Source organism: Thermobia domestica, unplaced genomic scaffold (genome assembly GCF_964235325.1).
Source record: "Thermobia domestica unplaced genomic scaffold, izTheDome1.hap1.1 HAP1_SCAFFOLD_898, whole genome shotgun sequence".
In the NCBI taxonomy this organism is placed as follows: Eukaryota; Metazoa; Arthropoda; class Insecta; order Zygentoma; family Lepismatidae; genus Thermobia; species Thermobia domestica.
In genome coordinates this window covers 739-72,827 of record NW_027656608.1, presented here as the reverse complement: position 1 = coordinate 72,827, position 72,089 = coordinate 739, and the positions used below count along the sequence as shown (strand labels likewise).

The 72,089-nt window shown below is 34.8% G+C and overlaps 7 protein-coding genes across 7 annotated transcripts in view; all 7 read right to left on the bottom strand.

Annotated features, from left to right (window-relative positions):
- Positions 1-3,033, bottom strand: part of LOC145677468 (uncharacterized) — a 3,793-nt gene extending 760 nt beyond the window's left edge. Inside the window, exon 1 of the mRNA XM_081747944.1 lies at positions 1,943-3,033. Coding sequence (XP_081604070.1) covers positions 1,952-2,737 — 786 coding nt within the window. The 5' untranslated portion in view covers positions 2,738-3,033 and the 3' untranslated portion in view covers positions 1,943-1,951. The remainder of the gene's footprint in view (positions 1-1,942) is intronic.
- Positions 3,034-12,553: 9,520 nt separating this feature from the next.
- On the bottom strand, positions 12,554-17,507 carry LOC145677467 (uncharacterized). The gene is made up of 2 exons (XM_081747943.1): positions 15,275-17,507; positions 12,554-12,747 (listed from the first exon to the last, which is right to left on the bottom strand). Exon 1 carries the CDS (start codon positions 16,067-16,069, stop codon positions 15,284-15,286), a length of 786 nt encoding a protein of 261 aa, XP_081604069.1. The 5' UTR covers positions 16,070-17,507; the 3' UTR covers positions 12,554-12,747; positions 15,275-15,283.
- A 20,844-nt stretch (positions 17,508-38,351) lies between these two features.
- Positions 38,352-42,818, bottom strand: LOC145677469 (uncharacterized). The gene is made up of 2 exons (XM_081747945.1): positions 41,116-42,818; positions 38,352-38,588 (listed from the first exon to the last, which is right to left on the bottom strand). Exon 1 carries the CDS (start codon positions 41,908-41,910, stop codon positions 41,125-41,127), a length of 786 nt encoding a protein of 261 aa, XP_081604071.1. The 5' UTR covers positions 41,911-42,818; the 3' UTR covers positions 38,352-38,588; positions 41,116-41,124.
- Positions 42,819-45,058: 2,240 nt separating this feature from the next.
- On the bottom strand, positions 45,059-50,063 carry LOC145677466 (uncharacterized). The gene is made up of 2 exons (XM_081747942.1): positions 47,782-50,063; positions 45,059-45,253 (listed from the first exon to the last, which is right to left on the bottom strand). The coding sequence occupies exon 1, from the start codon at positions 48,574-48,576 to the stop codon at positions 47,791-47,793; it is 786 nt and encodes a 261-aa protein (XP_081604068.1). The 5' UTR covers positions 48,577-50,063; the 3' UTR covers positions 45,059-45,253; positions 47,782-47,790.
- A 2,287-nt stretch (positions 50,064-52,350) lies between these two features.
- LOC145677464 (uncharacterized) lies at positions 52,351-56,143 on the bottom strand. Its single transcript, XM_081747939.1, has 2 exons — positions 55,053-56,143; positions 52,351-52,523 (listed from the first exon to the last, which is right to left on the bottom strand). The coding sequence occupies exon 1, from the start codon at positions 55,845-55,847 to the stop codon at positions 55,062-55,064; it is 786 nt and encodes a 261-aa protein (XP_081604065.1). The 5' UTR covers positions 55,848-56,143; the 3' UTR covers positions 52,351-52,523; positions 55,053-55,061.
- Positions 56,144-59,012: 2,869 nt separating this feature from the next.
- On the bottom strand, positions 59,013-62,808 carry LOC145677463 (uncharacterized). Its single transcript, XM_081747938.1, has 2 exons — positions 61,718-62,808; positions 59,013-59,188 (listed from the first exon to the last, which is right to left on the bottom strand). The coding sequence occupies exon 1, from the start codon at positions 62,510-62,512 to the stop codon at positions 61,727-61,729; it is 786 nt and encodes a 261-aa protein (XP_081604064.1). The 5' UTR covers positions 62,513-62,808; the 3' UTR covers positions 59,013-59,188; positions 61,718-61,726.
- Positions 62,809-65,658: 2,850 nt separating this feature from the next.
- LOC145677465 (uncharacterized) lies at positions 65,659-70,663 on the bottom strand. Its single transcript, XM_081747940.1, has 2 exons — positions 68,382-70,663; positions 65,659-65,853 (listed from the first exon to the last, which is right to left on the bottom strand). Exon 1 carries the CDS (start codon positions 69,174-69,176, stop codon positions 68,391-68,393), a length of 786 nt encoding a protein of 261 aa, XP_081604066.1. The 5' UTR covers positions 69,177-70,663; the 3' UTR covers positions 65,659-65,853; positions 68,382-68,390.
- Positions 70,664-72,089: the final 1,426 nt, after the last annotated feature.

Sequence of the window (72,089 nt, the reverse complement as noted above, 5' to 3'; positions counted from 1 at the left end):
TAAAAAAAAAACACTCTTCAGATCCAAATAAAAGTTTACGATTACAGCAATTAAAAAAATACCTTTTAGAGTCAATTAAAAGTTTACTATTTGTAAAGAGAAAGTGGGCGTGTCTTGCATTCACATTGCATATAAGCTGTGAAAATTGCAAAAATTGGACATGTCCCTCATAATGTGTCTGATGATCGTTATGTTACATAGCCGAAACTGTAACATAAATATATAATCTTAAGATATATATACTGGTTTGGTCAGTTAGAGTTTTATTATCAATCAAAAATTCCTTGGTTGCCTAAACGATGAAAATATTTCTACTTGAACAAATGAGACAGTCAGAGTAATGTAATTGGTCCCCATCTCTCAGGAGTAGGGATCTATGAAATCTAATATTAGCAGGTTTGAATTTGTTTCCGAAACATGCTATCACAAAGAGGAGAAGAAATATTCCAAAGGTGGATTAAGTAACCAGGAAAATACGGATCGATCTCAAAAATAATAAAATAATAGTACCCTTTAAACTAAAAGCCAAAGTAAAACGTACAGACCAATAATAATAGAAATATACTTCATCTTAACGTTGTCACTTTTATTCACAGAACGATGTATGAACAAAGTAATTAAAGTGTCCCAACTTTAAGTCCCAGGACCATGCACCTTGGCTGAGAAAGATGGTGATAAAGATGCACAAATCGGTGAAATGAATAACGCGGGAGAGCCACGAGAAAACCCACGAGGCTTAAATCGACAACATTAAGAGAGAGATAATGTATGTGGGAGCCGACTCAGTTTGCCTTCATGCAAACATACTAACAAACAACTGAAGCCTTCAAGTGAGCATTACTGTCTTCTTGTAAGAATATAATTTGATAACGAGTTTGCATTGAACTTTCAATACTGATACTATGTGTATAATCGAGAAATATATATTTGTGGTAAATTTCATAGAAAAAGAATTATTAATACGAAAATTAGAATGAGTAAAACAAAATGTTGTTAAATGGACAAGAAATGTCCTTTTCATTTCATTGTTCTTATTTACTGCTCTTTTGACATGAAATGTAGCAGATACACGTCTTTGCTGATTGTACACATACGAACATTATAAGAAATACCGGGCGAATTCGTTATCAAATTATATTCCTTCACAGTGGCGTATGTAGGGGGGCTTCAGGCTTAACCTCCAAAAATCATACTCACTATAGTAAAGTATATTAAATATCTTGCAGAATTTTCACATTTTCAGTCAAAGCCCCCCCTCCCGAAACAAAATCGCAAATACGCCACTGTTCCTACAGCATACCTATAGACATGCGACAACAATTTTGGACATGAGTGTACATGCCCAGTGCTGTACGCAGAACGAATAACGGGGTCAACCACTTGACTCTAATATATTCAAGAACAAAAACGATTTACTATTTACTGTAATACAGTAAATATTCATTTTCCCATATGCTGCTCAAAGGGACTCTAAACCCCAACCCCTTCACGCATACTCCACTGTACACGGCACTAGATTAAATAACAAATATTTAAATCAGAATGATATAAAACAACTAATGCTAAGAGAAAACTGTTTAGAAAGGAATATTTTAATAATCACGACAATGTAGGTTAATTGTTTTAGAGACGGGTGCAAAGGGAGGATTTCGAGGTCTTAATCCACACACTTCACTAAAACAAGATATTATGAGAAAACAATTATTTTCCATATTAACATATGTATACTACGATCATGAAACCATATGAATACACCCCATCTCATGATAAAATTCACCATGCGACACTGTCTCGCACTACATGAAACGAACAGTGCAGAAACAATTTATGTTATACATCCCTTGTTGGAGACAGTGTCGCTTGTTGTATGTCAATCACATTGCATTATATCATCTAACAGTGAACTTTAATTAGTTTAAAATAAACCTTCAATAAAACTTACCATCAAATTTCACTTCAAGCAGGAACATGGCTGATGAAGAGCACGTCCAAGGTAGAAGACATTCTCTCCACATAAATCACATGGTGAAGACCTGTAGCAGTTGGATTCTTCATGTCCACGGGTGAAACAGTAGCTGCACCATTCATCTTCAAGAACTGAACCTTCCTCACTACTAAACGAAGATGGACACACCAGCGAAACATGTCCAGGAAGACCACATGAAAAGCATGAAATAGGCCGCCATGCACCACTAGTAAACCTAAATCTTCTAGAGAAAGCACGACGTGCCCTGAAGTATCTGCTTTCAAACCTCCTGGAAACACCATGAGGCCGTTCTTCAAGTCCAGACCGCAAATCACTCTCAGCAATATTATCACTTGACAACTGATTCCTGGCACCTTTCACAGAAACCTTAACCTCCACCAATCTCAGATTCTCAGGAATATTTTCCACAATTATAGTACAGTCATTACGCACTAAATTCTGATCACTAATCGAAACACTGTCTAACAAAGAAGTGACAGAATCAATGTTGTTGTCTAACTCTCTAAGTAACTCGTCACATAACTTAGGACCTGGTAGAAATGTAGAACCAAAACGATTAGCAATAAGAGAGAAATGTTTATGTTCTAAACTTGTCTTGTAATATGGAGACGGTATTATCCCTGCTGACACTTTAGATACCAGTATCCCATACAACTTTTCATGATTTTCACTCCATCCGAAGTTATTATTGTGAGGATAATGCTGCCAGTCGGGATGTAATAATTCAAACACTTGCTTCTTGTTCTCCATTGCAACTCACACACCAATAACTTTCTGGACACGACACAACACCACAATTATTCAACACAAAGTGTGACATATCAAATTGTCACACCTTTTATAAAGTTAGAGATTGCAGAGGGGGAAGCAGCTTTAGCAAAAGTTGCACTTTCGGGAAAGGAAAACAAAATTCGACCAATAGGATCGCTTCTTCTGGATTATATGCCGTTCTATTGGTTGGAGTAGTTATAGTCTATGATGCTTATATGAGTAAGTGGAATATGGGTCTGGAATAAGATTGATTAACATTTTTCTAATAATGTAATTAAAAGCAATCAATATTAAAAGTAAAGAAACTGTAAATTGATGACAGAGAAATAAATGAACATTCAGTATATAAAAAAATGCCAGAACTTATTTTCTTATTTTCAATAAAGTACTTCATGTTAATTGGGTTATAGATAATTTAAAGGAGTTTCTTAATATTTTACTAAATCGGTTAGATATGTTCTTGGGAATTTAATGCTGTTAATGTACTGTATTTTGGTAGAATTGTGAGTTGATTAAAGCATCAAACGTATAAATTGCCGAGGAGTACTGGGACGTGATATACAGAAATAAGGATGGAATGTTCCCTCATTTCTTTTTGAAGAAGTGAGTTCTACTTTTGCATTTTATACACATTAATATGATTTAATTAATTTGTAGAGACTTCCAAAAGAACACAAGTAAGGAGAAGTAAGCAGAGGCTTGTCTTAATTTTAACTGGTGTGCACAATAGCTAGTATTTTCAGGATTCAGAATGTAAACAATATTCCGTCAATGTTTTTATTATTATTATATTATTTGCAGAAGTCATGGTATAGTATTCGTTGAGAACTTGTAGGTTATTTACAGAATTAGAGCACACACAGAATAGCTACAATTGAATCTAATAACTAATTCCATGTGATGTTTCCCATCAAACAGTTTTATGTGGAGAGTTATCAAGAGTATAAAATACACTTATTTTATAAAAGTAATAAGTATATACTAAAATACTATCCACAAAGAGGGGATTCTATATATTGACTTATTAATATTTGATCCACAAATTACTGTACAAGAAGCCTTCCTTATCTATATAAGCTAAAAATTAACTTGTAAATGCCTGTTTACTTAGTTTTCTCCTCTAGTACATATTTTTATTCTTATTTTGTAATTCCAAAATCACTTTTTCTTTCTTCTTTTTTAGTATTAATTATATTTGTTTCCTTCAGTGTAGTACCGTAATTTAAAAATATGAATACATAAAATCAAATTCCATTTGTTAATTGGTAGTGAAATAAAATCTAGAAATCTTATTTAGCGCAAGAAGCCTTCTCGTTCACTAGAAACCGTGCTGTGTTGCAGAAGCACAGCAGGGAAAAGGAGATTCCCGCTCCAATCCCCGCGCCGAATGAACCTGATCGTTGTATGCTTGCTGCAACACAATATAAATTAGAGACTTTGTGACGGATTGTTTCTCGCTTTTTAAAATAGATTAACGGATAGACAGTTAAAGAAGAAAAAAAAATGTTATTTAAAGTATACATGGGAGTATTAGAAAGTATGTTTTTCCTGTTCTTTTCTAATACTGCTTATTTTCTTTTTTTAAATATTTTGGTCGTAGCGCAACGCTGCAGCACTAACATTAGCCGCCAAGTGTAGCTTTTTCCCAAGCTGATTATAGACGATCAAACATTCCATCATAGATTGTATCAACCATCTAATATTTCCTCACAGTGGAATTTGAACGTGTGCGATATCAAGTTCTATGCAATGTTTGAGCTCCTCCGTGGCTAAGCGGGTAGCGTACGCGCCTTTGGCGTGGGAGACCCGGGTTCGATTCCCGGCGGGAGCTCATGTGGTTCGGATTCCACGTTAATCAGTAGGTCCACGTCTCATATAGCCTCGCTGCTGAAAGGGACGCTAAACTAAAATAAACTGAACTATGCAATGTTTGGCTTACTTACAACAGAGATACAACTGTTCTAAAATAGAACTTGTTCTATTTCTATCAAACACAGCATCAAAGAAAACAAACTTAGATCACTGTGCGGTGGCACTAAAATTCAATATGATGTGGACATGGAAAGTAGTTGAAATTATTTTGATACTTACTAATAGTATCCTGTTTTGTGTAACTATAAAATTAAAGAATATTAAGACTAAGTACCGCAGATGGCCTCCCGCGCCGTAACTTACAGTTTTCTGGGAGGGCAAGCATTAACATTTGGGCCCCCTCAACATTCTAAATTAAGCCCCTCTTCATCTTTATCTTACTCTTTGTGGGCCCTCCTCCACGGCAAGGTCTGCATGGTCGTTAGTTACGACCCTAGGTCCGTTCCATACATGACAAATTAATTGAGGGACAATATTGACAAATCTCAAAGCCATACGAATAAATATTATTTCTAGGGCCCCTAATCGTAGACGCTTTTTTTTATTGAAATGGGCTCACTAATAGGAATGATTACGAATAAGAATATGAATTTCTATGGTCAATCGTTCAAGCACCGCTCTGTTACAATACCGATGGATCTGACTTTTACGGTATAAAATGGTAAAGTGTTTGTGATGGACCATATTATGATGAATTTAAATTTAATTAGCAGACATAATTATTTTCTTTTTGAATTACAGATACTTTTCAGTGGAGAATAGGATAAAATTCGAAAGTCACATATCAACGAAAAAAAAAAAACGAAACATTGCAAATTGGATTGTCTGGAAAGCTAAGCAATAAGTCCAATTGCTACTATTACAATTATAAATATCAATATCCAAAAGTGATTGAAGTTCTTTTTTCACTTAGATACACTCACTTTAGGTAAGTAACAAACGAAAAAGGAAGAAAATTTGAGACCTTGAAAGTAAATTTGAGACGTAGGTGCGTCACAATAGATCACGGCCTGTTGACCCACGACCCACTCACAAATCTTGACCCTTAACCCACTCCACCCCTGCACAATACTGTAGTGCCGTACCTGGGAAGAGTGTATAGATCTCTAGAAAAAACTTAAAATGTGATACTATTACTCAAACTAGTAAATTTCTTGTGTAGAAAAAATTTTGAATGTTTAATGACCCAGAATCTGCCATAACCATGAATAATGAGAACTTTATCATAACGCACTTCAACGAATAACGCGAGACCCGTATACAAAAAGTTTGGAGGAAGCATTAAAATTAAATTACATACACTTGTGTGGAAATATATTTTTAATGATAATTAAAACATTAGAGATACTAGTATAAAATATAACATAAAAATCTAATATACAAAAATATACAAGAGTATGTGTGCAGAAGTCATTTAATCCTTACGGCGATATCGTCACACCTGCAAAAACCTGTAGAAGAAAGAAAAAAGAAGGATAAGAATTTACAATTACAAACCACAAACACACATACACACACAATATACATACAGGGTGTTCCCGACAACGTTTGGGAGCTGAATTCTGACATCAAGATAAGAAGAAAAGTACAAACCAACCTGGGTGCACTAGTGGAAACCAACCTGGGGAAAACACTAGTGGAAATTTACTCAAGCACTTTTACTTTTGTCACTGGCATAAGTCGTATTTACTATTATAATTATTATTATTAACACTAGCTTTGGAAAAGTCAACTTCACACTTCCACTTCCTCTTTCTTATCACCAAGTGTGATAAGAAAGTGGAAAGAAACCCAGTGGGTTAAGAAATACGGGAAGGATAAGTTGATGAATTGGTCTAGTGGACTAGTAATACATGAATTATGGGAAAAGATGATAGACAAAATAGAAAGAAAGAATTAGAGGATCAAATAGAGCCGTCGGAGAAGGTGTACTATGGAGTACAGCAGATGGACAATGCGAATATTAAGTGTAATTGGCAAACACCTAATTAAGAGTTTTATAACAGATGCGCGAAAAGAGAAAGTAACTACAGTAATTTAAAAAAAAACACTCTTCAGATCCAAATAAAAGTTTACGATTACAGCAATTAAAAAAATACCTTTTAGAGTCAATTAAAAGTTTACTATTTGTAAAGAGAAAGTGGGCGTGTCTTGCATTCACATTGCATATAAGCTGTGAAAATTGCAAAAATTGGACATGTCCCTCATAATGTGTCTGATGATCGTTATGTTACATAGCCGAAACTGTAACATAAATATATAATCTTAAGATATATATACTGGTTTGGTCAGTTAGAGTTTTATTATCAATCAAAAATTCCTTGGTTGCCTAAACGATGAAAATATTTCTACTTGAACAAATGAGACAGTCAGAGTAATGTAATTGGTCCCCATCTCTCAGGAGTAGGGATCTATGAAATCTAATATTAGCAGGTTTGAATTTGTTTCCGAAACATGTTATCACAAAGAGGAGAAGAAATATTCCAAAGGTGGATTAAGTAACCAGGAAAATACGGATCGATCTCAAAAATAATAAAATAATAGTACCCTTTAAACTAAAAGCCAAAGTAAAACGTACAGACCAATAATAATAGAAATATACTTCATCTTAACGTTGTCACTTTTATTCACAGAACGATGTATGAACAAAGTAATTAAAGTGTCCCAACTTTAAGTCCCAGGACCATGCACCTTGGCTGAGAAAGATGGTGATAAAGATGCACAAATCGGTGAAATGAATAACGCGGGAGAGCCACGAGAAAACCCACGAGGCTTAAATCGACAACATTAAGAGAGAGATAATGTATGTGGGAGCCGACTCAGTTTGCCTTCATGCAAACATACTAACAAACAACTGAAGCCTTCAAGTGAGCATTACTGTCTTCTTGTAAGAATATAATTTGATAACGAGTTTGCATTGAACTTTCAATACTGATACTATGTGTATAATCGAGAAATATATATTTGTGGTAAATTTCATAGAAAAAGAATTATTAATACGAAAATTAGAATGAGTAAAACAAAATGTTGTTAAATGGACAAGAAATGTCCTTTTCATTTCATTGTTCTTATTTACTGCTCTTTTGACATGAAATGTAGCAGATACACGTCTTTGCTGATTGTACACATACGAACATTATAAGAAATACCGGGCGAATTCGTTATCAAATTATATTCCTTCACAGTGGCGTATGTAGGGGGGCTTCAGGCTTAACCTCCAAAAATCATACTCACTATAGTAAAGTATATTAAATATCTTGCAGAACTTTCACATTTTCAGTCAAAGCCCCCCCTCCCGAAACAAAATCGCAAATACGCCACTGTTCCTACAGCATACCTATAGACATGCGACAACAATTTTGGACATGAGTGTACATGCCCAGTGCTGTACGCAGAACGAATAACGGGGTCAACCACTTGACTCTAATATATTCAAGAACAAAAACGATTTACTATTTACTGTAATACAGTAAATATTCATTTTCCCATATGCTGCTCAAAGGGACTCTAAACCCCAACCCCTTCACGCATACTCCACTGTACACGGCACTAGATTAAATAACAAATATTTAAATCAGAATGATATAAAACAACTAATGCTAAGAGAAAACTGTTTAGAAAGGAATATTTTAATAATCACGACAATGTAGGTTAATTGTTTTAGAGACGGGTGCAAAGGGAGGATTTCGAGGTCTTAATCCACACACTTCACTAAAACAAGATATTATGAGAAAACAATTATTTTCCATATTAACATATGTATACTACGATCATGAAACCATATGAATACACCCCATCTCATGATAAAATTCACCATGCGACACTGTCTCGCACTACATGAAACGAACAGTGCAGAAACAATTTATGTTATACATCCCTTGTTGGAGACAGTGTCGCCTGTTGTATGTCAATCACATTGCATTATATCATCTAACAGTGAACTTTAATTAGTTTAAAATAAACCTTCAATAAAACTTACCATCAAATTTCACTTCAAGCAGGAACATGGCTGATGAAGAGCACGTCCAAGGTAGAAGACATTCTCTCCACATAAATCACATGGTGAAGACCTGAAGCAGATGGATTCTTCATGTCCACGGGTGAAACAGTAGCTGCACCATTCATCTTCAAGAACTGAACCTTCCTCACTACTAAACGAAGATGGACACACCAGCGAAACATGTCCAGGAAGACCACATGAAAAGCATGAAATAGGCCGCCATGCACCACTAGTAAACCTAAATCTTCTAGAGAAAGCACGACGTGCCCTGAAGTATCTGCTTTCAAACCTCCTGGAAACACCATGAGACCGTTCTTCAAGTCCAGACCGCAAATCACTCTCAGCAATATTATCACTTGACAACTGATTCCTGGCACCTTTCACAGAAACCTTAACCTCCACCAATCTCAGATTCTCAGGAATATTTTCCACAATTATAGTACAGTCATTACGCACTAAATTCTGATCACTAATCGAAACACTGTCTAACAAAGAAGTGACAGAATCAATGTTGTTGTCTAACTCTCTAAGTAACTCGTCACATAACTTAGGACCTGGTAGAAATGTAGAACCAAAACGATTAGCAATAAGAGAGAAATGTTTATGTTCTAAACTTGTCTTGTAATATGGAGACGGTATTATCCCTGCTGACACTTTAGATACCAGTATCCCATACATTTTTTCATGATTTTCACTCCATCCGAAGTTATTATTGTGAGGATAATGCTGCCAGTCGGGATGTAATAATTCAAACACTTGCTTCTTGTTCTCCATTGCAACTCACACACCAATAACTTTCTGGACACGACACAACACCACAATTATTCAACACAAAGTGTGACATATCAAATTGTCACACCTTTTATAAAGTTAGAGATTGCAGAGGGGGAAGCAGCTTTAGCAAAAGTTGCACTTTCGGGAAAGGAAAACAAAATTCGACCAATAGGATCGCTTCTTCTGGATTATATGCCGTTCTATTGGTTGGAGTAGTTATAGTCTATGATGCTTATATGAGTAAGTGGAATATGGGTCTGGAATAAGATTGATTAACATTTTTCTAATAATGTAATTAAAAGCAATCAATATTAAAAGTAAAGAAACTGTAAATTTATGACAGAGAAATAAATGAACATTCAGTATATAAAAAAATGCCAGAACTTATTTTCTTATTTTCAATAAAGTACTTCATGTTAATTGGGTTATAGATAATTTAAAGGAGTTTCTTAATATTTTACTAAATCGGTTAGATATGTTCTTGGGAATTTAATGCTGTTAATGTACTGTATTTTGGTAGAATTGTGAGTTGATTAAAGCATCAAACGTATAAATTGCCGAGGAGTACTGGGACGTGATATACAGAAATAAGGATGGAATGTTCCCTCATTTCTTTTTGAAGAAGTGAGTTCTACTTTTGCATTTTATACACATTAATATGATTTAATTAATTTGTAGAGACTTCCAAAAGAACACAAGTAAGGAGAAGTAAGCAGAGGCTTGTCTTAATTTTAACTGGTGTGCACAATAGCTAGTATTTTCAGGATTCAGAATGTAAACAATATTCCGTCAATGTTTTTATTATTATTATATTATTTGCAGAAGTCATGGTATAGTATTCGTTGAGAACTTGTAGGTTATTTACAGAATTAGAGCACACACAGAATAGCTACAATTGAATCTAATAACTAATTCCATGTGATGTTTCCCATCAAACAGTTTTATGTGGAGAGTTATCAAGAGTATAAAATACACTTATTTTATAAAAGTAATAAGTATATACTAAAATACTATCCACAAAGAGGGGATTCTATATGTTGACTTATTAATATTTGATCCACAAATTACTGTACAAGAAGCCTTCCTTATCTATATAAGCTAAAAATTAACTTGTAAATGCCTGTTTACTTAGTTTTCTCCTCTAGTACATATTTTTATTCTTATTTTGTAATTCCAAAATCACTTTTTCTTTCTTCTTTTTTAGTATTAATTATATTTGTTTCCTTCAGTGTAGTACCGTAATTTAAAAATATGAATACATAAAATCAAATTCCATTTGTTAATTGGTAGTGAAATAAAATCTAGAAATCTTATTTAGCGCAAGAAGCCTTCTCGTTCACTAGAAACCGTGCTGTGTTGCAGAAGCACAGCAGGGAAAAGGAGATTCCCGCTCCAATCCCCGCGCCGAATGAACCTGATCGTTGTATGCTTGCTGCAACACAATATAAATTAGAGACTTTGTGACGGATTGTTTCTCGCTTTTTAAAATAGATTAACGGATAGACAGTTAAAGAAGAAAAAAAAATGTTATTTAAAGTATACATGGGAGTATTAGAAAGTATGTTTTTCCTGTTCTTTTCTAATACTGCTTATTTTCTTTTTTAAATATTTTGGTCGTAGCGCAACGCTGCAACACTAACATTAGCCGCCAAGTGTAGCTTTTTCCCAAGCTGATTATAGACGATCAAACATTCCATCATAGATTGTATCAACCATCTAATATTTCCTCACAGTGGAATTTGAACGTGTGCGATATCAAGTTCTATGCAATGTTTGAGCTCCTCCGTGGCTAAGCGGGTAGCGTACGCGCCTTTGGCGTGGGAGACCCGGGTTCGATTCCCGGCGGGAGCTCATGTGGTTCGGATTCCACGTTAATCAGTAGGTCCACGTCTCATATAGCCTCGCTGCTGAAAGGGACGCTAAACTAAAATAAACTGAACTATGCAATGTTTGGCTTACTTACAACAGAGATACAACTGTTCTAAAATAGAACTTGTTCTATTTCTATCAAACACAGCATCAAAGAAAACAAACTTAGATCACTGTGCGGTGGCACTAAAATTCAATATGATGTGGACATGGAAAGTAGTTGAAATTATTTTGATACTTACTAATAGTATCCTGTTTTGTGTAACTATAAAATTAAAGAATATTAAGACTAAGTACCGCAGATGGCCTCCAGCGCCGTAACTTACAGTTTTCTGGGAGGGCAAGCATTAACATTTGGGCCCCCTCAACATTCTAAATTAAGCCCCTCTTCATCTTTATCTTACTCTTTGTGGGCCCTCCTCCACGGCAAGGTCTGCATGGTCGTTAGTTACGACCCTAGGTCCGTTCCATACATGACAAATTAATTGAGGGACAATATTGACAAATCTCAAAGCCATACGAATAAATATTATTTCTAGGGCCCCTAATCGTAGACGCTTTTTTTTTATTGAAATGGGCTCACTAATAGGAATGATTACGAATAAGAATATGAATTTCTATTGTCAATCGTTCAAGCACCGCTCTGTTACAATACCGATGGATCTGACTTTTACGGTATAAAATGGTAAAGTGTTTGTGATGGACCATATTATGATGAATTTAAATTTAATTAGCAGACATAATTATTTTCTTTTTGAATTACAGATACTTTTCAGTGGAGAATAGGATAAAATTCGAAAGTCACATATCAACGAAAAAAAAAAACGAAACATTGCAAATTGGATTGTCTGGAAAGCTAAGCAATAAGTCCAATTGCTACTATTACAATTATAAATATCAATATCCAAAAGTGATTGAAGTTCTTTTTTCACTTAGATACACTCACTTTAGGTAAGTAACAAACGAAAAAGGAAGAAAATTTGAGACCTTGAAAGTAAATTTGAGACGTAGGTGCGTCACAATAGATCACGGCCTGTTGACCCACGACCCACTCACAAATCTTGACCCTTAACCCACTCCACCCCTGCACAATACTGTAGTGCCGTACCTGGGAAGAGTGTATAGATCTCTAGAAAAAACTTAAAATGTGATACTATTACTCAAACTAGTAAATTTCTTGTGTAGAAAAAATTTTGAATGTTTAATGACCCAGAATCTGCCATAACCATGAATAATGAGAACTTTATCATAACGCACTTCAACGAATAACGCGAGACCCGTATACAAAAAGTTTGGAGGAAGCATTAAAATTAAATTACATACACTTGTGTGGAAATATATTTTTAATGATAATTAAAACATTAGAGATACTAGTATAAAATATAACATAAAAATCTAATATACAAAAATATACAAGAGTATGTGTGCAGAAGTCATTTAATCCTTACGGCGATATCGTCACACCTGCAAAAACCTGTAGAAGAAAGAAAAAAGAAGGATAAGAATTTACAATTACAAACCACAAACACACATACACACACAATATACATACAGGGTGTTCCCGACAACGCTTGGGAGCTGATTTCTGACATCAAGATAAGAAGAAAAGTACAAACCAACCTGGGTGCACTAGTGGAAACCAACCTGGGGAAAACACTAGTGGAAATTTACTCAAGCACTTTTACTTTTGTCACTGGCATAAGTCGTATTTACTATTATAATTATTATTATTAACACTAGCTTTGGAAAAGTCAACTTCACACTTCCACTTCCTCTTTCTTATCACCAAGTGTGATAAGAAAGTGGAAAGAAACCCAGTGGGTTAAGAAATACGGGAAGGATAAGTTGATGAATTGGTCTAGTGGACTAGTAATACATGAATTATGGGAAAAGATGATAGACAAAATAGAAAGAAAGAATTAGAGGATCAAATAGAGCCGTCGGAGAAGGTGTACTATGGAGTACAGCAGATGGACAATGCGAATATTAAGTGTAATTGGCAAACACCTAATTAAGAGTTTTATAACAGATGCGCGAAAAGAGAAAGTAACTACAGTAATTTAAAAAAAACACTCTTCAGATCCAAATAAAAGTTTACGATTACAGCAATTAAAAAAATACCTTTTAGAGTCAATTAAAAGTTTACTATTTGTAAAGAGAAAGTGGGCGTGTCTTGCATTCACATTGCATATAAGCTGTGAAAATTGCAAAAATTGGACATGTCCCTCATAATGTGTCTGATGATCGTTATGTTACATAGCCGAAACTGTAACATAAATATATAATCTTAAGATATATATACTGGTTTGGTCAGTTAGAGTTTTATTATCAATCAAAAATTCCTTGGTTGCCTAAACGATGAAAATATTTCTACTTGAACAAATGAGACAGTCAGAGTAATGTAATTGGTCCCCATCTCTCAGGAGTAGGGATCTATGAAATCTAATATTAGCAGGTTTGAATTTGTTTCCGAAACATGCTATCACAAAGAGTAGAAGAAATATTCCAAAGGTGGATTAAGTAACCAGGAAAATACGGATCGATCTCAAAAATAATAAAATAATAGTACCCTTTAAACTAAAAGCCAAAGTAAAACGTACAGACCAATAATAATAGAAATATACTTCATCTTAACGTTGTCACTTTTATTCACAGAACGATGTATGAACAAAGTAATTAAAGTGTCCCAACTTTAAGTCCCAGGACCATGCACCTTGGCTGAGAAAGATGGTGATAAAGATGCACAAATCGGTGAAATGAATAACGCGGGAGAGCCACGAGAAAACCCACGAGGCTTAAATCGACAACATTAAGAGAGAGATAATGTATGTGGGAGCCGACTCAGTTTGCCTTCATGCAAACATACTAACAAACAACTGAAGCCTTCAAGTGAGCATTACTGTCTTCTTGTAAGAATATAATTTGATAACGAGTTTGCATTGAACTTTCAATACTGATACTATGTGTATAATCGAGAAATATATATTTGTGGTAAATTTCATAGAAAAAGAATTATTAATACGAAAATTAGAATGAGTAAAACAAAATGTTGTTAAATGGACAAGAAATGTCCTTTTCATTTCATTGTTTTTATTTACTGCTCTTTTGACATGAAATGTAGCAGATACACGTCTTTGCTGATTGTACACATACGAACATTATAAGAAATACCGGGCGAATTCGTTATCAAATTATATTCCTTCACAGTGGCGTATGTAGGGGGGCTTCAGGCTTAACCTCCAAAAATCATACTCACTATAGTAAAGTATATTAAATATCTTGCAGAATTTTCACATTTTCAGTCAAAGCCCCCCCTCCCGAAACAAAATCGCAAATACGCCACTGTTCCTACAGCATACCTATAGACATGCGACAACAATTTTGGACATGAGTGTACATGCCCAGTGCTGTACGCAGAACGAATAACGGGGTCAACCACTTGACTCTAATATATTCAAGAACAAAAACGATTTACTATTTACTGTAATACAGTAAATATTCATTTTCCCATATGCTGCTCAAAGGGACTCTAAACCCCAACCCCTTCACGCATACTCCACTGTACACGGCACTAGATTAAATAACAAATATTTAAATCAGAATGATATAAAACAACTAATGCTAAGAGAAAACTGGTTAGAAAGGAATATTTTAATAATCACGACAATGTAGGTTAATTGTTTTAGAGACGGGTGCAAAGGGAGGATTTCGAGGTCTTAATCCACACACTTCACTAAAACAAGATATTATGAGAAAACAATTATTTTCCATATTAACATATGTATACTACGATCATGAAACCATATAAATACACCCCATCTCATGATAAAATTCACCATGCGACACTGTCTCGCACTACATGAAACGAACAGTGCAGAAACAATTTATGTTATACATCCCTTGTTGGAGACAGTGTCGCTTGTTGTATGTCAATCACATTGCATTATATCATCTAACAGTGAACTTTAATTAGTTTAAAATAAACCTTCAATAAAACTTACCATCAAATTTCACTTCAAGCAGGAACATGGCTGATGAAGAGCACGTCCAAGGTAGAAGACATTCTCTCCACATAAATCACATGGTGAAGACCTGTAGCAGTTGGATTCTTCATGTCCACGGGTGAAACAGTAGCTGCACCATTCATCTTCAAGAACTGAACCTTCCTCACTACTAAACGAAGATGGACACACCAGCGAAACATGTCCAGGAAGACCACATGAAAAGCATGAAATAGGCCGCCATGCACCACTAGTAAACCTAAATCTTCTAGAGAAAGCACGACGTGCCCTGAAGTATCTGCTTTCAAACCTCCTGGAAACACCATGAGGCCGTTCTTCAAGTCCAGACCGCAAATCACTCTCAGCAATATTATCACTTGACAACTGATTCCTGGCACCTTTCACAGAAACCTTAACCTCCACCAATCTCAGATTCTCAGGAATATTTTCCACAATTATAGTACAGCCATTACGCACTAAATTCTGATCACTAATCGAAACACTGTCTAACAAAGAAGTGACAGAATCAATGTTGTTGTCTAACTCTCTAAGTAACTCGTCACATAACTTAGGACCTGGTAGAAATGTAGAACCAAAACGATTAGCAATAAGAGAGAAATGTTTATGTTCTAAACTTGTCTTGTAATATGGAGACGGTATTATCCCTGCTGACACTTTAGATACCAGTATCCCATACAACTTTTCATGATTTTCACTCCATCCGAAGTTATTATTGTGAGGATAATGCTGCCAGTCGGGATGTAATAATTCAAACACTTGCTTCTTGTTCTCCATTGCAACTCACACACCAATAACTTTCTGGACACGACACAACACCACAATTATTCAACACAAAGTGTGACATATCAAATTGTCACACCTTTTATAAAGTTAGAGATTGCAGAGGGGGAAGCAGCTTTAGCAAAAGTTGCACTTTCGGGAAAGGAAAACAAAATTCGACCAATAGGATCGCTTCTTCTGGATTATATGCCGTTCTATTGGTTGGAGTAGTTATAGTCTATGATGCTTATATGAGTAAGTGGAATATGGGTCTGGAATAAGATTGATTAACATTTTTCTAATAATGTAATTAAAAGCAATCAATATTAAAAGTAAAGAAACTGTAAATTGATGACAGAGAAATAAATGAACATTCAGTATATAAAAAAATGCCAGAACTTATTTTCTTATTTTCAATAAAGTACTTCATGTTAATTGGGTTATAGATAATTTAAAGGAGTTTCTTAATATTTTACTAAATCGGTTAGATATGTTCTTGGGAATTTAATGCTGTTAATGTACTGTATTTTGGTAGAATTGTGAGTTGATTAAAGCATCAAACGTATAAATTGCCGAGGAGTACTGGGACGTGATATACAGAAATAAGGATGGAATGTTCCCTCATTTCTTTTTGAAGAAGTGAGTTCTACTTTTGCATTTTATACACATTAATATGATTTAATTAATTTGTAGAGACTTCCAAAAGAACACAAGTAAGGAGAAGTAAGCAGAGGCTTGTCTTAATTTTAACTGGTGTGCACAATAGCTAGTATTTTCAGGATTCAGAATGTAAACAATATTCCGTCAATGTTTTTATTATTATTATATTATTTGCAGAAGTCATGGTATAGTATTCGTTGAGAACTTGTAGGTTATTTACAGAATTAGAGCACACACAGAATAGCTACAATTGAATCTAATAACTAATTCCATGTGATGTTTCCCATCAAACAGTTTTATGTGGAGAGTTATCAAGAGTATAAAATACACTTATTTTATAAAAGTAATAAGTATATACTAAAATACTATCCACAAAGAGGGGATTCTATATATTGACTTATTAATATTTGATCCACAAATTACTGTACAAGAAGCCTTCCTTATCTATATAAGCTAAAAATTAACTTGTAAATGCCTGTTTACTTAGTTTTCTCCTCTAGTACATATTTTTATTCTTATTTTGTAATTCCAAAATCACTTTTTCTTTCTTCTTTTTTAGTATTAATTATATTTGTTTCCTTCAGTGTAGTACCGTAATTTAAAAATATGAATACATAAAATCAAATTCCATTTGTTAATTGGTAGTGAAATAAAATCTAGAAATCTTATTTAGCGCAAGAAGCCTTCTCGTTCACTAGAAACCGTGCTGTGTTGCAGAAGCACAGCAGGGAAAAGGAGATTCCCGCTCCAATCCCCGCGCCGAATGAACCTGATCGTTGTATGCTTGCTGCAACACAATATAAATTAGAGACTTTGTGACGGATTGTTTCTCGCTTTTTAAAATAGATTAACGGATAGACAGTTAAAGAAGAAAAAAAAATGTTATTTAAAGTATACATGGGAGTATTAGAAAGTATGTTTTTCCTGTTCTTTTCTAATACTGCTTATTTTCTTTTTTTAAATATTTTGGTCGTAGCGCAACGCTGCAACACTAACATTAGCCGCCAAGTGTAGCTTTTTCCCAAGCTGATTATAGACGATCAAACATTCCATCATAGATTGTATCAACCATCTAATATTTCCTCACAGTGGAATTTGAACGTGTGCGATATCAAGTTCTATGCAATGTTTGAGCTCCTCCGTGGCTAAGCGGGTAGCGTACGCGCCTTTGGCGTGGGAGACCCGGGTTCGATTCCCGGCGGGAGCTCATGTGGTTCGGATTCCACGTTAATCAGTAGGTCCACGTCTCATATAGCCTCGCTGCTGAAAGGGACGCTAAACTAAAATAAACTGAACTATGCAATGTTTGGCTTACTTACAACAGAGATACAACTGTTCTAAAATAGAACTTGTTCTATTTCTATCAAACACAGCATCAAAGAAAACAAACTTAGATCACTGTGCGGTGGCACTAAAATTCAATATGATGTGGACATGGAAAGTAGTTGAAATTATTTTGATACTTACTAATAGTATCCTGTTTTGTGTAACTATAAAATTAAAGAATATTAAGACTAAGTACCGCAGATGGCCTCCAGCGCCGTAACTTACAGTTTTCTGGGAGGGCAAGCATTAACATTTGGGCCCCCTCAACATTCTAAATTAAGCCCCTCTTCATCTTTATCTTACTCTTTGTGGGCCCTCCTCCACGGCAAGGTCTGCATGGTCGTTAGTTACGACCCTAGGTCCGTTCCATACATGACAAATTAATTGAGGGACAATATTGACAAATCTCAAAGCCATACGAATAAATATTATTTCTAGGGCCCCTAATCGTAGACGCTTTTTTTTTATTGAAATGGGCTCACTAATAGGAATGATTACGAATAAGAATATGAATTTCTATGGTCAATCGTTCAAGCACCGCTCTGTTACAATACCGATGGATCTGACTTTTACGGTATAAAATGGTAAAGTGTTTGTGATGGACCATATTATGATGAATTTAAATTTAATTAGCAGACATAATTATTTTCTTTTTGAATTACAGATACTTTTCAGTGGAGAATAGGATAAAATTCGAAAGTCACATATCAACGAAAAAAAAAAACGAAACATTGCAAATTGGATTGTCTGGAAAGCTAAGCAATAAGTCCAATTGCTACTATTACAATTATAAATATCAATATCCAAAAGTGATTGAAGTTCTTTTTTCACTTAGATACACTCACTTTAGGTAAGTAACAAACGAAAAAGGAAGAAAATTTGAGACCTTGAAAGTAAATTTGAGACGTAGGTGCGTCACAATAGATCACGGCCTGTTGACCCACGACCCACTCACAAATCTTGACCCTTAACCCACTCCACCCCTGCACAATACTGTAGTGCCGTACCTGGGAAGAGTGTATAGATCTCTAGAAAAAACTTAAAATGTGATACTATTACTCAAACTAGTAAATTTCTTGTGTAGAAAAAATTTTGAATGTTTAATGACCCAGAATCTGCCATAACCATGAATAATGAGAACTTTATCATAACGCACTTCAACGAATAACGCGAGACCCGTATACAAAAAGTTTGGAGGAAGCATTAAAATTAAATTACATACACTTGTGTGGAAATATATTTTTAATGATAATTAAAACATTAGAGATACTAGTATAAAATATAACATAAAAATCTAATATACAAAAATATACAAGAGTATGTGTGCAGAAGTCATTTAATCCTTACGGCGATATCGTCACACCTGCAAAAACCTGTAGAAGAAAGAAAAAAGAAGGATAAGAATTTACAATTACAAACCACAAACACACATACACACACAATATACATACAGGGTGTTCCCGACAACGTTTGGGAGCTGAATTCTGACATCAAGATAAGAAGAAAAGTACAAACCAACCTGGGTGCACTAGTGGAAACCAACCTGGGAAAAACACTAGTGGAAATTTACTCAAGCACTTTTACTTTTGTCACTGGCATAAGTCGTATTTACTATTATAATTATTATTATTAACACTAGCTTTGGAAAAGTCAACTTCACACTTCCACTTCCTCTTTCTTATCACCAAGTGTGATAAGAAAGTGGAAAGAAACCCAGTGGGTTAAGAAATACGGGAAGGATAAGTTGATGAATTGGTCTAGTGGACTAGTAATACATGAATTATGGGAAAAGATGATAGACAAAATAGAAAGAAAGAATTAGAGGATCAAATAGAGCCGTCGGAGAAGGTGTACTATGGAGTACAGCAGATGGACAATGCGAATATTAAGTGTAATTGGCAAACACCTAATTAAGAGTTTTATAACAGATGCGCGAAAAGAGAAAGTAACTACAGTAATTTAAAAAAAACACTCTTCAGATCCAAATAAAAGTTTACGATTACAGCAATTAAAAAAATACCTTTTAGAGTCAATTAAAAGTTTACTATTTGTAAAGAGAAAGTGGGCGTGTCTTGCATTCACATTGCATATAAGCTGTGAAAATTGCAAAAATTGGACATGTCCCTCATAATGTGTCTGATGATCGTTATGTTACATAGCCGAAACTGTAACATAAATATATAATCTTAAGATATATATACTGGTTTGGTCAGTTAGAGTTTTATTATCAATCAAAAATTCCTTGGTTGCCTAAACGATGAAAATATTTCTACTTGAACAAATGAGACAGTCAGAGTAATGTAATTGGTCCCCATCTCTCAGGAGTAGGGATCTATGAAATCTAATATTAGCAGGTTTGAATTTGTTTCCGAAACATGTTATCACAAAGAGGAGAAGAAATATTCCAAAGGTGGATTAAGTAACCAGGAAAATACGGATCGATCTCAAAAATAATAAAATAATAGTACCCTTTAAACTAAAAGCCAAAGTAAAACGTACAGACCAATAATAATAGAAATATACTTCATCTTAACGTTGTCACTTTTATTCACAGAACGATGTATGAACAAAGTAATTAAAGTGTCCCAACTTTAAGTCCCAGGACCATGCACCTTGGCTGAGAAAGATGGTGATAAAGATGCACAAATCGGTGAAATGAATAACGCGGGAGAGCCACGAGAAAACCCACGAGGCTTAAATCGACAACATTAAGAGAGAGATAATGTATGTGGGAGCCGACTCAGTTTGCCTTCATGCAAACATACTAACAAACAACTGAAGCCTTCAAGTGAGCATTACTGTCTTCTTGTAAGAATATAATTTGATAACGAGTTTGCATTGAACTTTCAATACTGATACTATGTGTATAATCGAGAAATATATATTTGTGGTAAATTTCATAGAAAAAGAATTATTAATACGAAAATTAGAATGAGTAAAACAAAATGTTGTTAAATGGACAAGAAATGTCCTTTTCATTTCATTGTTCTTATTTACTGCTCTTTTGACATGAAATGTAGCAGATACACGTCTTTGCTGATTGTACACATACGAACATTATAAGAAATACCGGGCGAATTCGTTATCAAATTATATTCCTTCACAGTGGCGTATGTAGGGGGGCTTCAGGCTTAACCTCCAAAAATCATACTCACTATAGTAAAGTATATTAAATATCTTGCAGAACTTTCACATTTTCAGTCAAAGCCCCCCCTCCCGAAACAAAATCGCAAATACGCCACTGTTCCTACAGCATACCTATAGACATGCGACAACAATTTTGGACATGAGTGTACATGCCCAGTGCTGTACGCAGAACGAATAACGGGGTCAACCACTTGACTCTAATATATTCAAGAACAAAAACGATTTACTATTTACTGTAATACAGTAAATATTCATTTTCCCATATGCTGCTCAAAGGGACTCTAAACCCCAACCCCTGCGACCCACTCACAAATCTTGACCCTTAACCCACTCCACCCCTGCACAATACTGTAGTGCCGTACCTGGGAAGAGTGTATAGATCTCTAGAAAAAACTTAAAATGTGATACTATTACTCAAACTAGTAAATTTCTTGTGTAGAAAAAATTTTGAATGTTTAATGACCCAGAATCTGCCATAACCATGAATAATGAGAACTTTATCATAACGCACTTCAACGAATAACGCGAGACCCGTATACAAAAAGTTTGGAGGAAGCATTAAAATTAAATTACATACACTTGTGTGGAAATATATTTTTAATGATAATTAAAACATTAGAGATACTAGTATAAAATATAACATAAAAATCTAATATACAAAAATATACAAGAGTATGTGTGCAGAAGTCATTTAATCCTTACGGCGATATCGTCACACCTGCAAAAACCTGTAGAAGAAAGAAAAAAGAAGGATAAGAATTTACAATTACAAACCACAAACACACATACACACACAATATACATACAGGGTGTTCCCGACAACGTTTGGGAGCTGAATTCTGACATCAAGATAAGAAGAAAAGTACAAACCAACCTGGGTGCACTAGTGGAAACCAACCTGGGAAAAACACTAGTGGAAATTTACTCAAGCACTTTTACTTTTGTCACTGGCATAAGTCGTATTTACTATTATAATTATTATTATTAACACTAGCTTTGGAAAAGTCAACTTCACACTTCCACTTCCTCTTTCTTATCACCAAGTGTGATAAGAAAGTGGAAAGAAACCCAGTGGGTTAAGAAATACGGGAAGGATAAGTTGATGAATTGGTCTAGTGGACTAGTAATACATGAATTATGGGAAAAGATGATAGACAAAATAGAAAGAAAGAATTAGAGGATCAAATAGAGCCGTCGGAGAAGGTGTACTATGGAGTACAGCAGATGGACAATGCGAATATTAAGTGTAATTGGCAAACACCTAATTAAGAGTTTTATAACAGATGCGCGAAAAGAGAAAGTAACTACAGTAATTTAAAAAAAACACTCTTCAGATCCAAATAAAAGTTTACGATTACAGCAATTAAAAAAATACCTTTTAGAGTCAATTAAAAGTTTACTATTTGTAAAGAGAAAGTGGGCGTGTCTTGCATTCACATTGCATATAAGCTGTGAAAATTGCAAAAATTGGACATGTCCCTCATAATGTGTCTGATGATCGTTATGTTACATAGCCGAAACTGTAACATAAATATATAATCTTAAGATATATATACTGGTTTGGTCAGTTAGAGTTTTATTATCAATCAAAAATTCCTTGGTTGCCTAAACGATGAAAATATTTCTACTTGAACAAATGAGACAGTCAGAGTAATGTAATTGGTCCCCATCTCTCAGGAGTAGGGATCTATGAAATCTAATATTAGCAGGTTTGAATTTGTTTCCGAAACATGTTATCACAAAGAGGAGAAGAAATATTCCAAAGGTGGATTAAGTAACCAGGAAAATACGGATCGATCTCAAAAATAATAAAATAATAGTACCCTTTAAACTAAAAGCCAAAGTAAAACGTACAGACCAATAATAATAGAAATATACTTCATCTTAACGTTGTCACTTTTATTCACAGAACGATGTATGAACAAAGTAATTAAAGTGTCCCAACTTTAAGTCCCAGGACCATGCACCTTGGCTGAGAAAGATGGTGATAAAGATGCACAAATCGGTGAAATGAATAACGCGGGAGAGCCACGAGAAAACCCACGAGGCTTAAATCGACAACATTAAGAGAGAGATAATGTATGTGGGAGCCGACTCAGTTTGCCTTCATGCAAACATACTAACAAACAACTGAAGCCTTCAAGTGAGCATTACTGTCTTCTTGTAAGAATATAATTTGATAACGAGTTTGCATTGAACTTTCAATACTGATACTATGTGTATAATCGAGAAATATATATTTGTGGTAAATTTCATAGAAAAAGAATTATTAATACGAAAATTAGAATGAGTAAAACAAAATGTTGTTAAATGGACAAGAAATGTCCTTTTCATTTCATTGTTCTTATTTACTGCTCTTTTGACATGAAATGTAGCAGATACACGTCTTTGCTGATTGTACACATACGAACATTATAAGAAATACCGGGCGAATTCGTTATCAAATTATATTCCTTCACAGTGGCGTATGTAGGGGGGCTTCAGGCTTAACCTCCAAAAATCATACTCACTATAGTAAAGTATATTAAATATCTTGCAGAACTTTCACATTTTCAGTCAAAGCCCCCCCTCCCGAAACAAAATCGCAAATACGCCACTGTTCCTACAGCATACCTATAGACATGCGACAACAATTTTGGACATGAGTGTACATGCCCAGTGCTGTACGCAGAACGAATAACGGGGTCAACCACTTGACTCTAATATATTCAAGAACAAAAACGATTTACTATTTACTGTAATACAGTAAATATTCATTTTCCCATATGCTGCTCAAAGGGACTCTAAACCCCAACCCCTGCGACCCACTCACAAATCTTGACCCTTAACCCACTCCACCCCTGCACAATACTGTAGTGCCGTACCTGGGAAGAGTGTATAGATCTCTAGAAAAAACTTAAAATGTGATACTATTACTCAAACTAGTAAATTTCTTGTGTAGAAAAAATTTTGAATGTTTAATGACCCAGAATCTGCCATAACCATGAATAATGAGAACTTTATCATAACGCACTTCAACGAATAACGCGAGACCCGTATACAAAAAGTTTGGAGGAAGCATTAAAATTAAATTACATACACTTGTGTGGAAATATATTTTTAATGATAATTAAAACATTAGAGATACTAGTATAAAATATAACATAAAAATCTAATATACAAAAATATACAAGAGTATGTGTGCAGAAGTCATTTAATCCTTACGGCGATATCGTCACACCTGCAAAAACCTGTAGAAGAAAGAAAAAAGAAGGATAAGAATTTACAATTACAAACCACAAACACACATACACACACAATATACATACAGGGTGTTCCCGACAACGTTTGGGAGCTGAATTCTGACATCAAGATAAGAAGAAAAGTACAAAACAACCTGGGTGCACTAGTGGAAACCAACCTGGGAAAAACACTAGTGGAAATTTACTCAAGCACTTTTACTTTTGTCACTGGCATAAGTCGTATTTACTATTATAATTATTATTATTAACACTAGCTTTGGAAAAGTCAACTTCACACTTCCACTTCCTCTTTCTTATCACCAAGTGTGATAAGAAAGTGGAAAGAAACCCAGTGGGTTAAGAAATACGGGAAGGATAAGTTGATGAATTGGTCTAGTGGACTAGTAATACATGAATTATGGGAAAAGATGATAGACAAAATAGAAAGAAAGAATTAGAGGATCAAATAGAGCCGTCGGAGAAGGTGTACTATGGAGTACAGCAGATGGACAATGCGAATATTAAGTGTAATTGGCAAACACCTAATTAAGAGTTTTATAACAGATGCGCGAAAAGAGAAAGTAACTACAGTAATTTAAAAAAAACACTCTTCAGATCCAAATAAAAGTTTACGATTACAGCAATTAAAAAAATACCTTTTAGAGTCAATTAAAAGTTTACTATTTGTAAAGAGAAAGTGGGCGTGTCTTGCATTCACATTGCATATAAGCTGTGAAAATTGCAAAAATTGGACATGTCCCTCATAATGTGTCTGATGATCGTTATGTTACATAGCCGAAACTGTAACATAAATATATAATCTTAAGATATATATACTGGTTTGGTCAGTTAGAGTTTTATTATCAATCAAAAATTCCTTGGTTGCCTAAACGATGAAAATATTTCTACTTGAACAAATGAGACAGTCAGAGTAATGTAATTGGTCCCCATCTCTCAGGAGTAGGGATCTATGAAATCTAATATTAGCAGGTTTGAATTTGTTTCCGAAACATGTTATCACAAAGAGGAGAAGAAATATTCCAAAGGTGGATTAAGTAACCAGGAAAATACGGATCGATCTCAAAAATAATAAAATAATAGTACCCTTTAAACTAAAAGCCAAAGTAAAACGTACAGACCAATAATAATAGAAATATACTTCATCTTAACGTTGTCACTTTTATTCACAGAACGATGTATGAACAAAGTAATTAAAGTGTCCCAACTTTAAGTCCCAGGACCATGCACCTTGGCTGAGAAAGATGGTGATAAAGATGCACAAATCGGTGAAATGAATAACGCGGGAGAGCCACGAGAAAACCCACGAGGCTTAAATCGACAACATTAAGAGAGAGATAATGTATGTGGGAGCCGACTCAGTTTGCCTTCATGCAAACATACTAACAAACAACTGAAGCCTTCAAGTGAGCATTACTGTCTTCTTGTAAGAATATAATTTGATAACGAGTTTGCATTGAACTTTCAATACTGATACTATGTGTATAATCGAGAAATATATATTTGTGGTAAATTTCATAGAAAAAGAATTATTAATACGAAAATTAGAATGAGTAAAACAAAATGTTGTTAAATGGACAAGAAATGTCCTTTTCATTTCATTGTTCTTATTTACTGCTCTTTTGACATGAAATGTAGCAGATACACGTCTTTGCTGATTGTACACATACGAACATTATAAGAAATACCGGGCGAATTCGTTATCAAATTATATTCCTTCACAGTGGCGTATGTAGGGGGGCTTCAGGCTTAACCTCCAAAAATCATACTCACTATAGTAAAGTATATTAAATATCTTGCAGAACTTTCACATTTTCAGTCAAAGCCCCCCCTCCCGAAACAAAATCGCAAATACGCCACTGTTCCTACAGCATACCTATAGACATGCGACAACAATTTTGGACATGAGTGTACATGCCCAGTGCTGTACGCAGAACGAATAACGGGGTCAACCACTTGACTCTAATATATTCAAGAACAAAAACGATTTACTATTTACTGTAATACAGTAAATATTCATTTTCCCATATGCTGCTCAAAGGGACTCTAAACCCCAACCCCTTCACGCATACTCCACTGTACACGGCACTAGATTAAATAACAAATATTTAAATCAGAATGATATAAAACAACTAATGCTAAGAGAAAACTGTTTAGAAAGGAATATTTTAATAATCACGACAATGTAGGTTAATTGTTTTAGAGACGGGTGCAAAGGGAGGATTTCGAGGTCTTAATCCACACACTTCACTAAAACAAGATATTATGAGAAAACAATTATTTTCCATATTAACATATGTATACTACGATCATGAAACCATATGAATACACCCCATCTCATGATAAAATTCACCATGCGACACTGTCTCGCACTACATGAAACGAACAGTGCAGAAACAATTTATGTTATACATCCCTTGTTGGAGACAGTGTCGCCTGTTGTATGTCAATCACATTGCATTATATCATCTAACAGTGAACTTTAATTAGTTTAAAATAAACCTTCAATAAAACTTACCATCAAATTTCACTTCAAGCAGGAACATGGCTGATGAAGAGCACGTCCAAGGTAGAAGACATTCTCTCCACATAAATCACATGGTGAAGACCTGAAGCAGATGGATTCTTCATGTCCACGGGTGAAACAGTAGCTGCACCATTCATCTTCAAGAACTGAACCTTCCTCACTACTAAACGAAGATGGACACACCAGCGAAACATGTCCAGGAAGACCACATGAAAAGCATGAAATAGGCCGCCATGCACCACTAGTAAACCTAAATCTTCTAGAGAAAGCACGACGTGCCCTGAAGTATCTGCTTTCAAACCTCCTGGAAACACCATGAGACCGTTCTTCAAGTCCAGACCGCAAATCACTCTCAGCAATATTATCACTTGACAACTGATTCCTGGCACCTTTCACAGAAACCTTAACCTCCACCAATCTCAGATTCTCAGGAATATTTTCCACAATTATAGTACAGTCATTACGCACTAAATTCTGATCACTAATCGAAACACTGTCTAACAAAGAAGTGACAGAATCAATGTTGTTGTCTAACTCTCTAAGTAACTCGTCACATAACTTAGGACCTGGTAGAAATGTAGAACCAAAACGATTAGCAATAAGAGAGAAATGTTTATGTTCTAAACTTGTCTTGTAATATGGAGACGGTATTATCCCTGCTGACACTTTAGATACCAGTATCCCATACATTTTTTCATGATTTTCACTCCATCCGAAGTTATTATTGTGAGGATAATGCTGCCAGTCGGGATGTAATAATTCAAACACTTGCTTCTTGTTCTCCATTGCAACTCACACACCAATAACTTTCTGGACACGACACAACACCACAATTATTCAACACAAAGTGTGACATATCAAATTGTCACACCTTTTATAAAGTTAGAGATTGCAGAGGGGGAAGCAGCTTTAGCAAAAGTTGCACTTTCGGGAAAGGAAAACAAAATTCGACCAATAGGATCGCTTCTTCTGGATTATATGCCGTTCTATTGGTTGGAGTAGTTATAGTCTATGATGCTTATATGAGTAAGTGGAATATGGGTCTGGAATAAGATTGATTAACATTTTTCTAATAATGTAATTAAAAGCAATCAATATTAAAAGTAAAGAAACTGTAAATTTATGACAGAGAAATAAATGAACATTCAGTATATAAAAAAATGCCAGAACTTATTTTCTTATTTTCAATAAAGTACTTCATGTTAATTGGGTTATAGATAATTTAAAGGAGTTTCTTAATATTTTACTAAATCGGTTAGATATGTTCTTGGGAATTTAATGCTGTTAATGTACTGTATTTTGGTAGAATTGTGAGTTGATTAAAGCATCAAACGTATAAATTGCCGAGGAGTACTGGGACGTGATATACAGAAATAAGGATGGAATGTTCCCTCATTTCTTTTTGAAGAAGTGAGTTCTACTTTTGCATTTTATACACATTAATATGATTTAATTAATTTGTAGAGACTTCCAAAAGAACACAAGTAAGGAGAAGTAAGCAGAGGCTTGTCTTAATTTTAACTGGTGTGCACAATAGCTAGTATTTTCAGGATTCAGAATGTAAACAATATTCCGTCAATGTTTTTATTATTATTATATTATTTGCAGAAGTCATGGTATAGTATTCGTTGAGAACTTGTAGGTTATTTACAGAATTAGAGCACACACAGAATAGCTACAATTGAATCTAATAACTAATTCCATGTGATGTTTCCCATCAAACAGTTTTATGTGGAGAGTTATCAAGAGTATAAAATACACTTATTTTATAAAAGTAATAAGTATATACTAAAATACTATCCACAAAGAGGGGATTCTATATGTTGACTTATTAATATTTGATCCACAAATTACTGTACAAGAAGCCTTCCTTATCTATATAAGCTAAAAATTAACTTGTAAATGCCTGTTTACTTAGTTTTCTCCTCTAGTACATATTTTTATTCTTATTTTGTAATTCCAAAATCACTTTTTCTTTCTTCTTTTTTAGTATTAATTATATTTGTTTCCTTCAGTGTAGTACCGTAATTTAAAAATATGAATACATAAAATCAAATTCCATTTGTTAATTGGTAGTGAAATAAAATCTAGAAATCTTATTTAGCGCAAGAAGCCTTCTCGTTCACTAGAAACCGTGCTGTGTTGCAGAAGCACAGCAGGGAAAAGGAGATTCCCGCTCCAATCCCCGCGCCGAATGAACCTGATCGTTGTATGCTTGCTGCAACACAATATAAATTAGAGACTTTGTGACGGATTGTTTCTCGCTTTTTAAAATAGATTAACGGATAGACAGTTAAAGAAGAAAAAAAAATGTTATTTAAAGTATACATGGGAGTATTAGAAAGTATGTTTTTCCTGTTCTTTTCTAATACTGCTTATTTTCTTTTTTAAATATTTTGGTCGTAGCGCAACGCTGCAACACTAACATTAGCCGCCAAGTGTAGCTTTTTCCCAAGCTGATTATAGACGATCAAACATTCCATCATAGATTGTATCAACCATCTAATATTTCCTCACAGTGGAATTTGAACGTGTGCGATATCAAGTTCTATGCAATGTTTGAGCTCCTCCGTGGCTAAGCGGGTAGCGTACGCGCCTTTGGCGTGGGAGACCCGGGTTCGATTCCCGGCGGGAGCTCATGTGGTTCGGATTCCACGTTAATCAGTAGGTCCACGTCTCATATAGCCTCGCTGCTGAAAGGGACGCTAAACTAAAATAAACTGAACTATGCAATGTTTGGCTTACTTACAACAGAGATACAACTGTTCTAAAATAGAACTTGTTCTATTTCTATCAAACACAGCATCAAAGAAAACAAACTTAGATCACTGTGCGGTGGCACTAAAATTCAATATGATGTGGACATGGAAAGTAGTTGAAATTATTTTGATACTTACTAATAGTATCCTGTTTTGTGTAACTATAAAATTAAAGAATATTAAGACTAAGTACCGCAGATGGCCTCCAGCGCCGTAACTTACAGTTTTCTGGGAGGGCAAGCATTAACATTTGGGCCCCCTCAACATTCTAAATTAAGCCCCTCTTCATCTTTATCTTACTCTTTGTGGGCCCTCCTCCACGGCAAGGTCTGCATGGTCGTTAGTTACGACCCTAGGTCCGTTCCATACATGACAAATTAATTGAGGGACAATATTGACAAATCTCAAAGCCATACGAATAAATATTATTTCTAGGGCCCCTAATCGTAGACGCTTTTTTTTTATTGAAATGGGCTCACTAATAGGAATGATTACGAATAAGAATATGAATTTCTATTGTCAATCGTTCAAGCACCGCTCTGTTACAATACCGATGGATCTGACTTTTACGGTATAAAATGGTAAAGTGTTTGTGATGGACCATATTATGATGAATTTAAATTTAATTAGCAGACATAATTATTTTCTTTTTGAATTACAGATACTTTTCAGTGGAGAATAGGATAAAATTCGAAAGTCACATATCAACGAAAAAAAAAAACGAAACATTGCAAATTGGATTGTCTGGAAAGCTAAGCAATAAGTCCAATTGCTACTATTACAATTATAAATATCAATATCCAAAAGTGATTGAAGTTCTTTTTTCACTTAGATACACTCACTTTAGGTAAGTAACAAACGAAAAAGGAAGAAAATTTGAGACCTTGAAAGTAAATTTGAGACGTAGGTGCGTCACAATAGATCACGGCCTGTTGACCCACGACCCACTCACAAATCTTGACCCTTAACCCACTCCACCCCTGCACAATACTGTAGTGCCGTACCTGGGAAGAGTGTATAGATCTCTAGAAAAAACTTAAAATGTGATACTATTACTCAAACTAGTAAATTTCTTGTGTAGAAAAAATTTTGAATGTTTAATGACCCAGAATCTGCCATAACCATGAATAATGAGAACTTTATCATAACGCACTTCAACGAATAACGCGAGACCCGTATACAAAAAGTTTGGAGGAAGCATTAAAATTAAATTACATACACTTGTGTGGAAATATATTTTTAATGATAATTAAAACATTAGAGATACTAGTATAAAATATAACATAAAAATCTAATATACAAAAATATACAAGAGTATGTGTGCAGAAGTCATTTAATCCTTACGGCGATATCGTCACACCTGCAAAAACCTGTAGAAGAAAGAAAAAAGAAGGATAAGAATTTACAATTACAAACCACAAACACACATACACACACAATATACATACAGGGTGTTCCCGACAACGCTTGGGAGCTGATTTCTGACATCAAGATAAGAAGAAAAGTACAAACCAACCTGGGTGCACTAGTGGAAACCAACCTGGGGAAAACACTAGTGGAAATTTACTCAAGCACTTTTACTTTTGTCACTGGCATAAGTCGTATTTACTATTATAATTATTATTATTAACACTAGCTTTGGAAAAGTCAACTTCACACTTCCACTTCCTCTTTCTTATCACCAAGTGTGATAAGAAAGTGGAAAGAAACCCAGTGGGTTAAGAAATACGGGAAGGATAAGTTGATGAATTGGTCTAGTGGACTAGTAATACATGAATTATGGGAAAAGATGATAGACAAAATAGAAAGAAAGAATTAGAGGATCAAATAGAGCCGTCGGAGAAGGTGTACTATGGAGTACAGCAGATGGACAATGCGAATATTAAGTGTAATTGGCAAACACCTAATTAAGAGTTTTATAACAGATGCGCGAAAAGAGAAAGTAACTACAGTAATTTAAAAAAAACACTCTTCAGATCCAAATAAAAGTTTACGATTACAGCAATTAAAAAAATACCTTTTAGAGTCAATTAAAAGTTTACTATTTGTAAAGAGAAAGTGGGCGTGTCTTGCATTCACATTGCATATAAGCTGTGAAAATTGCAAAAATTGGACATGTCCCTCATAATGTGTCTGATGATCGTTATGTTACATAGCCGAAACTGTAACATAAATATATAATCTTAAGATATATATACTGGTTTGGTCAGTTAGAGTTTTATTATCAATCAAAAATTCCTTGGTTGCCTAAACGATGAAAATATTTCTACTTGAACAAATGAGACAGTCAGAGTAATGTAATTGGTCCCCATCTCTCAGGAGTAGGGATCTATGAAATCTAATATTAGCAGGTTTGAATTTGTTTCCGAAACATGTTATCACAAAGAGGAGAAGAAATATTCCAAAGGTGGATTAAGTAACCAGGAAAATACGGATCGATCTCAAAAATAATAAAATAATAGTACCCTTTAAACTAAAAGCCAAAGTAAAACGTACAGACCAATAATAATAGAAATATACTTCATCTTAACGTTGTCACTTTTATTCACAGAACGATGTATGAACAAAGTAATTAAAGTGTCCCAACTTTAAGTCCCAGGACCATGCACCTTGGCTGAGAAAGATGGTGATAAAGATGCACAAATCGGTGAAATGAATAACGCGGGAGAGCCACGAGAAAACCCACGAGGCTTAAATCGACAACATTAAGAGAGAGATAATGTATGTGGGAGCCGACTCAGTTTGCCTTCATGCAAACATACTAACAAACAACTGAAGCCTTCAAGTGAGCATTACTGTCTTCTTGTAAGAATATAATTTGATAACGAGTTTGCATTGAACTTTCAATACTGATACTATGTGTATAATCGAGAAATATATATTTGTGGTAAATTTCATAGAAAAAGAATTATTAATACGAAAATTAGAATGAGTAAAACAAAATGTTGTTAAATGGACAAGAAATGTCCTTTTCATTTCATTGTTCTTATTTACTGCTCTTTTGACATGAAATGTAGCAGATACACGTCTTTGCTGATTGTACACATACGAACATTATAAGAAATACCGGGCGAATTCGTTATCAAATTATATTCCTTCACAGTGGCGTATGTAGGGGGGCTTCAGGCTTAACCTCCAAAAATCATACTCACTATAGTAAAGTATATTAAATATCTTGCAGAACTTTCACATTTTCAGTCAAAGCCCCCCCTCCCGAAACAAAATCGCAAATACGCCACTGTTCCTACAGCATACCTATAGACATGCGACAACAATTTTGGACATGAGTGTACATGCCCAGTGCTGTACGCAGAACGAATAACGGGGTCAACCACTTGACTCTAATATATTCAAGAACAAAAACGATTTACTATTTACTGTAATACAGTAAATATTCATTTTCCCATATGCTGCTCAAAGGGACTCTAAACCCCAACCCCTGCGACCCACTCACAAATCTTGACCCTTAACCCACTCCACCCCTGCACAATACTGTAGTGCCGTACCTGGGAAGAGTGTATAGATCTCTAGAAAAAACTTAAAATGTGATACTATTACTCAAACTAGTAAATTTCTTGTGTAGAAAAAATTTTGAATGTTTAATGACCCAGAATCTGCCATAACCATGAATAATGAGAACTTTATCATAACGCACTTCAACGAATAACGCGAGACCCGTATACAAAAAGTTTGGAGGAAGCATTAAAATTAAATTACATACACTTGTGTGGAAATATATTTTTAATGATAATTAAAACATTAGAGATACTAGTATAAAATATAACATAAAAATCTAATATACAAAAATATACAAGAGTATGTGTGCAGAAGTCATTTAATCCTTACGGCGATATCGTCACACCTGCAAAAACCTGTAGAAGAAAGAAAAAAGAAGGATAAGAATTTACAATTACAAACCACAAACACACATACACACACAATATACATACAGGGTGTTCCCGACAACGTTTGGGAGCTGAATTCTGACATCAAGATAAGAAGAAAAGTACAAACCAACCTGGGTGCACTAGTGGAAACCAACCTGGGAAAAACACTAGTGGAAATTTACTCAAGCACTTTTACTTTTGTCACTGGCATAAGTCGTATTTACTATTATAATTATTATTATTAACACTAGCTTTGGAAAAGTCAACTTCACACTTCCACTTCCTCTTTCTTATCACCAAGTGTGATAAGAAAGTGGAAAGAAACCCAGTGGGTTAAGAAATACGGGAAGGATAAGTTGATGAATTGGTCTAGTGGACTAGTAATACATGAATTATGGGAAAAGATGATAGACAAAATAGAAAGAAAGAATTAGAGGATCAAATAGAGCCGTCGGAGAAGGTGTACTATGGAGTACAGCAGATGGACAATGCGAATATTAAGTGTAATTGGCAAACACCTAATTAAGAGTTTTATAACAGATGCGCGAAAAGAGAAAGTAACTACAGTAATTTAAAAAAAACACTCTTCAGATCCAAATAAAAGTTTACGATTACAGCAATTAAAAAAATACCTTTTAGAGTCAATTAAAAGTTTACTATTTGTAAAGAGAAAGTGGGCGTGTCTTGCATTCACATTGCATATAAGCTGTGAAAATTGCAAAAATTGGACATGTCCCTCATAATGTGTCTGATGATCGTTATGTTACATAGCCGAAACTGTAACATAAATATATAATCTTAAGATATATATACTGGTTTGGTCAGTTAGAGTTTTATTATCAATCAAAAATTCCTTGGTTGCCTAAACGATGAAAATATTTCTACTTGAACAAATGAGACAGTCAGAGTAATGTAATTGGTCCCCATCTCTCAGGAGTAGGGATCTATGAAATCTAATATTAGCAGGTTTGAATTTGTTTCCGAAACATGTTATCACAAAGAGGAGAAGAAATATTCCAAAGGTGGATTAAGTAACCAGGAAAATACGGATCGATCTCAAAAATAATAAAATAATAGTACCCTTTAAACTAAAAGCCAAAGTAAAACGTACAGACCAATAATAATAGAAATATACTTCATCTTAACGTTGTCACTTTTATTCACAGAACGATGTATGAACAAAGTAATTAAAGTGTCCCAACTTTAAGTCCCAGGACCATGCACCTTGGCTGAGAAAGATGGTGATAAAGATGCACAAATCGGTGAAATGAATAACGCGGGAGAGCCACGAGAAAACCCACGAGGCTTAAATCGACAACATTAAGAGAGAGATAATGTATGTGGGAGCCGACTCAGTTTGCCTTCATGCAAACATACTAACAAACAACTGAAGCCTTCAAGTGAGCATTACTGTCTTCTTGTAAGAATATAATTTGATAACGAGTTTGCATTGAACTTTCAATACTGATACTATGTGTATAATCGAGAAATATATATTTGTGGTAAATTTCATAGAAAAAGAATTATTAATACGAAAATTAGAATGAGTAAAACAAAATGTTGTTAAATGGACAAGAAATGTCCTTTTCATTTCATTGTTCTTATTTACTGCTCTTTTGACATGAAATGTAGCAGATACACGTCTTTGCTGATTGTACACATACGAACATTATAAGAAATACCGGGCGAATTCGTTATCAAATTATATTCCTTCACAGTGGCGTATGTAGGGGGGCTTCAGGCTTAACCTCCAAAAATCATACTCACTATAGTAAAGTATATTAAATATCTTGCAGAACTTTCACATTTTCAGTCAAAGCCCCCCCTCCCGAAACAAAATCGCAAATACGCCACTGTTCCTACAGCATACCTATAGACATGCGACAACAATTTTGGACATGAGTGTACATGCCCAGTGCTGTACGCAGAACGAATAACGGGGTCAACCACTTGACTCTAATATATTCAAGAACAAAAACGATTTACTATTTACTGTAATACAGTAAATATTCATTTTCCCATATGCTGCTCAAAGGGACTCTAAACCCCAACCCCTGCGACCCACTCACAAATCTTGACCCTTAACCCACTCCACCCCTGCACAATACTGTAGTGCCGTACCTGGGAAGAGTGTATAGATCTCTAGAAAAAACTTAAAATGTGATACTATTACTCAAACTAGTAAATTTCTTGTGTAGAAAAAATTTTGAATGTTTAATGACCCAGAATCTGCCATAACCATGAATAATGAGAACTTTATCATAACGCACTTCAACGAATAACGCGAGACCCGTATACAAAAAGTTTGGAGGAAGCATTAAAATTAAATTACATACACTTGTGTGGAAATATATTTTTAATGATAATTAAAACATTAGAGATACTAGTATAAAATATAACATAAAAATCTAATATACAAAAATATACAAGAGTATGTGTGCAGAAGTCATTTAATCCTTACGGCGATATCGTCACACCTGCAAAAACCTGTAGAAGAAAGAAAAAAGAAGGATAAGAATTTACAATTACAAACCACAAACACACATACACACACAATATACATACAGGGTGTTCCCGACAACGTTTGGGAGCTGAATTCTGACATCAAGATAAGAAGAAAAGTACAAACCAACCTGGGTGCACTAGTGGAAACCAACCTGGGAAAAACACTAGTGGAAATTTACTCAAGCACTTTTACTTTTGTCACTGGCATAAGTCGTATTTACTATTATAATTATTATTATTAACACTAGCTTTGGAAAAGTCAACTTCACACTTCCACTTCCTCTTTCTTATCACCAAGTGTGATAAGAAAGTGGAAAGAAACCCAGTGGGTTAAGAAATACGGGAAGGATAAGTTGATGAATTGGTCTAGTGGACTAGTAATACATGAATTATGGGAAAAGATGATAGACAAAATAGAAAGAAAGAATTAGAGGATCAAATAGAGCCGTCGGAGAAGGTGTACTATGGAGTACAGCAGATGGACAATGCGAATATTAAGTGTAATTGGCAAACACCTAATTAAGAGTTTTATAACAGATGCGCGAAAAGAGAAAGTAACTACAGTAATTTAAAAAAAACACTCTTCAGATCCAAATAAAAGTTTACGATTACAGCAATTAAAAAAATACCTTTTAGAGTCAATTAAAAGTTTACTATTTGTAAAGAGAAAGTGGGCGTGTCTTGCATTCACATTGCATATAAGCTGTGAAAATTGCAAAAATTGGACATGTCCCTCATAATGTGTCTGATGATCGTTATGTTACATAGCCGAAACTGTAACATAAATATATAATCTTAAGATATATATACTGGTTTGGTCAGTTAGAGTTTTATTATCAATCAAAAATTCCTTGGTTGCCTAAACGATGAAAATATTTCTACTTGAACAAATGAGACAGTCAGAGTAATGTAATTGGTCCCCATCTCTCAGGAGTAGGGATCTATGAAATCTAATATTAGCAGGTTTGAATTTGTTTCCGAAACATGTTATCACAAAGAGGAGAAGAAATATTCCAAAGGTGGATTAAGTAACCAGGAAAATACGGATCGATCTCAAAAATAATAAAATAATAGTACCCTTTAAACTAAAAGCCAAAGTAAAACGTACAGACCAATAATAATAGAAATATACTTCATCTTAACGTTGTCACTTTTATTCACAGAACGATGTATGAACAAAGTAATTAAAGTGTCCCAACTTTAAGTCCCAGGACCATGCACCTTGGCTGAGAAAGATGGTGATAAAGATGCACAAATCGGTGAAATGAATAACGCGGGAGAGCCACGAGAAAACCCACGAGGCTTAAATCGACAACATTAAGAGAGAGATAATGTATGTGGGAGCCGACTCAGTTTGCCTTCATGCAAACATACTAACAAACAACTGAAGCCTTCAAGTGAGCATTACTGTCTTCTTGTAAGAATATAATTTGATAACGAGTTTGCATTGAACTTTCAATACTGATACTATGTGTATAATCGAGAAATATATATTTGTGGTAAATTTCATAGAAAAAGAATTATTAATACGAAAATTAGAATGAGTAAAACAAAATGTTGTTAAATGGACAAGAAATGTCCTTTTCATTTCATTGTTCTTATTTACTGCTCTTTTGACATGAAATGTAGCAGATACACGTCTTTGCTGATTGTACACATACGAACATTATAAGAAATACCGGGCGAATTCGTTATCAAATTATATTCCTTCACAGTGGCGTATGTAGGGGGGCTTCAGGCTTAACCTCCAAAAATCATACTCACTATAGTAAAGTATATTAAATATCTTGCAGAACTTTCACATTTTCAGTCAAAGCCCCCCCTCCCGAAACAAAATCGCAAATACGCCACTGTTCCTACAGCATACCTATAGACATGCGACAACAATTTTGGACATGAGTGTACATGCCCAGTGCTGTACGCAGAACGAATAACGGGGTCAACCACTTGACTCTAATATATTCAAGAACAAAAACGATTTACTATTTACTGTAATACAGTAAATATTCATTTTCCCATATGCTGCTCAAAGGGACTCTAAACCCCAACCCCTGCGACCCACTCACAAATCTTGACCCTTAACCCACTCCACCCCTGCACAATACTGTAGTGCCGTACCTGGGAAGAGTGTATAGATCTCTAGAAAAAACTTAAAATGTGATACTATTACTCAAACTAGTAAATTTCTTGTGTAGAAAAAATTTTGAATGTTTAATGACCCAGAATCTGCCATAACCATGAATAATGAGAACTTTATCATAACGCACTTCAACGAATAACGCGAGACCCGTATACAAAAAGTTTGGAGGAAGCATTAAAATTAAATTACATACACTTGTGTGGAAATATATTTTTAATGATAATTAAAACATTAGAGATACTAGTATAAAATATAACATAAAAATCTAATATACAAAAATATACAAGAGTATGTGTGCAGAAGTCATTTAATCCTTACGGCGATATCGTCACACCTGCAAAAACCTGTAGAAGAAAGAAAAAAGAAGGATAAGAATTTACAATTACAAACCACAAACACACATACACACACAATATACATACAGGGTGTTCCCGACAACGTTTGGGAGCTGAATTCTGACATCAAGATAAGAAGAAAAGTACAAAACAACCTGGGTGCACTAGTGGAAACCAACCTGGGAAAAACACTAGTGGAAATTTACTCAAGCACTTTTACTTTTGTCACTGGCATAAGTCGTATTTACTATTATAATTATTATTATTAACACTAGCTTTGGAAAAGTCAACTTCACACTTCCACTTCCTCTTTCTTATCACCAAGTGTGATAAGAAAGTGGAAAGAAACCCAGTGGGTTAAGAAATACGGGAAGGATAAGTTGATGAATTGGTCTAGTGGACTAGTAATACATGAATTATGGGAAAAGATGATAGACAAAATAGAAAGAAAGAATTAGAGGATCAAATAGAGCCGTCGGAGAAGGTGTACTATGGAGTACAGCAGATGGACAATGCGAATATTAAGTGTAATTGGCAAACACCTAATTAAGAGTTTTATAACAGATGCGCGAAAAGAGAAAGTAACTACAGTAATTTAAAAAAAACACTCTTCAGATCCAAATAAAAGTTTACGATTACAGCAATTAAAAAAATACCTTTTAGAGTCAATTAAAAGTTTACTATTTGTAAAGAGAAAGTGGGCGTGTCTTGCATTCACATTGCATATAAGCTGTGAAAATTGCAAAAATTGGACATGTCCCTCATAATGTGTCTGATGATCGTTATGTTACATAGCCGAAACTGTAACATAAATATATAATCTTAAGATATATATACTGGTTTGGTCAGTTAGAGTTTTATTATCAATCAAAAATTCCTTGGTTGCCTAAACGATGAAAATATTTCTACTTGAACAAATGAGACAGTCAGAGTAATGTAATTGGTCCCCATCTCTCAGGAGTAGGGATCTATGAAATCTAATATTAGCAGGTTTGAATTTGTTTCCGAAACATGTTATCACAAAGAGGAGAAGAAATATTCCAAAGGTGGATTAAGTAACCAGGAAAATACGGATCGATCTCAAAAATAATAAAATAATAGTACCCTTTAAACTAAAAGCCAAAGTAAAACGTACAGACCAATAATAATAGAAATATACTTCATCTTAACGTTGTCACTTTTATTCACAGAACGATGTATGAACAAAGTAATTAAAGTGTCCCAACTTTAAGTCCCAGGACCATGCACCTTGGCTGAGAAAGATGGTGATAAAGATGCACAAATCGGTGAAATGAATAACGCGGGAGAGCCACGAGAAAACCCACGAGGCTTAAATCGACAACATTAAGAGAGAGATAATGTATGTGGGAGCCGACTCAGTTTGCCTTCATGCAAACATACTAACAAACAACTGAAGCCTTCAAGTGAGCATTACTGTCTTCTTGTAAGAATATAATTTGATAACGAGTTTGCATTGAACTTTCAATACTGATACTATGTGTATAATCGAGAAATATATATTTGTGGTAAATTTCATAGAAAAAGAATTATTAATACGAAAATTAGAATGAGTAAAACAAAATGTTGTTAAATGGACAAGAAATGTCCTTTTCATTTCATTGTTCTTATTTACTGCTCTTTTGACATGAAATGTAGCAGATACACGTCTTTGCTGATTGTACACATACGAACATTATAAGAAATACCGGGCGAATTCGTTATCAAATTATATTCCTTCACAGTGGCGTATGTAGGGGGGCTTCAGGCTTAACCTCCAAAAATCATACTCACTATAGTAAAGTATATTAAATATCTTGCAGAACTTTCACATTTTCAGTCAAAGCCCCCCCTCCCGAAACAAAATCGCAAATACGCCACTGTTCCTACAGCATACCTATAGACATGCGACAACAATTTTGGACATGAGTGTACATGCCCAGTGCTGTACGCAGAACGAATAACGGGGTCAACCACTTGACTCTAATATATTCAAGAACAAAAACGATTTACTATTTACTGTAATACAGTAAATATTCATTTTCCCATATGCTGCTCAAAGGGACTCTAAACCCCAACCCCTTCACGCATACTCCACTGTACACGGCACTAGATTAAATAACAAATATTTAAATCAGAATGATATAAAACAACTAATGCTAAGAGAAAACTGTTTAGAAAGGAATATTTTAATAATCACGACAATGTAGGTTAATTGTTTTAGAGACGGGTGCAAAGGGAGGATTTCGAGGTCTTAATCCACACACTTCACTAAAACAAGATATTATGAGAAAACAATTATTTTCCATATTAACATATGTATACTACGATCATGAAACCATATGAATACACCCCATCTCATGATAAAATTCACCATGCGACACTGTCTCGCACTACATGAAACGAACAGTGCAGAAACAATTTATGTTATACATCCCTTGTTGGAGACAGTGTCGCCTGTTGTATGTCAATCACATTGCATTATATCATCTAACAGTGAACTTTAATTAGTTTAAAATAAACCTTCAATAAAACTTACCATCAAATTTCACTTCAAGCAGGAACATGGCTGATGAAGAGCACGTCCAAGGTAGAAGACATTCTCTCCACATAAATCACATGGTGAAGACCTGTAGCAGTTGGATTCTTCATGTCCACGGGTGAAACAGTAGCTGCACCATTCATCTTCAAGAACTGAACCTTCCTCACTACTAAACGAAGATGGACACACCAGCGAAACATGTCCAGGAAGACCACATGAAAAGCATGAAATAGGCCGCCATGCACCACTAGTAAACCTAAATCTTCTAGAGAAAGCACGACGTGCCCTGAAGTATCTGCTTTCAAACCTCCTGGAAACACCATGAGGCCGTTCTTCAAGTCCAGACCGCAAATCACTCTCAGCAATATTATCACTTGACAACTGATTCCTGGCACCTTTCACAGAAACCTTAACCTCCACCAATCTCAGATTCTCAGGAATATTTTCCACAATTATAGTACAGTCATTACGAACTAAATTCTGATCACTAATCGAAACACTGTCTAACAAAGAAGTGACAGAATCAATGTTGTTGTCTAACTCTCTAAGTAACTCGTCACATAACTTAGGACCTGGTAGAAATGTAGAACCAAAACGATTAGCAATAAGAGAGAAATGTTTATGTTCTAAACTTGTCTTGTAATATGGAGACGGTATTATCCCTGCTGACACTTTAGATACCAGTATCCCATACAACTTTTCGTGATTTTCACTCCATCCGAAGTTATTATTGTGAGGATAATGCTGCCAGTCGGGATGTAATAATTCAAACACTTGCTTCTTGTTCTCCATTGCAACTCACACACCAATAACTTTCTGGACACGACACAACACCACAATTATTCAACACAAAGTGTGACATATCAAATTGTCACACCTTTTATAAAGTTAGAGATTGCAGAGGGGGAAGCAGCTTTAGCAAAAGTTGCACTTTCGGGAAAGGAAAACAAAATTCGACCAATAGGATCGCTTCTTCTGGATTATATGCCGTTCTATTGGTTGGAGTAGTTATAGTCTATGATGCTTATATGAGTAAGTGGAATATGGGTCTGGAATAAGATTGATTAACATTTTTCTAATAATGTAATTAAAAGCAATCAATATTAAAAGTAAAGAAACTGTAAATTGATGACAGAGAAATAAATGAACATTCAGTATATAAAAAAATGCCAGAACTTATTTTCTTATTTTCAATAAAGTACTTCATGTTAATTGGGTTATAGATAATTTAAAGGAGTTTCTTAATATTTTACTAAATCGGTTAGATATGTTCTTGGGAATTTAATGCTGTTAATGTACTGTATTTTGGTAGAATTGTGAGTTGATTAAAGCATCAAACGTATAAATTGCCGAGGAGTACTGGGACGTGATATACAGAAATAAGGATGGAATGTTCCCTCATTTCTTTTTGAAGAAGTGAGTTCTACTTTTGCATTTTATACACATTAATATGATTTAATTAATTTGTAGAGACTTCCAAAAGAACACAAGTAAGGAGAAGTAAGCAGAGGCTTGTCTTAATTTTAACTGGTGTGCACAATAGCTAGTATTTTCAGGATTCAGAATGTAAACAATATTCCGTCAATGTTTTTATTATTATTATATTATTTGCAGAAGTCATGGTATAGTATTCGTTGAGAACTTGTAGGTTATTTACAGAATTAGAGCACACACAGAATAGCTACAATTAAATCTAATAACTAATTCCATGTGATGTTTCCCATCAAACAGTTTTATGTGGAGAGTTATCAAAAGTATAAAATACACCTATTTTATAAAAGTAATAAGTATATACTAAAATACTATCCACAAAGAGGGGATTCTATATATTGACTTATTAATATTTGTTTCACAAATTACTGTACAAGAAGCCTTCCTTATCTATATAAGCTAAAAATTAACTTGTAAATGCCTGTTTACTTAGTTTTCTCCTCTAGTACATATTTTTATTCTTATTTTGTAATTCCAAAATCACTTTTTCTTTCTTCTTTTTTAGTATTAATTATATTTGTTTCCTTCAGTATAGTACCGTAATTTAAAAATATGAATACAAAAAATCAAATTCCATTTGTTAATTGGTAGTGAAATAAAATCTAGAAATCTTATTTAGCGCAAGAAGCCTTCTCGTTCACTAGAAACCGTGCTGTGTTGCAGAAGCACAGCAGGGGAAAGGAGATTCCCGCTCCAATCCCCGCGCCGAATGAACCTGGTCGTTGTATGCTTGCTGCAACACAATATAAATTAGAGACTTTGTGACGGATTGTTTCTCGCTTTTTAAAATAGATTAACGGAATGGACAGTTAAAGAAGAAAAAAAATATGTTATTTAAAGTATACATGGGAGTATTAGAAAGTATGTTTTTCCTGTTCTTTACTACTACTGCTTATTTTCTTTTTTAAATATTTTGGTCGTAGCGCAACGCTGCAACACTAACATTAGCCGCCAAGTGTAGCTTTTTCCCAAGCTGATTATAGACGATCAAACATTCCATCATAGATTGTATCAACTATCAAATATTTCCTCAAAGTGGAATTTGAACGTGTGTGATATCAAGTTCTATGCAATGTTTGAGCTCCTCCGTGGTTAAGCGGGTAGCGTACGCGCCTTTGGCGTGGGAGACCCGGGTTCGATTCCCGGCGGGAGCTCATGTGATTCGGATTCCACGTTAATCAGTAGGTCCACGTCTCATATAGCCTCGCTGCTGAAAGGGACGCTAAACTAAAATAAACTGAACTATGCAATGTTTGGCTTACTTACAACAGAGATACAACTGTTCTAAAATAGAACTTGTTCTATTTCTATCAAACACAGCATCAAAGAAAACAAACTTAGATCACTGTGCGGTGGCACTAAAATTCAATATGATGTGGACATGGAAAGTAGTTGAAATTATTTTGATACTTACTAATAGTATCCTGTTTTGTGTAACTATAAAATTAAAGAATATTAAGACTAAGTACCGCAGATGGCCTCCAGCGCCGTAACTTACAGTTTTCTGGGAGGGCAAGCATTAACATTTGGGCCCCCTCAACATTCTAAATTAAGCCCCTCTTCATCTTTATCTTACTCTTTGTGGGCCCTCCTCCACGGCAAGGTCTGCATGGTCGTTAGTTACGACCCTAGGTCCGTTCCATACATGACAAATTAATTGAGGGATAATATTGACAAATCTCAAAGCCATACGAATAAATATTATTTCTAGGGCCCCTAATCGTAGACGCTTTTTTTTATTGAAATGGGCTCACTAATAGGAATGATTACGAATAAGAAAATGAATTTCTATGGTCAATCGTTCAAGCACCGCTCTGTTACAATACCGATGGATCTGACTTTTACGGTATAAAATGGTAAAGTGTTTGTGATGGACCATATTATGATGAATTTAAATTTAATTAGCAGACATAATTATTTTCTTTTTGAATTACAGATACTTTTCAGTGGAGAATAGGATAAAATTCGAAAGTCACATATCAACGAAAAAAAAAACGAAACATTGCAAATTGGATTGTCTGGAAAGCTAAGCAATAAGTCCAATTGCTACTATTACAATTATAAATATCAATATCCAAAAGTGATTGAAGTTCTTTTTTCACTTAGATACACTCACTTTAGGTAAGTAACAAACGAAAAAGGAAGAAAATTTGAGACCTTGAAAGTAAATTTGAGACGTAGGTGCGTCACAATAGATCACGGCCTGTTGACCCACGACCCACTCACAAATCTTGACCCTTAACCCACTCCACCCCTGCACAATACTGTAGTGCCGTACCTGGGAAGAGTGTATAGATCTCTAGAAAAAACTTAAAATGTGATACTATTACTCAAACTAGTAAATTTCTTGTGTAGAAAAAATTTTGAATGTTTAATGACCCAGAATCTGCCATAACCATGAATAATGAGAACTTTATCATAACGCACTTCAACGAATAACGCGAGACCCGTATACAAAAAGTTTGGAGGAAGCATTAAAATTAAATTACATACACTTGTGTGGAAATATATTTTTAATGATAATTAAAACATTAGAGATACTAGTATAAAATATAACATAAAAATCTAATATACAAAAATATACAAGAGTATGTGTGCAGAAGTCATTTAATCCTTACGGCGATATCGTCACACCTGCAAAAACCTGTAGAAGAAAGAAAAAAGAAGGATAAGAATTTACAATTACAAACCACAAACACACATACACACACAATATACATACAGGGTGTTCCCGACAACGTTTGGGAGCTGAATTCTGACATCAAGATAAGAAGAAAAGTACAAACCAACCTGGGTGCACTAGTGGAAACCAACCTGGGGAAAACACTAGTGGAAATTTACTCAAGCACTTTTACTTTTGTCACTGGCATAAGTCGTATTTACTATTATAATTATTATTATTAACACTAGCTTTGGAAAAGTCAACTTCACACTTCCACTTCCTCTTTCTTATCACCAAGTGTGATAAGAAAGTGGAAAGAAACCCAGTGGGTTAAGAAATACGGGAAGGATAAGTTGATGAATTGGTCTAGTGGACTAGTAATACATGAATTATGGGAAAAGATGATAGACAAAATAGAAAGAAAGAATTAGAGGATCAAATAGAGCCGTCGGAGAAGGTGTACTATGGAGTACAGCAGATGGACAATGCGAATATTAAGTGTAATTGGCAAACACCTAATTAAGAGTTTTATAACAGATGCGCGAAAAGAGAAAGTAACTACAGTAATTTAAAAAAAACACTCTTCAGATCCAAATAAAAGTTTACGATTACAGCAATTAAAAAAATACCTTTTAGAGTCAATTAAAAGTTTACTATTTGTAAAGAGAAAGTGGGCGTGTCTTGCATTCACATTGCATATAAGCTGTGAAAATTGCAAAAATTGGACATGTCCCTCATAATGTGTCTGATGATCGTTATGTTACATAGCCGAAACTGTAACATAAATATATAATCTTAAGATATATATACTGGTTTGGTCAGTTAGAGTTTTATTATCAATCAAAAATTCCTTGGTTGCCTAAACGATGAAAATATTTCTACTTGAACAAATGAGACAGTCAGAGTAATGTAATTGGTCCCCATCTCTCAGGAGTAGGGATCTATGAAATCTAATATTAGCAGGTTTGAATTTGTTTCCGAAACATGTTATCACAAAGAGGAGAAGAAATATTCCAAAGGTGGATTAAGTAACCAGGAAAATACGGATCGATCTCAAAAATAATAAAATAATAGTACCCTTTAAACTAAAAGCCAAAGTAAAACGTACAGACCAATAATAATAGAAATATACTTCATCTTAACGTTGTCACTTTTATTCACAGAACGATGTATGAACAAAGTAATTAAAGTGTCCCAACCTAAAAGTCCCAGGACCATGCACCTTGGCTGAGAAAGATGGTGATAAAGATGCACAAATCGGTGAAATGAATAACGCGGGAGAGCCACGAGAAAACCCACGAGGCTTAAATCGACAACATTAAGAGAGAGATAATGTATGTGGGAGCCGACTCAGTTTGCCTTCACGCAAACATACTAACAAACAACTGAAGCCTTCAAGTGAGCATTACTGTCTTCTTGTAAGAATATAATTTGATAACGAGTTTGCATTGAACTTTCAATACTGATACTATGTGTATAATCGAGAAATATATATTTGTGGTAAATTTCATAGAAAAAGAATTATTAATACGAAAATTAGAATGAGTAAAACAAAATGTTGTTAAATGGACAAGAAATGTCCTTTTCATTTCATTGTTCTTATTTACTGCTCTTTTGACATGAAATGTAGCAGATACACGTCTTTGCTGATTGTACACATACGAACATTATAAGAAATACCGGGCGAATTCGTTATCAAATTATATTCCTTCACAGTGGCGTATGTAGGGGGGCTTCAGGCTTAACCTCCAAAAATCATACTCACTATAGTAAAGTATATTAAATATCTTGCAGAACTTTCACATTTTCAGTCAAAGCCCCCCCTCCCGAAACAAAATCGCAAATACGCCACTGTTCCTACAGCATACCTATAGACATGCGACAACAATTTTGGACATGAGTGTACATGCCCAGTGCTGTACGCAGAACGAATAACGGGGTCAACCACTTGACTCTAATATATTCAAGAACAAAAACGATTTACTATTTACTGTAATACAGTAAATATTCATTTTCCCATATGCTGCTCAAAGGGACTCTAAACCCCAACCCCTTCACGCATACTCCACTGTACACGGCACTAGATTAAATAACAAATATTTAAATCAGAATGATATAAAACAACTAATGCTAAGAGAAAACTGGTTAGAAAGGAATATTTTAATAATCACGACAATGTAGGTTAATTGTTTTAGAGACGGGTGCAAAGGGAGGATTTCGAGGTCTTAATCCACACACTTCACTAAAACAAGATATTATGAGAAAACAATTATTTTCCATATTAACATATGTATACTACGATCATGAAACCATATGAATACACCCCATCTCATGATAAAATTCACCATGCGACACTGTCTCGCACTACATGAAACGAACAGTGCAGAAACAATTTATGTTATACATCCCTTGTTGGAGACAGTGTCGCCTGTTGTATGTCAATCACATTGCATTATATCATCTAACAGTGAACTTTAATTAGTTTAAAATAAACCTTCAATAAAACTTACCATCAAATTTCACTTCAAGCAGGAACATGGCTGATGAAGAGCACGTCCAAGGTAGAAGACATTCTCTCCACATAAATCACATGGTGAAGACCTGTAGCAGTTGGATTCTTCATGTCCACGGGTGAAACAGTAGCTGCACCATTCATCTTCAAGAACTGAACCTTCCTCACTACTAAACGAAGATGGACACACCAGCGAAACATGTCCAGGAAGACCACATGAAAAGCATGAAATAGGCCGCCATGCACCACTAGTAAACCTAAATCTTCTAGAGAAAGCACGACGTGCCCTGAAGTATCTGCTTTCAAACCTCCTGGAAACACCATGAGGCCGTTCTTCAAGTCCAGACCGCAAATCACTCTCAGCAATATTATCACTTGACAACTGATTCCTGGCACCTTTCACAGAAACCTTAACCTCCACCAATCTCAGATTCTCAGGAATATTTTCCACAATTATAGTACAGTCATTACGCACTAAATTCTGATCACTAATCGAAACACTGTCTAACAAAGAAGTGACAGAATCAATGTTGTTGTCTAACTCTCTAAGTAACTCGTCACATAACTTAGGACCTGGTAGAAATGTAGAACCAAAACGATTAGCAATAAGAGAGAAATGTTTATGTTCTAAACTTGTCTTGTAATATGGAGACGGTATTATCCCTGCTGACACTTTAGATACCAGTATCCCATACAACTTTTCGTGATTTTCACTCCATCCGAAGTTATTATTGTGAGGATAATGCTGCCAGTCGGGATGTAATAATTCAAACACTTGCTTCTTGTTCTCCATTGCAACTCACACACCAATAACTTTCTGGACACGACACAACACCACAATTATTCAACACAAAGTGTGACATATCAAATTGTCACACCTTTTATAAAGTTAGAGATTGCAGAGGGGGAAGCAGCTTTAGCAAAAGTTGCACTTTCGGGAAAGGAAAACAAAATTCGACCAATAGGATCGCTTCTTCTGGATTATATGCCGTTCTATTGGTTGGAGTAGTTATAGTCTATGATGCTTATATGAGTAAGTGGAATATGGGTCTGGAATAAGATTGATTAACATTTTTCTAATAATCTGATCACTAATCGAAACACTGTCTAACAAAGAAGTGACAGAATCAATGTTGTTGTCTAACTCTCTAAGTAACTCGTCACATAACTTAGGACCTGGTAGAAATGTAGAACCAAAACGATTAGCAATAAGAGAGAAATGTTTATGTTCTAAACTTGTCTTGTAATATGGAGACGGTATTATCCCTGCTGACACTTTAGATACCAGTATCCCATACAACTTTTCATGATTTTCACTCCATCCGAAGTTATTATTGTGAGGATAATGCTGCCAGTCGGGATGTAATAATTCAAACACTTGCTTCTTGTTCTCCATTGCAACTCACACACCAATAACTTTCTGGACACGACACAACACCACAATTATTCAACACAAAGTGTGACATATCAAATTGTCACACCTTTTATAAAGTTAGAGATTGCAGAGGGGGAAGCAGCTTTAGCAAAAGTTGCACTTTCGGGAAAGGAAAACAAAATTCGACCAATAGGATCGCTTCTTCTGGATTATATGCCGTTCTATTGGTTGGAGTAGTTATAGTCTATGATGCTTATATGAGTAAGTGGAATATGGGTCTGGAATAAGATTGATTAACATTTTTCTAATAATGTAATTAAAAGCAATCAATATTAAAAGTAAAGAAACTGTAAATTGATGACAGAGAAATAAATGAACATTCAGTATATAAAAAAATGCCAGAACTTATTTTCTTATTTTCAATAAAGTACTTCATGTTAATTGGGTTATAGATAATTTAAAGGAGTTTCTTAATATTTTACTAAATCGGTTAGATATGTTCTTGGGAATTTAATGCTGTTAATGTACTGTATTTTGGTAGAATTGTGAGTTGATTAAAGCATCAAACGTATAAATTGCCGAGGAGTACTGGGACGTGATATACAGAAATAAGGATGGAATGTTCCCTCATTTCTTTTTGAAGAAGTGAGTTCTACTTTTGCATTTTATACACATTAATATGATTTAATTAATTTGTAGAGACTTCCAAAAGAACACAAGTAAGGAGAAGTAAGCAGAGGCTTGTCTTAATTTTAACTGGTGTGCACAATAGCTAGTATTTTCAGGATTCAGAATGTAAACAATATTCCGTCAATGTTTTTATTATTATTATATTATTTGCAGAAGTCATGGTATAGTATTCGTTGAGAACTTGTAGGTTATTTACAGAATTAGAGCACACACAGAATAGCTACAATTGAATCTAATAACTAATTCCATGTGATGTTTCCCATCAAACAGTTTTATGTGGAGAGTTATCAAGAGTATAAAATACACTTATTTTATAAAAGTAATAAGTATATACTAAAATACTATCCACAAAGAGGGGATTCTATATATTGACTTATTAATATTTGATCCACAAATTAATGTACAAGAAGCCTTCCTTATCTATATAAGCTAAAAATTAACTTGTAAATGCCTGTTTACTTAGTTTTCTCCTCTAGTACATATTTTTATTCTTATTTTGTAATTCCAAAATCACTTTTTCTTTCTTCTTTTTTAGTATTAATTATATTTGTTTCCTTCAGTGTAGTACCGTAATTTAAAAATATGAATACATAAAATCAAATTCCATTTGTTAATTGGTAGTGAAATAAAATCTAGAAATCTTATTTAGCGCAAGAAGCCTTCTCGTTCACTAGAAACCGTGCTGTGTTGCAGAAGCACAGCAGGGAAAAGGAGATTCCCGCTCCAATCCCCGCGCCGAATGAACCTGATCGTTGTATGCTTGCTGCAACACAATATAAATTAGAGACTTTGTGACGGATTGTTTCTCGCTTTTTAAAATAGATTAACGGATAGACAGTTAAAGAAGAAAAAAAAATGTTATTTAAAGTATACATGGGAGTATTAGAAAGTATGTTTTTCCTGTTCTTTTCTAATACTGCTTATTTTCTTTTTTAAATATTTTGGTCGTAGCGCAACGCTGCAACACTAACATTAGCCGCCAAGTGTAGCTTTTTCCCAAGCTGATTATAGACGATCAAACATTCCATCATAGATTGTATCAACCATCTAATATTTCCTCACAGTGGAATTTGAACGTGTGCGATATCAAGTTCTATGCAATGTTTGAGCTCCTCCGTGGCTAAGCGGGTAGCGTACGCGCCTTTGGCGTGGGAGACCCGGGTTCGATTCCCGGCGGGAGCTCATGTGGTTCGGATTCCACGTTAATCAGTAGGTCCACGTCTCATATAGCCTCGCTGCTGAAAGGGACGCTAAACTAAAATAAACTGAACTATGCAATGTTTGGCTTACTTACAACAGAGATACAACTGTTCTAAAATAGAACTTGTTCTATTTCTATCAAACACAGCATCAAAGAAAACAAACTTAGATCACTGTGCGGTGGCACTAAAATTCAATATGATGTGGACATGGAAAGTAGTTGAAATTATTTTGATACTTACTAATAGTATCCTGTTTTGTGTAACTATAAAATTAAAGAATATTAAGACTAAGTACCGCAGATGGCCTCCAGCGCCGTAACTTACAGTTTTCTGGGAGGGCAAGCATTAACATTTGGGCCCCCTCAACATTCTAAATTAAGCCCCTCTTCATCTTTATCTTACTCTTTGTGGGCCCTCCTCCACGGCAAGGTCTGCATGGTCGTTAGTTACGACCCTAGGTCCGTTCCATACATGACAAATTAATTGAGGGACAATATTGACAAATCTCAAAGCCATACGAATAAATATTATTTCTAGGGCCCCTAATCGTAGACGCTTTTTTTTTATTGAAATGGGCTCACTAATAGGAATGATTACGAATAAGAATATGAATTTCTATGGTCAATCGTTCAAGCACCGCTCTGTTACAATACCGATGGATCTGACTTTTACGGTATAAAATGGTAAAGTGTTTGTGATGGACCATATTATGATGAATTTAAATTTAATTAGCAGACATAATTATTTTCTTTTTGAATTACAGATACTTTTCAGTGGAGAATAGGATAAAATTCGAAAGTCACATATCAACGAAAAAAAAAAAACGAAACATTGCAAATTGGATTGTCTGGAAAGCTAAGCAATAAGTCCAATTGCTACTATTACAATTATAAATATCAATATCCAAAAGTGATTGAAGTTCTTTTTTCACTTAGATACACTCACTTTAGGTAAGTAACAAACGAAAAAGGAAGAAAATTTGAGACCTTGAAAGTAAATTTGAGACGTAGGTGCGTCACAATAGATCACGGCCTGTTGACCCACGACCCACTCACAAATCTTGACCCTTAACCCACTCCACCCCTGCACAATACTGTAGTGCCGTACCTGGGAAGAGTGTATAGATCTCTAGAAAAAACTTAAAATGTGATACTATTACTCAAACTAGTAAATTTCTTGTGTAGAAAAAATTTTGAATGTTTAATGACCCAGAATCTGCCATAACCATGAATAATGAGAACTTTATCATAACGCACTTCAACGAATAACGCGAGACCCGTATACAAAAAGTTTGGAGGAAGCATTAAAATTAAATTACATACACTTGTGTGGAAATATATTTTTAATGATAATTAAAACATTAGAGATACTAGTATAAAATATAACATAAAAATCTAATATACAAAAATATACAAGAGTATGTGTGCAGAAGTCATTTAATCCTTACGGCGATATCGTCACACCTGCAAAAACCTGTAGAAGAAAGAAAAAAGAAGGATAAGAATTTACAATTACAAACCACAAACACACATACACACACAATATACATACAGGGTGTTCCCGACAACGCTTGGGAGCTGATTTCTGACATCAAGATAAGAAGAAAAGTACAAACCAACCTGGGTGCACTAGTGGAAACCAACCTGGGGAAAACACTAGTGGAAATTTACTCAAGCACTTTTACTTTTGTCACTGGCATAAGTCGTATTTACTATTATAATTATTATTATTAACACTAGCTTTGGAAAAGTCAACTTCACACTTCCACTTCCTCTTTCTTATCACCAAGTGTGATAAGAAAGTGGAAAGAAACCCAGTGGGTTAAGAAATACGGGAAGGATAAGTTGATGAATTGGTCTAGTGGACTAGTAATACATGAATTATGGGAAAAGATGATAGACAAAATAGAAAGAAAGAATTAGAGGATCAAATAGAGCCGTCGGAGAAGGTGTACTATGGAGTACAGCAGATGGACAATGCGAATATTAAGTGTAATTGGCAAACACCTAATTAAGAGTTTTATAACAGATGCGCGAAAAGAGAAAGTAACTACAGTAATTTAAAAAAAAAACACTCTTCAGATCCAAATAAAAGTTTACGATTACAGCAATTAAAAAAATACCTTTTAGAGTCAATTAAAAGTTTACTATTTGTAAAGAGAAAGTGGGCGTGTCTTGCATTCACATTGCATATAAGCTGTGAAAATTGCAAAAATTGGACATGTCCCTCATAATGTGTCTGATGATCGTTATGTTACATAGCCGAAACTGTAACATAAATATATAATCTTAAGATATATATACTGGTTTGGTCAGTTAGAGTTTTATTATCAATCAAAAATTCCTTGGTTGCCTAAACGATGAAAATATTTCTACTTGAACAAATGAGACAGTCAGAGTAATGTAATTGGTCCCCATCTCTCAGGAGTAGGGATCTATGAAATCTAATATTAGCAGGTTTGAATTTGTTTCCGAAACATGCTATCACAAAGAGGAGAAGAAATATTCCAAAGGTGGATTAAGTAACCAGGAAAATACGGATCGATCTCAAAAATAATAAAATAATAGTACCCTTTAAACTAAAAGCCAAAGTAAAACGTACAGACCAATAATAATAGAAATATACTTCATCTTAACGTTGTCACTTTTATTCACAGAACGATGTATGAACAAAGTAATTAAAGTGTCCCAACTTTAAGTCCCAGGACCATGCACCTTGGCTGAGAAAGATGGTGATAAAGATGCACAAATCGGTGAAATGAATAACGCGGGAGAGCCACGAGAAAACCCACGAGGCTTAAATCGACAACATTAAGAGAGAGATAATGTATGTGGGAGCCGACTCAGTTTGCCTTCATGCAAACATACTAACAAACAACTGAAGCCTTCAAGTGAGCATTACTGTCTTCTTGTAAGAATATAATTTGATAACGAGTTTGCATTGAACTTTCAATACTGATACTATGTGTATAATCGAGAAATATATATTTGTGGTAAATTTCATAGAAAAAGAATTATTAATACGAAAATTAGAATGAGTAAAACAAAATGTTGTTAAATGGACAAGAAATGTCCTTTTCATTTCATTGTTCTTATTTACTGCTCTTTTGACATGAAATGTAGCAGATACACGTCTTTGCTGATTGTACACATACGAACATTATAAGAAATACCGGGCGAATTCGTTATCAAATTATATTCCTTCACAGTGGCGTATGTAGGGGGGCTTCAGGCTTAACCTCCAAAAATCATACTCACTATAGTAAAGTATATTAAATATCTTGCAGAATTTTCACATTTTCAGTCAAAGCCCCCCCTCCCGAAACAAAATCGCAAATACGCCACTGTTCCTACAGCATACCTATAGACATGCGACAACAATTTTGGACATGAGTGTACATGCCCAGTGCTGTACGCAGAACGAATAACGGGGTCAACCACTTGACTCTAATATATTCAAGAACAAAAACGATTTACTATTTACTGTAATACAGTAAATATTCATTTTCCCATATGCTGCTCAAAGGGACTCTAAACCCCAACCCCTTCACGTATACTCCACTGTACACGGCACTAGATTAAATAACAAATATTTAAATCAGAATGATATAAAACAACTAATGCTAAGAGAAAACTGTTTAGAAAGGAATATTTTAATAATCACGACAATGTAGGTTAATTGTTTTAGAGACGGGTGCAAAGGGAGGATTTCGAGGTCTTAATCCACACACTTCACTAAAACAAGATATTATGAGAAAACAATTATTTTCCATATTAACATATGTATACTACGATCATGAAACCATATGAATACACCCCATCTCATGATAAAATTCACCATGCGACACTGTCTCGCACTACATGAAACGAACAGTGCAGAAACAATTTATGTTATACATCCCTTGTTGGAGACAGTGTCGCTTGTTGTATGTCAATCACATTGCATTATATCATCTAACAGTGAACTTTAATTAGTTTAAAATAAACCTTCAATAAAACTTACCATCAAATTTCACTTCAAGCAGGAACATGGCTGATGAAGAGCACGTCCAAGGTAGAAGACATTCTCTCCACATAAATCACATGGTGAAGACCTGTAGCAGTTGGATTCTTCATGTCCACGGGTGAAACAGTAGCTGCACCATTCATCTTCAAGAACTGAACCTTCCTCACTACTAAACGAAGATGGACACACCAGCGAAACATGTCCAGGAAGACCACATGAAAAGCATGAAATAGGCCGCCATGCACCACTAGTAAACCTAAATCTTCTAGAGAAAGCACGACGTGCCCTGAAGTATCTGCTTTCAAACCTCCTGGAAACACCATGAGGCCGTTCTTCAAGTCCAGACCGCAAATCACTCTCAGCAATATTATCACTTGACAACTGATTCCTGGCACCTTTCACAGAAACCTTAACCTCCACCAATCTCAGATTCTCAGGAATATTTTCCACAATTATAGTACAGTCATTACGCACTAAATTCTGATCACTAATCGAAACACTGTCTAACAAAGAAGTGACAGAATCAATGTTGTTGTCTAACTCTCTAAGTAACTCGTCACATAACTTAGGACCTGGTAGAAATGTAGAACCAAAACGATTAGCAATAAGAGAGAAATGTTTATGTTCTAAACTTGTCTTGTAATATGGAGACGGTATTATCCCTGCTGACACTTTAGATACCAGTATCCCATACAACTTTTCATGATTTTCACTCCATCCGAAGTTATTATTGTGAGGATAATGCTGCCAGTCGGGATGTAATAATTCAAACACTTGCTTCTTGTTCTCCATTGCAACTCACACACCAATAACTTTCTGGACACGACACAACACCACAATTATTCAACACAAAGTGTGACATATCAAATTGTCACACCTTTTATAAAGTTAGAGATTGCAGAGGGGGAAGCAGCTTTAGCAAAAGTTGCACTTTCGGGAAAGGAAAACAAAATTCGACCAATAGGATCGCTTCTTCTGGATTATATGCCGTTCTATTGGTTGGAGTAGTTATAGTCTATGATGCTTATATGAGTAAGTGGAATATGGGTCTGGAATAAGATTGATTAACATTTTTCTAATAATGTAATTAAAAGCAATCAATATTAAAAGTAAAGAAACTGTAAATTGATGACAGAGAAATAAATGAACATTCAGTATATAAAAAAATGCCAGAACTTATTTTCTTATTTTCAATAAAGTACTTCATGTTAATTGGGTTATAGATAATTTAAAGGAGTTTCTTAATATTTTACTAAATCGGTTAGATATGTTCTTGGGAATTTAATGCTGTTAATGTACTGTATTTTGGTAGAATTGTGAGTTGATTAAAGCATCAAACGTATAAATTGCCGAGGAGTACTGGGACGTGATATACAGAAATAAGGATGGAATGTTCCCTCATTTCTTTTTGAAGAAGTGAGTTCTACTTTTGCATTTTATACACATTAATATGATTTAATTAATTTGTAGAGACTTCCAAAAGAACACAAGTAAGGAGAAGTAAGCAGAGGCTTGTCTTAATTTTAACTGGTGTGCACAATAGCTAGTATTTTCAGGATTCAGAATGTAAACAATATTCCGTCAATGTTTTTATTATTATTATATTATTTGCAGAAGTCATGGTATAGTATTCGTTGAGAACTTGTAGGTTATTTACAGAATTAGAGCACACACAGAATAGCTACAATTGAATCTAATAACTAATTCCATGTGATGTTTCCCATCAAACAGTTTTATGTGGAGAGTTATCAAGAGTATAAAATACACTTATTTTATAAAAGTAATAAGTATATACTAAAATACTATCCACAAAGAGGGGATTCTATATATTGACTTATTAATATTTGATCCACAAATTACTGTACAAGAAGCCTTCCTTATCTATATAAGCTAAAAATTAACTTGTAAATGCCTGTTTACTTAGTTTTCTCCTCTAGTACATATTTTTATTCTTATTTTGTAATTCCAAAATCACTTTTTCTTTCTTCTTTTTTAGTATTAATTATATTTGTTTCCTTCAGTGTAGTACCGTAATTTAAAAATATGAATACATAAAATCAAATTCCATTTGTTAATTGGTAGTGAAATAAAATCTAGAAATCTTATTTAGCGCAAGAAGCCTTCTCGTTCACTAGAAACCGTGCTGTGTTGCAGAAGCACAGCAGGGAAAAGGAGATTCCCGCTCCAATCCCCGCGCCGAATGAACCTGATCGTTGTATGCTTGCTGCAACACAATATAAATTAGAGACTTTGTGACGGATTGTTTCTCGCTTTTTAAAATAGATTAACGGATAGACAGTTAAAGAAGAAAAAAAAATGTTATTTAAAGTATACATGGGAGTATTAGAAAGTATGTTTTTCCTGTTCTTTTCTAATACTGCTTATTTTCTTTTTTAAATATTTTGGTCGTAGCGCAACGCTGCAACACTAACATTAGCCGCCAAGTGTAGCTTTTTCCCAAGCTGATTATAGACGATCAAACATTCCATCATAGATTGTATCAACTATCAAATATTTCCTCAAAGTGGAATTTGAACGTGTGTGATATCAAGTTCTATGCAATGTTTGAGCTCCTCCGTGGTTAAGCGGGTAGCGTACGCGCCTTTGGCGTGGGAGACCCGGGTTCGATTCCCGGCGGGAGCTCATGTGATTCGGATTCCACGTTAATCAGTAGGTCCACGTCTCATATAGCCTCGCTGCTGAAAGGGACGCTAAACTAAAATAAACTGAACTATGCAATGTTTGGCTTACTTACAACAGAGATACAACTGTTCTAAAATAGAACTTGTTCTATTTCTATCAAACACAGCATCAAAGAAAACAAACTTAGATCACTGTGCGGTGGCACTAAAATTCAATATGATGTGGACATGGAAAGTAGTTGAAATTATTTTGATACTTACTAATAGTATCCTGTTTTGTGTAACTATAAAATTAAAGAATATTAAGACTAAGTACCGCAGATGGCCTCCAGCGCCGTAACTTACAGTTTTCTGGGAGGGCAAGCATTAACATTTGGGCCCCCTCAACATTCTAAATTAAGCCCCTCTTCATCTTTATCTTACTCTTTGTGGGCCCTCCTCCACGGCAAGGTCTGCATGGTCGTTAGTTACGACCCTAGGTCCGTTCCATACATGACAAATTAATTGAGGGATAATATTGACAAATCTCAAAGCCATACGAATAAATATTATTTCTAGGGCCCCTAATCGTAGACGCTTTTTTTTATTGAAATGGGCTCACTAATAGGAATGATTACGAATAAGAAAATGAATTTCTATGGTCAATCGTTCAAGCACCGCTCTGTTACAATACCGATGGATCTGACTTTTACGGTATAAAATGGTAAAGTGTTTGTGATGGACCATATTATGATGAATTTAAATTTAATTAGCAGACATAATTATTTTCTTTTTGAATTACAGATACTTTTCAGTGGAGAATAGGATAAAATTCGAAAGTCACATATCAACGAAAAAAAAAACGAAACATTGCAAATTGGATTGTCTGGAAAGCTAAGCAATAAGTCCAATTGCTACTATTACAATTATAAATATCAATATCCAAAAGTGATTGAAGTTCTTTTTTCACTTAGATACACTCACTTTAGGTAAGTAACAAACGAAAAAGGAAGAAAATTTGAGACCTTGAAAGTAAATTTGAGACGTAGGTGCGTCACAATAGATCACGGCCTGTTGACCCACGACCCACTCACAAATCTTGACCCTTAACCCACTCCACCCCTGCACAATACTGTAGTGCCGTACCTGGGAAGAGTGTATAGATCTCTAGAAAAAACTTAAAATGTGATACTATTACTCAAACTAGTAAATTTCTTGTGTAGAAAAAATTTTGAATGTTTAATGACCCAGAATCTGCCATAACCATGAATAATGAGAACTTTATCATAACGCACTTCAACGAATAACGCGAGACCCGTATACAAAAAGTTTGGAGGAAGCATTAAAATTAAATTACATACACTTGTGTGGAAATATATTTTTAATGATAATTAAAACATTAGAGATACTAGTATAAAATATAACATAAAAATCTAATATACAAAAATATACAAGAGTATGTGTGCAGAAGTCATTTAATCCTTACGGCGATATCGTCACACCTGCAAAAACCTGTAGAAGAAAGAAAAAAGAAGGATAAGAATTTACAATTACAAACCACAAACACACATACACACACAATATACATACAGGGTGTTCCCGACAACGTTTGGGAGCTGAATTCTGACATCAAGATAAGAAGAAAAGTACAAACCAACCTGGGTGCACTAGTGGAAACCAACCTGGGGAAAACACTAGTGGAAATTTACTCAAGCACTTTTACTTTTGTCACTGGCATAAGTCGTATTTACTATTATAATTATTATTATTAACACTAGCTTTGGAAAAGTCAACTTCACACTTCCACTTCCTCTTTCTTATCACCAAGTGTGATAAGAAAGTGGAAAGAAACCCAGTGGGTTAAGAAATACGGGAAGGATAAGTTGATGAATTGGTCTAGTGGACTAGTAATACATGAATTATGGGAAAAGATGATAGACAAAATAGAAAGAAAGAATTAGAGGATCAAATAGAGCCGTCGGAGAAGGTGTACTATGGAGTACAGCAGATGGACAATGCGAATATTAAGTGTAATTGGCAAACACCTAATTAAGAGTTTTATAACAGATGCGCGAAAAGAGAAAGTAACTACAGTAATTTAAAAAAAAAACACTCTTCAGATCCAAATAAAAGTTTACGATTACAGCAATTAAAAAAATACCTTTTAGAGTCAATTAAAAGTTTACTATTTGTAAAGAGAAAGTGGGCGTGTCTTGCATTCACATTGCATATAAGCTGTGAAAATTGCAAAAATTGGACATGTCCCTCATAATGTGTCTGATGATCGTTATGTTACATAGCCGAAACTGTAACATAAATATATAATCTTAAGATATATATACTGGTTTGGTCAGTTAGAGTTTTATTATCAATCAAAAATTCCTTGGTTGCCTAAACGATGAAAATATTTCTACTTGAACAAATGAGACAGTCAGAGTAATGTAATTGGTCCCCATCTCTCAGGAGTAGGGATCTATGAAATCTAATATTAGCAGGTTTGAATTTGTTTCCGAAACATGCTATCACAAAGAGGAGAAGAAATATTCCAAAGGTGGATTAAGTAACCAGGAAAATACGGATCGATCTCAAAAATAATAAAATAATAGTACCCTTTAAACTAAAAGCCAAAGTAAAACGTACAGACCAATAATAATAGAAATATACTTCATCTTAACGTTGTCACTTTTATTCACAGAACGATGTATGAACAAAGTAATTAAAGTGTCCCAACTTTAAGTCCCAGGACCATGCACCTTGGCTGAGAAAGATGGTGATAAAGATGCACAAATCGGTGAAATGAATAACGCGGGAGAGCCACGAGAAAACCCACGAGGCTTAAATCGACAACATTAAGAGAGAGATAATGTATGTGGGAGCCGACTCAGTTTGCCTTCATGCAAACATACTAACAAACAACTGAAGCCTTCAAGTGAGCATTACTGTCTTCTTGTAAGAATATAATTTGATAACGAGTTTGCATTGAACTTTCAATACTGATACTATGTGTATAATCGAGAAATATATATTTGTGGTAAATTTCATAGAAAAAGAATTATTAATACGAAAATTAGAATGAGTAAAACAAAATGTTGTTAAATGGACAAGAAATGTCCTTTTCATTTCATTGTTCTTATTTACTGCTCTTTTGACATGAAATGTAGCAGATACACGTCTTTGCTGATTGTACACATACGAACATTATAAGAAATACCGGGCGAATTCGTTATCAAATTATATTCCTTCACAGTGGCGTATGTAGGGGGGCTTCAGGCTTAACCTCCAAAAATCATACTCACTATAGTAAAGTATATTAAATATCTTGCAGAATTTTCACATTTTCAGTCAAAGCCCCCCCTCCCGAAACAAAATCGCAAATACGCCACTGTTCCTACAGCATACCTATAGACATGCGACAACAATTTTGGACATGAGTGTACATGCCCAGTGCTGTACGCAGAACGAATAACGGGGTCAACCACTTGACTCTAATATATTCAAGAACAAAAACGATTTACTATTTACTGTAATACAGTAAATATTCATTTTCCCATATGCTGCTCAAAGGGACTCTAAACCCCAACCCCTTCACGTATACTCCACTGTACACGGCACTAGATTAAATAACAAATATTTAAATCAGAATGATATAAAACAACTAATGCTAAGAGAAAACTGTTTAGAAAGGAATATTTTAATAATCACGACAATGTAGGTTAATTGTTTTAGAGACGGGTGCAAAGGGAGGATTTCGAGGTCTTAATCCACACACTTCACTAAAACAAGATATTATGAGAAAACAATTATTTTCCATATTAACATATGTATACTACGATCATGAAACCATATGAATACACCCCATCTCATGATAAAATTCACCATGCGACACTGTCTCGCACTACATGAAACGAACAGTGCAGAAACAATTTATGTTATACATCCCTTGTTGGAGACAGTGTCGCTTGTTGTATGTCAATCACATTGCATTATATCATCTAACAGTGAACTTTAATTAGTTTAAAATAAACCTTCAATAAAACTTACCATCAAATTTCACTTCAAGCAGGAACATGGCTGATGAAGAGCACGTCCAAGGTAGAAGACATTCTCTCCACATAAATCACATGGTGAAGACCTGTAGCAGTTGGATTCTTCATGTCCACGGGTGAAACAGTAGCTGCACCATTCATCTTCAAGAACTGAACCTTCCTCACTACTAAACGAAGATGGACACACCAGCGAAACATGTCCAGGAAGACCACATGAAAAGCATGAAATAGGCCGCCATGCACCACTAGTAAACCTAAATCTTCTAGAGAAAGCACGACGTGCCCTGAAGTATCTGCTTTCAAACCTCCTGGAAACACCATGAGGCCGTTCTTCAAGTCCAGACCGCAAATCACTCTCAGCAATATTATCACTTGACAACTGATTCCTGGCACCTTTCACAGAAACCTTAACCTCCACCAATCTCAGATTCTCAGGAATATTTTCCACAATTATAGTACAGTCATTACGCACTAAATTCTGATCACTAATCGAAACACTGTCTAACAAAGAAGTGACAGAATCAATGTTGTTGTCTAACTCTCTAAGTAACTCGTCACATAACTTAGGACCTGGTAGAAATGTAGAACCAAAACGATTAGCAATAAGAGAGAAATGTTTATGTTCTAAACTTGTCTTGTAATATGGAGACGGTATTATCCCTGCTGACACTTTAGATACCAGTATCCCATACAACTTTTCATGATTTTCACTCCATCCGAAGTTATTATTGTGAGGATAATGCTGCCAGTCGGGATGTAATAATTCAAACACTTGCTTCTTGTTCTCCATTGCAACTCACACACCAATAACTTTCTGGACACGACACAACACCACAATTATTCAACACAAAGTGTGACATATCAAATTGTCACACCTTTTATAAAGTTAGAGATTGCAGAGGGGGAAGCAGCTTTAGCAAAAGTTGCACTTTCGGGAAAGGAAAACAAAATTCGACCAATAGGATCGCTTCTTCTGGATTATATGCCGTTCTATTGGTTGGAGTAGTTATAGTCTATGATGCTTATATGAGTAAGTGGAATATGGGTCTGGAATAAGATTGATTAACATTTTTCTAATAATGTAATTAAAAGCAATCAATATTAAAAGTAAAGAAACTGTAAATTGATGACAGAGAAATAAATGAACATTCAGTATATAAAAAAATGCCAGAACTTATTTTCTTATTTTCAATAAAGTACTTCATGTTAATTGGGTTATAGATAATTTAAAGGAGTTTCTTAATATTTTACTAAATCGGTTAGATATGTTCTTGGGAATTTAATGCTGTTAATGTACTGTATTTTGGTAGAATTGTGAGTTGATTAAAGCATCAAACGTATAAATTGCCGAGGAGTACTGGGACGTGATATACAGAAATAAGGATGGAATGTTCCCTCATTTCTTTTTGAAGAAGTGAGTTCTACTTTTGCATTTTATACACATTAATATGATTTAATTAATTTGTAGAGACTTCCAAAAGAACACAAGTAAGGAGAAGTAAGCAGAGGCTTGTCTTAATTTTAACTGGTGTGCACAATAGCTAGTATTTTCAGGATTCAGAATGTAAACAATATTCCGTCAATGTTTTTATTATTATTATATTATTTGCAGAAGTCATGGTATAGTATTCGTTGAGAACTTGTAGGTTATTTACAGAATTAGAGCACACACAGAATAGCTACAATTGAATCTAATAACTAATTCCATGTGATGTTTCCCATCAAACAGTTTTATGTGGAGAGTTATCAAGAGTATAAAATACACTTATTTTATAAAAGTAATAAGTATATACTAAAATACTATCCACAAAGAGGGGATTCTATATATTGACTTATTAATATTTGATCCACAAATTACTGTACAAGAAGCCTTCCTTATCTATATAAGCTAAAAATTAACTTGTAAATGCCTGTTTACTTAGTTTTCTCCTCTAGTACATATTTTTATTCTTATTTTGTAATTCCAAAATCACTTTTTCTTTCTTCTTTTTTAGTATTAATTATATTTGTTTCCTTCAGTGTAGTACCGTAATTTAAAAATATGAATACATAAAATCAAATTCCATTTGTTAATTGGTAGTGAAATAAAATCTAGAAATCTTATTTAGCGCAAGAAGCCTTCTCGTTCACTAGAAACCGTGCTGTGTTGCAGAAGCACAGCAGGGAAAAGGAGATTCCCGCTCCAATCCCCGCGCCGAATGAACCTGATCGTTGTATGCTTGCTGCAACACAATATAAATTAGAGACTTTGTGACGGATTGTTTCTCGCTTTTTAAAATAGATTAACGGATAGACAGTTAAAGAAGAAAAAAAAATGTTATTTAAAGTATACATGGGAGTATTAGAAAGTATGTTTTTCCTGTTCTTTTCTAATACTGCTTATTTTCTTTTTTAAATATTTTGGTCGTAGCGCAACGCTGCAACACTAACATTAGCCGCCAAGTGTAGCTTTTTCCCAAGCTGATTATAGACGATCAAACATTCCATCATAGATTGTATCAACTATCAAATATTTCCTCAAAGTGGAATTTGAACGTGTGTGATATCAAGTTCTATGCAATGTTTGAGCTCCTCCGTGGTTAAGCGGGTAGCGTACGCGCCTTTGGCGTGGGAGACCCGGGTTCGATTCCCGGCGGGAGCTCATGTGATTCGGATTCCACGTTAATCAGTAGGTCCACGTCTCATATAGCCTCGCTGCTGAAAGGGACGCTAAACTAAAATAAACTGAACTATGCAATGTTTGGCTTACTTACAACAGAGATACAACTGTTCTAAAATAGAACTTGTTCTATTTCTATCAAACACAGCATCAAAGAAAACAAACTTAGATCACTGTGCGGTGGCACTAAAATTCAATATGATGTGGACATGGAAAGTAGTTGAAATTATTTTGATACTTACTAATAGTATCCTGTTTTGTGTAACTATAAAATTAAAGAATATTAAGACTAAGTACCGCAGATGGCCTCCAGCGCCGTAACTTACAGTTTTCTGGGAGGGCAAGCATTAACATTTGGGCCCCCTCAACATTCTAAATTAAGCCCCTCTTCATCTTTATCTTACTCTTTGTGGGCCCTCCTCCACGGCAAGGTCTGCATGGTCGTTAGTTACGACCCTAGGTCCGTTCCATACATGACAAATTAATTGAGGGATAATATTGACAAATCTCAAAGCCATACGAATAAATATTATTTCTAGGGCCCCTAATCGTAGACGCTTTTTTTTATTGAAATGGGCTCACTAATAGGAATGATTACGAATAAGAAAATGAATTTCTATGGTCAATCGTTCAAGCACCGCTCTGTTACAATACCGATGGATCTGACTTTTACGGTATAAAATGGTAAAGTGTTTGTGATGGACCATATTATGATGAATTTAAATTTAATTAGCAGACATAATTATTTTCTTTTTGAATTACAGATACTTTTCAGTGGAGAATAGGATAAAATTCGAAAGTCACATATCAACGAAAAAAAAAACGAAACATTGCAAATTGGATTGTCTGGAAAGCTAAGCAATAAGTCCAATTGCTACTATTACAATTATAAATATCAATATCCAAAAGTGATTGAAGTTCTTTTTTCACTTAGATACACTCACTTTAGGTAAGTAACAAACGAAAAAGGAAGAAAATTTGAGACCTTGAAAGTAAATTTGAGACGTAGGTGCGTCACAATAGATCACGGCCTGTTGACCCACGACCCACTCACAAATCTTGACCCTTAACCCACTCCACCCCTGCACAATACTGTAGTGCCGTACCTGGGAAGAGTGTATAGATCTCTAGAAAAAACTTAAAATGTGATACTATTACTCAAACTAGTAAATTTCTTGTGTAGAAAAAATTTTGAATGTTTAATGACCCAGAATCTGCCATAACCATGAATAATGAGAACTTTATCATAACGCACTTCAACGAATAACGCGAGACCCGTATACAAAAAGTTTGGAGGAAGCATTAAAATTAAATTACATACACTTGTGTGGAAATATATTTTTAATGATAATTAAAACATTAGAGATACTAGTATAAAATATAACATAAAAATCTAATATACAAAAATATACAAGAGTATGTGTGCAGAAGTCATTTAATCCTTACGGCGATATCGTCACACCTGCAAAAACCTGTAGAAGAAAGAAAAAAGAAGGATAAGAATTTACAATTACAAACCACAAACACACATACACACACAATATACATACAGGGTGTTCCCGACAACGTTTGGGAGCTGAATTCTGACATCAAGATAAGAAGAAAAGTACAAACCAACCTGGGTGCACTAGTGGAAACCAACCTGGGGAAAACACTAGTGGAAATTTACTCAAGCACTTTTACTTTTGTCACTGGCATAAGTCGTATTTACTATTATAATTATTATTATTAACACTAGCTTTGGAAAAGTCAACTTCACACTTCCACTTCCTCTTTCTTATCACCAAGTGTGATAAGAAAGTGGAAAGAAACCCAGTGGGTTAAGAAATACGGGAAGGATAAGTTGATGAATTGGTCTAGTGGACTAGTAATACATGAATTATGGGAAAAGATGATAGACAAAATAGAAAGAAAGAATTAGAGGATCAAATAGAGCCGTCGGAGAAGGTGTACTATGGAGTACAGCAGATGGACAATGCGAATATTAAGTGTAATTGGCAAACACCTAATTAAGAGTTTTATAACAGATGCGCGAAAAGAGAAAGTAACTACAGTAATTTAAAAAAAACACTCTTCAGATCCAAATAAAAGTTTACGATTACAGCAATTAAAAAAATACCTTTTAGAGTCAATTAAAAGTTTACTATTTGTAAAGAGAAAGTGGGCGTGTCTTGCATTCACATTGCATATAAGCTGTGAAAATTGCAAAAATTGGACATGTCCCTCATAATGTGTCTGATGATCGTTATGTTACATAGCCGAAACTGTAACATAAATATATAATCTTAAGATATATATACTGGTTTGGTCAGTTAGAGTTTTATTATCAATCAAAAATTCCTTGGTTGCCTAAACGATGAAAATATTTCTACTTGAACAAATGAGACAGTCAGAGTAATGTAATTGGTCCCCATCTCTCAGGAGTAGGGATCTATGAAATCTAATATTAGCAGGTTTGAATTTGTTTCCGAAACATGTTATCACAAAGAGGAGAAGAAATATTCCAAAGGTGGATTAAGTAACCAGGAAAATACGGATCGATCTCAAAAATAATAAAATAATAGTACCCTTTAAACTAAAAGCCAAAGTAAAACGTACAGACCAATAATAATAGAAATATACTTCATCTTAACGTTGTCACTTTTATTCACAGAACGATGTATGAACAAAGTAATTAAAGTGTCCCAACCTAAAAGTCCCAGGACCATGCACCTTGGCTGAGAAAGATGGTGATAAAGATGCACAAATCGGTGAAATGAATAACGCGGGAGAGCCACGAGAAAACCCACGAGGCTTAAATCGACAACATTAAGAGAGAGATAATGTATGTGGGAGCCGACTCAGTTTGCCTTCACGCAAACATACTAACAAACAACTGAAGCCTTCAAGTGAGCATTACTGTCTTCTTGTAAGAATATAATTTGATAACGAGTTTGCATTGAACTTTCAATACTGATACTATGTGTATAATCGAGAAATATATATTTGTGGTAAATTTCATAGAAAAAGAATTATTAATACGAAAATTAGAATGAGTAAAACAAAATGTTGTTAAATGGACAAGAAATGTCCTTTTCATTTCATTGTTCTTATTTACTGCTCTTTTGACATGAAATGTAGCAGATACACGTCTTTGCTGATTGTACACATACGAACATTATAAGAAATACCGGGCGAATTCGTTATCAAATTATATTCCTTCACAGTGGCGTATGTAGGGGGGCTTCAGGCTTAACCTCCAAAAATCATACTCACTATAGTAAAGTATATTAAATATCTTGCAGAACTTTCACATTTTCAGTCAAAGCCCCCCCTCCCGAAACAAAATCGCAAATACGCCACTGTTCCTACAGCATACCTATAGACATGCGACAACAATTTTGGACATGAGTGTACATGCCCAGTGCTGTACGCAGAACGAATAACGGGGTCAACCACTTGACTCTAATATATTCAAGAACAAAAACGATTTACTATTTACTGTAATACAGTAAATATTCATTTTCCCATATGCTGCTCAAAGGGACTCTAAACCCCAACCCCTTCACGCATACTCCACTGTACACGGCACTAGATTAAATAACAAATATTTAAATCAGAATGATATAAAACAACTAATGCTAAGAGAAAACTGGTTAGAAAGGAATATTTTAATAATCACGACAATGTAGGTTAATTGTTTTAGAGACGGGTGCAAAGGGAGGATTTCGAGGTCTTAATCCACACACTTCACTAAAACAAGATATTATGAGAAAACAATTATTTTCCATATTAACATATGTATACTACGATCATGAAACCATATGAATACACCCCATCTCATGATAAAATTCACCATGCGACACTGTCTCGCACTACATGAAACGAACAGTGCAGAAACAATTTATGTTATACATCCCTTGTTGGAGACAGTGTCGCCTGTTGTATGTCAATCACATTGCATTATATCATCTAACAGTGAACTTTAATTAGTTTAAAATAAACCTTCAATAAAACTTACCATCAAATTTCACTTCAAGCAGGAACATGGCTGATGAAGAGCACGTCCAAGGTAGAAGACATTCTCTCCACATAAATCACATGGTGAAGACCTGTAGCAGTTGGATTCTTCATGTCCACGGGTGAAACAGTAGCTGCACCATTCATCTTCAAGAACTGAACCTTCCTCACTACTAAACGAAGATGGACACACCAGCGAAACATGTCCAGGAAGACCACATGAAAAGCATGAAATAGGCCGCCATGCACCACTAGTAAACCTAAATCTTCTAGAGAAAGCACGACGTGCCCTGAAGTATCTGCTTTCAAACCTCCTGGAAACACCATGAGGCCGTTCTTCAAGTCCAGACCGCAAATCACTCTCAGCAATATTATCACTTGACAACTGATTCCTGGCACCTTTCACAGAAACCTTAACCTCCACCAATCTCAGATTCTCAGGAATATTTTCCACAATTATAGTACAGTCATTACGCACTAAATTCTGATCACTAATCGAAACACTGTCTAACAAAGAAGTGACAGAATCAATGTTGTTGTCTAACTCTCTAAGTAACTCGTCACATAACTTAGGACCTGGTAGAAATGTAGAACCAAAACGATTAGCAATAAGAGAGAAATGTTTATGTTCTAAACTTGTCTTGTAATATGGAGACGGTATTATCCCTGCTGACACTTTAGATACCAGTATCCCATACAACTTTTCGTGATTTTCACTCCATCCGAAGTTATTATTGTGAGGATAATGCTGCCAGTCGGGATGTAATAATTCAAACACTTGCTTCTTGTTCTCCATTGCAACTCACACACCAATAACTTTCTGGACACGACACAACACCACAATTATTCAACACAAAGTGTGACATATCAAATTGTCACACCTTTTATAAAGTTAGAGATTGCAGAGGGGGAAGCAGCTTTAGCAAAAGTTGCACTTTCGGGAAAGGAAAACAAAATTCGACCAATAGGATCGCTTCTTCTGGATTATATGCCGTTCTATTGGTTGGAGTAGTTATAGTCTATGATGCTTATATGAGTAAGTGGAATATGGGTCTGGAATAAGATTGATTAACATTTTTCTAATAATCTGATCACTAATCGAAACACTGTCTAACAAAGAAGTGACAGAATCAATGTTGTTGTCTAACTCTCTAAGTAACTCGTCACATAACTTAGGACCTGGTAGAAATGTAGAACCAAAACGATTAGCAATAAGAGAGAAATGTTTATGTTCTAAACTTGTCTTGTAATATGGAGACGGTATTATCCCTGCTGACACTTTAGATACCAGTATCCCATACAACTTTTCATGATTTTCACTCCATCCGAAGTTATTATTGTGAGGATAATGCTGCCAGTCGGGATGTAATAATTCAAACACTTGCTTCTTGTTCTCCATTGCAACTCACACACCAATAACTTTCTGGACACGACACAACACCACAATTATTCAACACAAAGTGTGACATATCAAATTGTCACACCTTTTATAAAGTTAGAGATTGCAGAGGGGGAAGCAGCTTTAGCAAAAGTTGCACTTTCGGGAAAGGAAAACAAAATTCGACCAATAGGATCGCTTCTTCTGGATTATATGCCGTTCTATTGGTTGGAGTAGTTATAGTCTATGATGCTTATATGAGTAAGTGGAATATGGGTCTGGAATAAGATTGATTAACATTTTTCTAATAATGTAATTAAAAGCAATCAATATTAAAAGTAAAGAAACTGTAAATTGATGACAGAGAAATAAATGAACATTCAGTATATAAAAAAATGCCAGAACTTATTTTCTTATTTTCAATAAAGTACTTCATGTTAATTGGGTTATAGATAATTTAAAGGAGTTTCTTAATATTTTACTAAATCGGTTAGATATGTTCTTGGGAATTTAATGCTGTTAATGTACTGTATTTTGGTAGAATTGTGAGTTGATTAAAGCATCAAACGTATAAATTGCCGAGGAGTACTGGGACGTGATATACAGAAATAAGGATGGAATGTTCCCTCATTTCTTTTTGAAGAAGTGAGTTCTACTTTTGCATTTTATACACATTAATATGATTTAATTAATTTGTAGAGACTTCCAAAAGAACACAAGTAAGGAGAAGTAAGCAGAGGCTTGTCTTAATTTTAACTGGTGTGCACAATAGCTAGTATTTTCAGGATTCAGAATGTAAACAATATTCCGTCAATGTTTTTATTATTATTATATTATTTGCAGAAGTCATGGTATAGTATTCGTTGAGAACTTGTAGGTTATTTACAGAATTAGAGCACACACAGAATAGCTACAATTGAATCTAATAACTAATTCCATGTGATGTTTCCCATCAAACAGTTTTATGTGGAGAGTTATCAAGAGTATAAAATACACTTATTTTATAAAAGTAATAAGTATATACTAAAATACTATCCACAAAGAGGGGATTCTATATATTGACTTATTAATATTTGATCCACAAATTAATGTACAAGAAGCCTTCCTTATCTATATAAGCTAAAAATTAACTTGTAAATGCCTGTTTACTTAGTTTTCTCCTCTAGTACATATTTTTATTCTTATTTTGTAATTCCAAAATCACTTTTTCTTTCTTCTTTTTTAGTATTAATTATATTTGTTTCCTTCAGTGTAGTACCGTAATTTAAAAATATGAATACATAAAATCAAATTCCATTTGTTAATTGGTAGTGAAATAAAATCTAGAAATCTTATTTAGCGCAAGAAGCCTTCTCGTTCACTAGAAACCGTGCTGTGTTGCAGAAGCACAGCAGGGAAAAGGAGATTCCCGCTCCAATCCCCGCGCCGAATGAACCTGATCGTTGTATGCTTGCTGCAACACAATATAAATTAGAGACTTTGTGACGGATTGTTTCTCGCTTTTTAAAATAGATTAACGGATAGACAGTTAAAGAAGAAAAAAAAATGTTATTTAAAGTATACATGGGAGTATTAGAAAGTATGTTTTTCCTGTTCTTTTCTAATACTGCTTATTTTCTTTTTTAAATATTTTGGTCGTAGCGCAACGCTGCAACACTAACATTAGCCGCCAAGTGTAGCTTTTTCCCAAGCTGATTATAGACGATCAAACATTCCATCATAGATTGTATCAACCATCTAATATTTCCTCACAGTGGAATTTGAACGTGTGCGATATCAAGTTCTATGCAATGTTTGAGCTCCTCCGTGGCTAAGCGGGTAGCGTACGCGCCTTTGGCGTGGGAGACCCGGGTTCGATTCCCGGCGGGAGCTCATGTGGTTCGGATTCCACGTTAATCAGTAGGTCCACGTCTCATATAGCCTCGCTGCTGAAAGGGACGCTAAACTAAAATAAACTGAACTATGCAATGTTTGGCTTACTTACAACAGAGATACAACTGTTCTAAAATAGAACTTGTTCTATTTCTATCAAACACAGCATCAAAGAAAACAAACTTAGATCACTGTGCGGTGGCACTAAAATTCAATATGATGTGGACATGGAAAGTAGTTGAAATTATTTTGATACTTACTAATAGTATCCTGTTTTGTGTAACTATAAAATTAAAGAATATTAAGACTAAGTACCGCAGATGGCCTCCAGCGCCGTAACTTACAGTTTTCTGGGAGGGCAAGCATTAACATTTGGGCCCCCTCAACATTCTAAATTAAGCCCCTCTTCATCTTTATCTTACTCTTTGTGGGCCCTCCTCCACGGCAAGGTCTGCATGG

Bases quoted from the DNA above. Each gene is read 5' to 3' on its own strand.
- LOC145677467 (XM_081747943.1), bottom strand. From the start codon at position 16,069: ATGGAGAACAAGAAGCAAGTGTTTGAATTATTACATCCCGACTGGCAG.
- LOC145677469 (XM_081747945.1), bottom strand. From the start codon at position 41,910: ATGGAGAACAAGAAGCAAGTGTTTGAATTATTACATCCCGACTGGCAG.
- LOC145677466 (XM_081747942.1), bottom strand. From the start codon at position 48,576: ATGGAGAACAAGAAGCAAGTGTTTGAATTATTACATCCCGACTGGCAG.
- LOC145677464 (XM_081747939.1), bottom strand. From the start codon at position 55,847: ATGGAGAACAAGAAGCAAGTGTTTGAATTATTACATCCCGACTGGCAG.
- LOC145677463 (XM_081747938.1), bottom strand. From the start codon at position 62,512: ATGGAGAACAAGAAGCAAGTGTTTGAATTATTACATCCCGACTGGCAG.
- LOC145677465 (XM_081747940.1), bottom strand. From the start codon at position 69,176: ATGGAGAACAAGAAGCAAGTGTTTGAATTATTACATCCCGACTGGCAG.